Source organism: Henckelia pumila, chromosome 2, assembly GCF_033568475.1.
Source record: "Henckelia pumila isolate YLH828 chromosome 2, ASM3356847v2, whole genome shotgun sequence".
NCBI lineage: Eukaryota > Viridiplantae > Streptophyta > Magnoliopsida > Lamiales > Gesneriaceae > Henckelia > Henckelia pumila.
Genome location: NC_133121.1, coordinates 11315991 through 11386984, shown reverse-complemented (window position 1 = coordinate 11386984; position 70994 = coordinate 11315991). Strand labels below are relative to the sequence as shown.

At 34.7% G+C, this 70994-nt stretch overlaps 8 protein-coding genes across 14 annotated transcripts in view; 4 read left to right on the top strand and 4 right to left on the bottom strand.

Annotated features, from left to right (window-relative positions):
• Positions 1-9653: 9653 nt before the first annotated feature.
• On the bottom strand, positions 9654-11706 carry LOC140883745 (reticulon-like protein B5). The gene is made up of 5 exons (XM_073290328.1): positions 11329-11706; positions 10663-10843; positions 10427-10568; positions 10129-10198; positions 9654-10041 (listed from the first exon to the last, which is right to left on the bottom strand). Exons 1-5 carry the CDS (start codon positions 11543-11545, stop codon positions 9872-9874), a joined length of 780 nt encoding a protein of 259 aa, XP_073146429.1. The 5' UTR covers positions 11546-11706; the 3' UTR covers positions 9654-9871.
• Positions 11707-19490: 7784 nt separating this feature from the next.
• On the top strand, positions 19491-20512 carry LOC140885409 (uncharacterized). Its single transcript, XM_073292367.1, has 2 exons — positions 19491-20237; positions 20341-20512. The coding sequence occupies exons 1-2, from the start codon at positions 19507-19509 to the stop codon at positions 20354-20356; spliced, it is 747 nt and encodes a 248-aa protein (XP_073148468.1). The 5' UTR covers positions 19491-19506; the 3' UTR covers positions 20357-20512.
• Positions 20513-32872: 12360 nt separating this feature from the next.
• LOC140882116 (uncharacterized) lies at positions 32873-36855 on the top strand. The gene is made up of 5 exons (XM_073287887.1): positions 32873-33130; positions 33365-35543; positions 35894-35954; positions 36060-36283; positions 36379-36855. The coding sequence occupies exons 1-5, from the start codon at positions 33016-33018 to the stop codon at positions 36437-36439; spliced, it is 2640 nt and encodes an 879-aa protein (XP_073143988.1). The 5' UTR covers positions 32873-33015; the 3' UTR covers positions 36440-36855.
• Positions 36856-38264: 1409 nt separating this feature from the next.
• LOC140882117 (uncharacterized) lies at positions 38265-40603 on the top strand. The gene is made up of 3 exons (XM_073287888.1): positions 38265-39093; positions 39588-40158; positions 40249-40603. The coding sequence occupies exons 1-3, from the start codon at positions 38330-38332 to the stop codon at positions 40393-40395; spliced, it is 1482 nt and encodes a 493-aa protein (XP_073143989.1). The 5' UTR covers positions 38265-38329; the 3' UTR covers positions 40396-40603.
• A 1652-nt stretch (positions 40604-42255) lies between these two features.
• On the bottom strand, positions 42256-58121 carry LOC140882115 (beta-amyrin synthase 2-like). Of its 7 annotated transcripts, XM_073287886.1 has the most exons (17): positions 53932-54072; positions 52900-53021; positions 47895-48095; positions 45938-46123; positions 45770-45859; positions 45487-45684; positions 45294-45378; positions 44961-45127; positions 44570-44872; positions 44225-44467; positions 43972-44127; positions 43848-43894; positions 43609-43752; positions 43020-43197; positions 42839-42919; positions 42681-42764; positions 42256-42557 (listed from the first exon to the last, which is right to left on the bottom strand). In XM_073287886.1, exons 2-17 carry the CDS (start codon positions 52984-52986, stop codon positions 42417-42419), a joined length of 2391 nt encoding a protein of 796 aa, XP_073143987.1. In that variant the 5' UTR covers positions 52987-53021; positions 53932-54072; the 3' UTR covers positions 42256-42416. The 7 variants fall into 7 exon arrangements, 3 of the variants coding, with proteins under 3 accessions (XP_073143987.1, XP_073143986.1, XP_073143985.1); XR_012150135.1 differs by lacking the exons at positions 42256-42557; positions 42681-42764; positions 42839-42919; ... (9 more) ...; positions 45770-45859; positions 45938-46123 and adding exons at positions 54337-54546; positions 54782-55404; positions 55670-58121 and having other exon boundaries at positions 47967-48102; positions 53932-54146; XR_012150137.1 differs by lacking the exons at positions 42256-42557; positions 42681-42764; positions 42839-42919; ... (9 more) ...; positions 45770-45859; positions 45938-46123 and adding exons at positions 54337-54546; positions 54782-55404; positions 55670-58121 and having other exon boundaries at positions 47986-48095; positions 53932-54146.
• Positions 58122-59324: 1203 nt separating this feature from the next.
• LOC140877208 (cytochrome P450 703A2) lies at positions 59325-60869 on the bottom strand. The gene has a single exon (XM_073280739.1). The coding sequence runs from the start codon at positions 60867-60869 to the stop codon at positions 59325-59327; it is 1545 nt and encodes a 514-aa protein (XP_073136840.1).
• A 413-nt stretch (positions 60870-61282) lies between these two features.
• LOC140879912 (bifunctional fucokinase/GDP-fucose pyrophosphorylase) lies at positions 61283-66519 on the bottom strand. Its single transcript, XM_073283875.1, has 7 exons — positions 66062-66519; positions 64754-65036; positions 64222-64580; positions 63953-64079; positions 62734-63741; positions 61847-62580; positions 61283-61770 (listed from the first exon to the last, which is right to left on the bottom strand). The coding sequence occupies exons 1-7, from the start codon at positions 66344-66346 to the stop codon at positions 61372-61374; spliced, it is 3195 nt and encodes a 1064-aa protein (XP_073139976.1). The 5' UTR covers positions 66347-66519; the 3' UTR covers positions 61283-61371.
• Positions 66520-69068: 2549 nt separating this feature from the next.
• Positions 69069-70994, top strand: part of LOC140877207 (uncharacterized) — a 1928-nt gene continuing 2 nt past the window's right edge. Inside the window, exons 1-3 of the mRNA XM_073280738.1 lie at positions 69069-70079; positions 70172-70355; positions 70419-70994. The exon at positions 70419-70994 is cut by the window's right edge and continues 2 nt beyond it. Of these exons, the coding sequence (XP_073136839.1) occupies positions 69069-70079; positions 70172-70355; positions 70419-70994 (1771 nt within the window). The remainder of the gene's footprint in view (positions 70080-70171; positions 70356-70418) is intronic.

The window sequence follows — 70994 nt, the reverse complement described above, 5'->3', positions numbered from 1 at the left end:
TGGCGGTGACGAATCACCTCTTAAATTGGCAGTAAACTGCCCTTCAATAGTTCACATATGGGGACGAATCCCTCTCAAATTGTCACACTACTTCAACTTCCAACATAAAATATTTTCTTTTTGCTCAACTTTAAACATTAAATCATGCATAAAAATTATTTCATGAATGCATGTACTTAAATAAAAATGTGTGTCCTTCATATATATTTAATTTAATTTCATATTATCATATAAATATAAAAATAACTTTCATGCATAAAAATAATTAAATATATATTCAGGACACATGCAATTTCTCATGGGTTGTACTGGACTGCTGGCCCTAACACTCAAGCCCATTTTCTTAAATTCTGGCCCATTAACATTGAGACTGGCCCATTAACATACTTAAGCCCATTAACACCTTTCTAAGCCCAATAAATCAATTAAATCCCATTAGCACATACTTGGCCCAATAAAAACTTAATCTGGCCCAATGGGCCAAAAAGCCCAAAGACTGGCCCAATAATTTCCGTGGGCTCCAAAGCCCATAAAAATTATTGAACTAACTTAAAATAATTATTCAAGCCCAAAAATAATTAAACTCAACCCAAAATAATTAAATGGAGCCCAAATAAATTTTTGAGATTTAATTAGACCCATTAAACAGTTAATTAAACTTAAAACTTAAAAATAAAAATACTCGAGCCCGACTAACTTGACCCGGACCCGGACCAACCCGACTTGACCCACTACTATCCAGACCCGACCCAGGCCCTTGACTTGACCCGGAACCAACCCTAACCCTTAACCCGAACCCCCCCCCCCCTTTCCCTGCAGCCCGCGGCCGCGAGCAGCAGCCCTTCTAGGGCTGCTGCCGCCCTGCTCCGGCCGCTCCTGGCCGGAGCCCCGCCGCCCAGACGTAGCCCACGTCTGGGCGGTTCGAACCTAGACTTTGGCCCAGCCCCATGCAACCCACAGAGCCGAGCCCGAGCCACCTTCCTATAAACCCTAACCTGCGCATGCATATGATCGAACTGAATCAGTTGGTTTCCTGGGCTCGTTTGGCTCGAACCACTCGAGCCATTCGAGTCCAGGCCATCCCCACACCTCCTAGGAACCCTGACCAGCAGTCATACAAGCCATGGTTAACCAAAAAACGTGAGCATGATTAAGAAACCAAAGAACAATGTGCAAAATATCGTAAAAACCGATCCTCTCTTGAAAATTTCATGGAACAATCTGATGTCTACACACTCACACATATAATCCCTGATATGGCACGAAAAAAAAGAGAAAGAATCATGCCTTTCACCGAAATTGAAGAGATGTAGGCGCGTGGAACGATTCCGGGACGACGGGACGACGACGACAAGCTTTGGACCTTCAAAAACGTGGCTATGGAGTCTTCCTTGGGGGCTGCTCGGTCGAAGAAGAAGATGAAGGAGGGTGGGGTGTCGGCTGAGGGTTTTGGTCGATGGGTTTGGGTAGATTTAGGGTTATAATTTAATTAAAAATAGGTTTTAGGATATTAAAATTTTAATAAGGATTTTAATAATGAAAAATATAACTTAAAAGCTCCAACTAATACTTAAAATCTGATAACTAAATTTAAAAATCCCGAAATTAAAATTTAAGGGAATTTTAAAGGTACTAAAAAGTCAATATTTTGGCTTATTTTGAATAAAAACGGACTCCTAAAATTATATAAAATTAAATACTAAAAATTTTGAAGAAATAAAACTCAAAATAATATTTTTGGGCTCTTAAGAGACTCATGAAATAAATTGGATAGAAAGTTGTCATCTCGTCCGTCCACGGTCCCGTCTACGCGATAAAATAATTCAAATACCAATAATTCATAAAAATCACTAATTATGGGTTAGATGCTTGAAAATAATTTAAATCATACACAAATAATTCACATAATAATTTAACCCATAATCTAAAATTTTAAATAAATAAATTTCCTAATTATGCATGCGAATTTACGTATTTAAAATACCGGGTGTTACATCTTTTGTTGTCATCGCTTGAAATCTGTCCCACAGAAATTTTTCGGTTTCCCTCCATGCGTCGCAGAAACATTTTGAAGTTGTAGCCATCTTCAATGATCGAAAAATTCAAAAGGAAACTTCTTAAGCATGTAGATATATTTGTGCGGTATTGAGACCGTTTTGAAGATGACAAAATCAGAAAGAAATTGAAACTTATTGAGGCTCGTGTTGAACACGATATATCCTTAAGAAATTTTTGCCCCGCTCTTGGTGCTGACAAATTTGGCAAACTTCTCCCAAGATACAACAACAATGAATTTGTGATAATAGCACAATAAATCACAAGTTTTTAATAACCAAAATGATATGAACTCTCTTTTTGTAGAAGAAAGAAATGAGCAAGATGAATGCAAAAATTGCTATTGCTTTTCAAAACATGAGAATCTGTATATATAAAATGATGTTTTGATTCTCATATTTATATTGTTTATGTTTAAAGACAAAACTTTTCAATCATGTGGTGAGTCTTTTGGTCCAAATAACTGTCAAAAATCACCAAAAGAAGCCAAAAATATCAAAAAAATTCTGAAAAAAATGTACCTTTTCGTGTGGCCAGAAGCACCGGTGCAGGGGCGCAATATATTTGTGCCCCTGCGCCACCGCAGGTGCCTAGGCGTCATTTCCAGGCGCCTAGGCGCCTCCTGCTTGCCTGGGCAAATGCCCAGGAAGCAAGGCTAGTGCAGGGGCGCAGTTTTTCAGTGCCCCTGCACCTCAATCAAAAAAAATAATTTTTAGCTTCTCAATTTTTTTTTCCAAACTTCGCATTACTTAATTTCAATTCATTAAGCACAATCAAAATTTCCAACAACATTCTAATGGAAAGATGATTGTAAATATGACAGGAATCGGGTCGGGACCCGTCCCGTAACCCCCTTACCCGATTCCCTTCCCGATAGGAATTGGGATTTTTTTTTTCTCCCGATCCCGCACCCAAAAGTATCGGGATCCCGAACATTCGGGATCCCGTCGGGTCGGGAGAGGGTAATCCCGAATAATTTTTTTAAAAAAAAAAATTTATGAAAATATTTTTAAAAAAATTTATGAAAAAAATCAAACAATTTTTTATTACATTACAAATAAATTAAAATTTTTTTCTATATAACCATTAAAAAACTAAAACATTTTTTTAGTACATTACAAATAAACTAAAACAACTACTTAATTAAAAAAAAATATATATAATTATTCATAATAATAAAAAAACAAAATAAAAATTTATAACTCAATGTTAATATTAAAAAGATAAATATAAAAAAAATTATATGGTATATAATTATGAAAAAATTAATATTAAAACATAAAATTTTTAAAAAAAATTTAATTAAAAAATATTATTAAAAAAATATTATTTTTATATTCGGGTCGGGTCGGGAATCCCGTCGGGAAGAGTAGCCTATCCCGATCCCGATCCCAAAATTAATCGGGTTGGGAAAATTTCGTGTCGAGAAAATTTCGGGACGGAATCGGGTTGAGAATCGGGATGGGTCGAGATTTATATAAAATTTGTCACCCCTAATTGTAAATGCTTTTTTTGTCACCTTAGAAAAAATAATTTAGAATGAGATACAACAAACTCCAATAGAAAAGAGAACGAATATGGAGTAATTTCTACAAGGGTCTGTTGTATTGTGTGGTCGTGCTTGCTTCATTGGCTTTAATTAATACTTTAACGATAACATGCTTCACATCACATCTAAATAAAAAAAAAACTTTGATATCATTTGTCCGGTCAAACAAGGTTCTAATAATTATTTAGCGATAACATGCTTCACATGTAATTAAAAAAATAATTATGAAAAAATTAATATTAAAACATAAAATTTTTTTAAAAAAAATTTAATTAAAAAATATTATTAAAAAAATATTATTTTTATATTCGGGTCGGGTCGGGAATCCCGTCGAAAAGAGTAGCCTATCCCGATCCCGATCCCGAAATTAATCGGGTCGGGAAAAATCCCGACCACTCGGGTCGGGAAAATTTCGGGATGGAATCGGGTTGAGAATCAGGACAGGTCGGGATTTATATAAAATTTGTCACCCCTAATTGTAAATGCTTTTTTAGTCACCTTAGAAAAAATAATTTAGAATGAGATACAACAAACTCCAATAGAAAAGAGAACGAATATGGAGTAATTTCTACAAGGGTCTGTTGTATTGTGTGGTCGTGCTTGCTTCATTGGCTTTAATTAATACTTTAACGATAACATGCTTCACATCACATCTAAATAAAAAAAAAAACTTTGATATCATTTGTCCGGTCAAACAAGGTTCTAATAATTATTTAGCGATAACATGCTTCACATGTAAATAAAAAAATAGTTTACGTACGGGCAATATTATTTCCGAATTTTATAGCATAAACCAGCAAATTCTTCCTTTTATTTATTTAGTTAATTTTGATTGGCTCCATAGTTACCTAAAAACTAGGCATGCACGCCTTCCTATAAAAAGGACACATGTGGCCTTAATTCAATTCAATTAGAGCCTATCCATGGAGAAAGCATTGCTTAAGCTGGTCTTTTTCTGCCTTGTTTTGCTTTGCACCCCAAGTAACAACCCTCTTTCTTTCAACATCTTTAACACTTTGATCTTTTTTTAATCACAATATGTAGAATTAGTGTTATTGATCGACATTTAATTTATAGTTTCGATTTCAAAAGAAATATTGCATGTGATTGGAGTCATGATTTCATACATTCAAATAAACAAAAGATATTATAATAAATATATGAAAATTAGAATTAGAAATACAAAGTATCATGTCATTAGCGCGACAATTTTGTATATTTCTAATGATTTATTTAATATATATATATATATATAAAATTTTGTGTGTGTATATATATTTGCAGATTCGGAATTCCTTAAAGTGACATCGTCAACGCCAGTGGTAACAGCTGCCTCATCCAGGAAATTACTTCAATGCTTGATGCCTTTGTCTGCTTGCTCACCAGGTCAAAAGTGTTGCAATGGATACTGTCAAACTGTCCCTCTTTTTGGTTTCGTTTGTGGATAAACTGAATCAATATTGACTCAGTACTTTTGTTTATTTCCAATAATTGACATGATTTTTCCATCATGCACTTTTCTTGTCAAAGTACGAAATTAGAATTATTGTCTTGTCTTATTTTATGTTGTAAATGAAAGGTGATGAATGAATAAAAATCATACGCGTGTTTTGCATTTTGATAGTACAATCTAATTAATTAAGAACCTTTGGATGGTGCAGAATTACTTGTCATAACATGATCACTAATTTTTCATATTAATTAGGTCTTCAAAGGATTGTGTTGAATAAATAATATTATGTTTGTTTTGATGGATTAAATTTTGGATAAGATGGTGAATTAATTACGATTTTATATTTTTTTTCTAACAACTAATCTATATCTATTTATTTATTTATATCACCATCAATCAATCAATTATAAAAATGTGAACAAGGTTAAAGTATTTCATTATGTATTTACAACTTTATCTTTGGTTTGGACACACTTGATAAATTTTATAATGAAGTTTTTGTAAAATCAATTATTATGATAAGGTCAAAATTGACAAATTGTGTGCATATTAGATAAGGATCAATTTTCCAAAGTAAATTGATAAGGTAAAAATATATATATATACTTATTTCGTCCCACTTATTTAGGTTTGTGTGTATTTTAACATATATATTAACAAAGTGCTGAAAAAGTAAATTTTGTAAAGAAATTTCTTATTTTGCCCTTATTTAATTAAATTTTAATAAAATAAAATAATTATACAAGTAGTTAATAATATGAATTTAATAGGGATAAATTGGTAAAAAAGTAGGACATATATTGATATTTAATATGAAAACTAGACTATATAATTGAGATAGATAAAAAATAAATGTAGTTTAAATAAGTGAGACATAGAGAATATGATTATAACTAAGTTTCATGTTGATGTTTGTACTACGGTATAATACTTGACTAATAGAATCAATTAATGTTAATACTTATGAAATCGTAAAAAGTTATGTGACAAAAAGTAGAAAATCACACTAAACTCAAATTGATTTTATGTCAAACAATATTCTTATATCTAAGTTATTTAAATCCTTGAAATTATTGATTATAAAAGTTTTTAACTTGTTTAAAATATGATTGTTCATCCTCTCAAAAACAATTATTTTTTCTTCACATTTTTTTGTCTGCTCAAATTTTTATTGCAAATAATATATTTAACATACTATTCTTAAAAATTGTAAATTAATTATCACACTCCTTATATAAATTCTTTTTATGGCATGTACAACAACATGTACTTTATATGTATATCAAATTTAAAACAACTTGGTTGGATTATTATTGAAAAAAATTAAGCAGAAAAACATATTCGAGTCTTATCAAGGCATTGTCTTATAAACTAATGGTTGAAAAACTAGAGATAATGAGATTAGATGACATAGAATTATTTTTTTCATATACTTGATTAGAGGTTCGAGAAATATTAATATAATATATATATAGACTAGAAACTATGTTATTAGCGATAACAATAGAAAAAAAAATCATTTATTTCTATTACTTATAATCTAGAATAGGAAGAAAAAAAAGACAATTTAAAATAATGGCACCAGTCCCACCAAAGATAATTACTCTAATAGTTTTCTGAACAAAATATTACAAGATTTGAACAAATAAAAGTATAAAAAATTTTTGGATTGACTGTTGCATATTATATAAATTTGATTTTTGAAAAAAATATATTTACCAAATATTAATATGTTAGATTTTTTAAAACAAGAGTTAGATGAAATTTTTTTAAAACAAGAGTTAGATGAACTTATGAAACAAATATGTATATATGTCATTAATTAAATAATTAATTGTATAATTGAATTAAATATTCTTAGTATAAATTTTTTAATATTATAATACACAGAGTTTATATTTTAAAATTATTATTTTTTATATCTATATTTTTTGAGAGGATATTGATTATTTTTTATAATAAATTATTATTCAATATATATTTAAATTTGATCGTCAAAAATAAGCAAACAAATTTATTCAATAAGCTAAAAAAATATACGTAAGACAAGTTTGAGTATATTATGTATGACCAAGATGATTGAGAATCAAAGCAAGTCAAGCTACAACAATTGTCTTATGATTAACATGGTTTACAAGAGGAAAAATAATACGTGATTTATATTTACTTTATCAATAGAAGATCAACTTTCATCTCCAAATAAAGCTTTTAAATAAAGAAAAAATACTTTTTTTTTGTTCACTAACTTATTTAACATTAGGATTTGGTCCACTAAGTTTACAAAGTTCATTTTTGGTACGCTAAATTTTAATTTGGCTATTTTTGGTATAATTGGGGACGTGACACTGGAAAATAATGATTTGTAATAAAAAAAAAATACTGACATGACGTAAAAATGCTGAAGTGAGATCGAAAATTGTTGAATTGTCAAATATCACGTCAGCAATTGGACTAACAATAGTCGAAAATTAATTAAATGTTAGTGTACCAAAAACAAATTTGACAACTCAATGGACTAAAACTCAAATTTGGACAAGTTAATGAATCAAAAAATCATTTCTCTGAAGAAATTACTGTTTTTTTATTTAAAATCAATATAAGTAAAATTATCATTTAACATAAATTGTTTATGTCGGGGTGCAATAATAGTCTCTGAGAGCAATCGAAACATGACGCTTTAGATTTTGTATTGTTTAAAATATTTGAGTCGTATATTGGTACCATCAACTATAAATTTTGATAAAGCGAGACGCGTTCGGTCATACAATGAATATCGGAGTGAAGGTCATAGTTTCGATTCACATTGATGGAAATCACAATTATTGATAAGGTGATTATTTGGGTGCAATAATTGTCTCCTCCTGGGTTGAACAGTTGAAACATGTGTTTGTTTGAACTGTTGTATAATTTAAAAGATTTGAGTTGCACAATTACCACTAGCTATAGCTTTTAGTAAAACACAAATCTCTTGATCCTACAATTTGTAACAAATATATATATTTTACGTTTTTCAACAAATATATAACATATGTACAAAATAAATCAAACTCGAGGTATAAACATATAATATCACTACAAAAAAACTTCAATAAGGAACCGAAAAATATCACCAAAAAAAAAAAGTTAAAGACGTGATATTCTCACTTCAGTAAGTAATTAGATATTGAATCATAGTGACTGAAGTTTGAACTTGCCCGTAAAAAGTATAACACTTGATTTTAATAAAGCTAAACATTCGAAATTTGATAACTTCGGTCTCAATCAAATAAAGTTGTTGTTACGTGCAAAGCACGTGTATTTTTCTAGTATTAAAAAATAAACATATGTTGTATTTTAATTTTAAAAATTTTATGTAATTCGTAAATTTTTTTAAAATATTATTTAATATTTAATGGATGTAGGAGATGATGGAGATTTATGAAAATATGCAAAAATGTTTTGGAGAGATAAAATATTAAAATAAATATTTTTTTTTAAAAAAAATAAGGTCATCATTATTTTTTTAAAATCAGTTTAAAAACTGTCAAAAGCTTATTTTGACAGCTTTTAAGATGTTTGAAAAAAATTACCAAACAAATGTTAACAGCTTATAAGTTCAAAACGACTTAAGAACTGTTTTGTAGAGCTTATAAGTTCAGTCAAATACCCGTAAAACTATTTTTTTTCCTCATAAATGTAAATCTTTCTAGCTCAAATTATGAAAAGTATGAAATGGTTCTTCGAAGCAACATTTCATTGGTCAATGTGAAATAAGTGGGATTTTTATTTATTTTTTTTTGTGACGTGGAAACCCGCAGCCGCTATCTTCGATGGCACTGGGTAAACCCCCGAACTAACGCAATAGCCTGCAAACTACGGGTTAGTCCAAGAAGGTGTTGGTAGGGGTAATCGAACTCTTGACTTCTGGCCAAAAATTCACCTACTCCACAAACTTCAAAACCCCCTTAGGAGCAATAATATAAGTGGGAAATTTTGTTTCAACATATCTTGATTTTAGCCCCCGTCAGATTCTTAAAATAAGTGGGCAAAATAAATGATAAATATAGAGATGATTGCCTATTGTTTAAAAGCCCAAAGTTTAGCGTTACAAATAATTATTCAAATTAAATACGGTAGCATTTCCTTGCTTTCTGTTCTTGTTATCAAATAGATTCAGTTTTTATCAATAACATGTGGAAAATTGTCTTAATTGATAATTTAAATTAGATTCAGTTTTTATCAAGACTTGGTTTAATAAGAACCAGATAATTTTTTAAAAAATTAATTCTGACTTCTCATGAAGCCAGGCATGTCGTACATTATTTGTATTTCGTTTTAAGATAATATATATCATATCCTATTATCCTTTCGCATAAAGTAACTACGAAAAGTGTTTCAAATCATATATAGTAAGTTTCTATGATATTAGAGGACTTTAAAAGTATGAACTTATGATTGAATCAAGTTTCCAGAGGATTTCGATTTCAGTCTCGATTCTAATTCCTTATTTCTAATAAATGAAACCACATCAGTAATCCTCGATTTTCGAACCAAAACACCAAACTATTTTGGTGTCCTGATCTGGTTTCAATCTAATTGCATCTTAGAAAACGAATATATATTAAGAAGTATTGCTATTGATTTTAAGTAAACATTCAATATGTAGTGAAGAAACATACTAACATTTGAACTCTAATCTCTAATAAAGAAAAAGATAAAAGAAAACAACTGCAGTAATCGGACAAGGGGGATTAAAACACCCATACAAGGAAAAGACAACCATAGTTGTTCTGTAATAGCACCAATGGACATAGGCATTCAGTAAGAATTTATGTTTAAGCTTTCTTGTATTTGTTCAGTAGTCCTACTGGGATCTTACTCACAACTTTTGCATCAAAGGCTGCGTACAGCTTCTTGATTGTCATCATCGCTTTCTCCGCTAATACCTCAACTTTGTCCTCGTACATGTCATATAAAACAGGCACCGTGTGGAGGAACACAAACACTTTGCAAAAAGAAGAAAGAGAAGTGTCAGCACCAACTACAGTAACACAAATCATAATCCATTCAGGGGAGATCAAGGAGTCATTACATATATAAACCAGTGTGACGAAGTTGCAGAAGCTGCCCACGATGGAGATAATCCACAAGACACCAATCACCTGGTAAATCAAATATCAAGTATTCAAATTGATCGATTGTGAAATATGAAAAACAAAGTGTGACGAATAGTGGGACAGAGTATAGTTGGGAGTTGGGACTTAAAGACTTGGTTCGAGTCACTCCTGGTGCTTATGCTTGTATAAAAAATATTCAAAATGCAACAACAATATATGCTCCCCAGAACCAAAGGTAACGTACTAGATCGGTTTTAATATCCAGTTTCTTACCTCAAGGAACTTCTTAAGATCCCTGACAGAAGCAATTTCTATAAAAACAGCGAGAGCATTGTTGATCTCACTGCAAAGAGCCGAAGCAACCTCAATAAATGGTTCCTGGGGAAGTCGAACTTCTGGTATATGTGACGGTTTCCTGCAAGCACACAAGAGATGATGCCACAGAACAGAACTGGAAAAGAGAACCAAAAAGAAACGAGGCAAAAAACAGAAGTCGTGGATAAACTCACTTGTTAATGATGATCGTCGCATTGGACCAAAAGAATAACATTGAGAGGGCAAGAATCGAAATGTGGCAGACCAGAGTAATCAAATAGTAATCAAGCACCGCAAAAAAGACCCAGATTGCGGTAGCAACCCCGAGTGCAGTAGCAGACATGCCTTTGTCCCTCCACATGAATAAATCAGAAGCTACAGGAAATCCAAATAAAAAAAGGTCAAATTCAATTCACATTAAATCCCACAACACACACACACACACACATATCTTTTATGAAATGAAAAACCTAACCTCCACACACTGAACATTCAAAATCAAATTTTTTTGAAAAAAAAAAAGCAATAGTTGATAGCTCAAACAAGGAAAAAAAAAACCATCATTGCTGTCAAATTAAGAGCCAAAACCAATTATACAACTTAGAAACCTAAAATAACATTGTATTCTACTGAAACTGCAGGACCTGAAAACCTCTAAACCCATAAAAATAACAAAACAGCACTTCCATCCACATATTCAAGCATATCTTGTAATCGCACAACATTTCAAACATCCCAGCAGCATTCCTCGATTCCAAACATACAAATACCACCATTAGCTTCTCTATAGAAACCCACCCAAAAAAAAAAACGATGAAATCAAAGTAGAAAACCGATCGCTACAAAGAGTACGAACTCACGTTGACCTCCAGCAAAGGCCTTATTCTCCGGTCTGTCACGGTATAAGAAGGGGTCAGTCTTAGGTTTGATGTAAGGAGGCGATCGCCCTATCTTGTCCTGGGAGCCTGAGTTGGAAGAAGCGGACGACGTGGAATGGTCCCCGGCGCTGATATTGTCGGAGATCTCATGGACCATGGACTCTCTTTCTGGGTCGGAAATCTCTTCCTGCTCCGCCATTGATGAACCGTTACTGAAGAAGAAATTATTTCGAACGGAAATTGCTGGGAGCTAAGAATAGACCAAGAGAAGAGATGGGTCAACCGCTTCGGTCAACCGTGAAATCTTGCCTCAGGTTTGGCAAACGGTAGCTCGGGTTTCGGTGGGTTCGGGTCGGGTACTTGCTTTGTCGGATAGTATTTTATACTTTTTGAAATCGAATCAATAACCTCGTCGAATATTCGATTAAGTCGGGTTCAGTTCGAGTTTAGATTTGGGTTACTTTTTTTTAAAGAAAAAAAAAATGAATAGAAACTACAAATTGATGGTCTTCTACAATCTCGAACCAAATCTCCAATTTTGAAGTTCTCTCATAGAAGAATAAAGTCATTTGTAGTCATAAACTTGTACAAGGGGTTTCTGCTCTGTCACAACACTCCCACATTAAAAGTTAAAAATCTCATATATTTAAAACTTCTCTATGTTATCATAAACTTCTTCAACTATATTTTTTATGGGTCTCACTATCAACTAACTATCTTCAACTATCTTTTTTTATTTCAAATTTCATTTTTATTTATAATTTAATTTGTATATATTATTAATTCATATGTTCAATTAAAAATTTATGATATACCAAAAAACTATAAAAATCTAGTTCGGATTATGTGAAATTTATTTTAATAAAAATTAAATTACATGGACTAAGAAAATAACATTATATAAAATGGTGAAATAAAAACAAAATACACAAACCAGAAAAATGAAAGTACAAATACAAATTCAAATGCAAATGCAAATACAAATACAAATACAAACACAAACACAAACACAAATACAAATACAAACGAAAGTAAAAGTACAAATTCAAATCAACTACATATCCCAAAATTTTAATCATTTTACAAGCATGGAGATGCACGCGAAATTGTTCCTCAGTCATTTTTGTGGTATCTTTCATGAGGATGTCACACTCCTGTTGAAATATTTCAGATTTTTTGTTTTCATTAGCAGCATTGAAACCCTCCAATTTCTTCAGTTTTTTGCTAGTGAATGCTGTTAGTTTTTCCATCACATTAGGCATGCTTTCTTTGATCACCTCTTTCAACATTGTAAACTTTGATTTACCCTTCCTCTTAGCTGTCTTTTGTCCAATTGAACGAGTGCAGACTTCATATTCATCTACATCAACACTCGTGTCTGGATTAAAAGATGATGTGTATGCTCCTGATTTAGATGTCCTTGTATTTTTTCTCAAATGATTTTCTCCTGATTGTGGAGCGTACTTCTCACATTCTCTAAAAATTCTCCAAACATGTTCGTACTTGCAAGACTTGTTTTTTTTATTACTCATCCACTCTTCGTATGCTTTGATTAATATATCATCTTCACTCCAACCGCTTGCATGATTTTTATGACACTTATTATAAATTCCACTAAACTCACTCACCAATCTGAAAGTTAAAAAAAATGTGATTTTACCTGCTTCAATTGTCTCTCCACAGTTCCAGCAGGACGATGTTCGTTGTACTCCTCTGTAATACGCTTCCAGAAAGCTTGTAGTAACCCAGATTCCATTTTAAGATAATAATATATTAAACATGATTAAGGATTAGTAATTAACCAATTTCAGGGTTCAATCGGACTTCAGAGTTAAGAATTGGACTTTCAATATTTTGAGCCAGTTCGAACGGTCCGAAGAGGACTTCGGACGATCCGAACTCAAGCACCCGGAGGCTCCGAAGAGTACATGTTGACTTTGAAGTTAAGGCATGTTCGGACGGTCCGAACTAGGATCGGACGGCCCGAACTTCCCCTATGCCAAGTAGGCAGGATTACTCAGCCTTGAGTTTTGACAAGTGTCAGACGTAGAGCAGTTCGAACGGTCAAACCTGAGTTCGGAGGCTCCGAACCCGACGTGTCTTGCATGCATGCATTGATTTGGAACGGACGCTCCGAACCTAGGCCGGGTCTTGGCCTATAAATAGGGGCCTCTGGAGTTCATTTTTGAATACGAATTCCCGAGATTCCTTCTTCAGTTATATAGTGTGAGTTATACATTTGAGGGTCCTATCGGTTATAATAGAGGTTCTGAAATAACCAAGGTGTGGTTATAGTCATCCGGGACTAGCGACTCCAAAGGGCTATCTACGGACGAAGGTACGGTCCGAAAATCTGTTTAAGTTTTGGGAGTACTTATTAGCTTAGTTAAGGCTTATAGAACTTGTATAGTGATATGGTAAACTTTTGAATATAGGCTTGGAACCTAGGATCCTACTAAATTCGAACTAGCCTAAAGGTGCGTACACATTGACTGAGATTGCCAACAAGTATACATGTTTATATGTTGCATTTATTTGGCATTATTATGTGGCATGATGTATGTTTTACCACTTTCTATACTCATATATCAGGTGCACATACACGTTGAGCCTATACCTTGTTATACCTGATTATAGAGCCGCTCAGATCTATACTCGATAGTCTGTCACTGAGAGTACCGCGATGGCGCGGACATGTATGTCTGACTACTCTGGTGTACTAGACGAGTGTGGTTGCACCCAGAGGATGATCAGTGCGGTGGCAGCACTCATGTGGCGCCGGTACTGAGCATGACTTTTCAGATGACCATTTACCAGTCATCATGTTGCATGCATTATATACATATATTTACTCATGTTTATGTACTGGACATTAGCGCTCACGTCCTAGTTGTTATCTTGGATACCCTATTCCATGGGGCAGGTCGCAGGATGGATGGAGCCGGTAGTTCGAGGCAGGACTAGGAGAGCTGGAGCTTTCAGGGGATTTATTTTAAGTTTTTTTTCGATTTGGTTGTATCACTACAGTATTAAGCCTGGACTTATTTTACTAAGTTGATATGTACCTTTTGGTTTAAGTTTTCGCACGTTTTACTCTGTTAAGTATTTTACTGTATTAAGTTGAATGCATGCTATTAGTTGCCAGTTAGTAGGTGATTCTATGCAGGGTCACTACAAAGCTTCACTTTTTTGTGCATTACCAATAATTGGATCAGTACTTACAGAAATCCATGACCTTGCGAGCACCTTGTCTTCTTCTTCTTCTTTCGATCATCTTCTTCATAGTTCGTCTCTATATTTCTATCCAAGGCAATGTCATCGAGCCCAAATTGAGACAAATGTGGAGGAAATTGAGAATCCGATACATAAGTTGGTGTTGAATTCTCTAAACTAGACCTTCTTGATTCTTCTGAAAGGAATGTGGATGTTGTTGGATTTTGAAATCCAGGAGGAGGAGGCCCTATGTCAAGTGTGTTGCTCATCATCGAAAAATACTCATGAAGGTGCATAAAATTTGGAGCTCGAGGGACATTACGCGGTTAATTGAAAATTTTTGAGGAATCTGAAAATTATGAGGATGTTGTGGTATGTATGGAATGATTGAAAATTTTGAGAGTACTGAGTAGCACGAATATTGGAATTTTGAGAAGATGAATTCTCTCCAGTATTTGAAGAGTTCAAGTAGTTCATGAAAGCTCTGATTTGATTTTCATCCATATTGAATAATTTACGAAAATAGAAAGAAATATGTAGAAGGAGATATTGTGAATGAGATGAAAAAAATGAACTTCAAATAGATATATTTATAGTTCAAAAAAAATAGTCGTTATGAATAAAATTAAAACAATAATATAATATAAACCTGGTCCCAAGATTTTCCCCACCCTTGTAATGGGGGTGGGGTTTTTAGTGGGAGGTTCATATTTTTATAAATCTCCCACTACAGGTGGTCTAAGGAGACTGTAGTTGTGCCTTATTGCACAAAATCATGCATACTTTTTACCAAAAATAATGAGCTTATCCATAAAAGTTCAAACTAATAGCCCATAAACTTTTATATTATTTAAATAAATTAATAATATTCGGGTAGTCAGGTACTCGATCTGTAATTTTCGATAGCATTTTACTACCTGAAACCGATCTAACTAAATATTAGTCGGGTTCGTTTACTACCCGAATCCGATTAAAAACCCGATTTACTTATTTTTGCACCCATTCAGGTTTGGGACGGGTTGGGTCGAAACCCGAACTACCCAATCCGATTGCCCATCCTTAGTTCTGTTTTCGAACCTCTTTCAATTCGAAGTTTTTGGGAAATTATTTATATTTGATTTATAATTATCATATCTATGACTATCAATTAAGATATCAAAGTGGGTTGGACTCGCTGGATTGACCAGTCTCACCCCGCCAAGTGGTCGGTTGCAGGGCAACCTGACAAACATAATTAAAAATTGACGGGTTGGCCCGCCTCGCGCCGCCAAATAGGCGAGTTGGGTTGATAATGTCCCAACCTGTATCAATGGTAAGCCGGCCCGCCCTGCATCATCAATCAGCGTTTTTTAGTTGGTTGCGGGTTGGCCCACTCCGCCGGCCCATTTTGACTCTTTAACTATTAGCCCTTACTGTGTCGCACATCAATTAATTTATAAAACAAGCTAGTGCTCTTGTGGATTCGTTGTGGATTCGTTGTGGATTCATGATTGTAATGTTCGATTTTTTAACTGAAAAGAAATAAAAAAAAATCAAAATGAAAAAAATTACTACTTCATTATCGATCACCCAGGGTATTTAACCTTGCAAGGTGGTCATTGCTGATTCACATGAGATTCCACGTGTCCCATGTTACTTGATTCAAAGCTGGACTTTCGCCATACAGGGTGCAGCATGGTGGTCGTTTCTCTTAGTAGCATGACGCTTATATTGTACTCCCACAACCCTGTCTTCACGGTTTATGCTGCTCTTATTTCGCTCGCCGCTATTACAGGAATCACTTTTACTTCCTTTTCCTCTGGTTACTAAGATTTAGTTCGCTAAGTTGTCTCTTGCCTGCCCATTGATTCATCAGCAGTTTCAAAGGTTGCCCATTCTAGAATAAATGTAGCATTTTAAAAAATAAATAATCATCAAAAGGTAATAAATGTTATAATTTACAAATGTAGATGATATTTGGTATAAAAAAAGATAATACAAAAGGTAAAAAAAAAACATAATTTTCGTAAACAAATAATCTCCAAATGACGATAGATGCTACAAATACGAGTTTTATTTTCGTAAAAAAAAAATATCAAATATCACAAAGATGAGTTATATTTTAGTAAACAAAAAAATCACTAAGGCGAGAATGGAATGAGCATTTCTAATCTCATTCTCTATACTCATGCTGTCATGCTTGGTTTATCATTGGAATGAGAATGTCCATTTTCATTTGAATGACTTTTTCTATGAACATGGGAATAGTTGTTCCATCCATTTTTGGATGAAATGGTCATTCCTACATCTCATTTCCATGTTTATATGCAAATATTTTTCATATTTAGATCATTTAAACTAATATTTACTTATATAATTATAACAATATATTATAATATATATATAAAATTATGTTATTATTATATTAATAATAATATTTTTGATATTACTTATTTGTATTATGATTTATTTATTATTATTATTTATAAAAGTATTAATAAAAAATATTTTTTATTTATTATAAAAATATTATTATTATTTAATATTATTTTGAAAATAATAATTAATATTATTTATTTATTTTTAAAATTTTAAAAAATAATATTATAATTGCATCTTATTATTATAATAAAATAATTATTATTATTATAAAATAAAATTTTAAATTAGTTAAACTATATAATGATAATTTTATAATAATTGATACATCTTCAATAATAATAATAATAATAAGTAGCTTATGAATAACTATTATTTTGATACATATAGTTAAAACATGATTTTTTTATTAAAAATAATTTTATTTCATTTCTTAGTCATTTCAATAGACCAATAGTTGGAATGAAATAAAACCATAATTTCATTTCCAATCTCATTCCATTCCAAAGTAAAGTTCATTCTTACTTTATTCCTTTTCAACGTACCAATCATGTTTTAGTATTTTCAAAAAATAAAAATAAAAAATCACTAACCAATTAAAAAACAAAAACCGACCTATCGAAATTCACCTTACGCTTGTATAAATAAAAGATATCTCATACTATCAAGTAACAATTTTGAAAAATAGGGTCATATATTTCCCCATAAAAAAATCATAAAAAATATTTTAATTATATAATTTATAGTTATAAAATTTTCATAACTATCATGTACTATCTATTTAAAATTCAAATAATATACGCATTATCTAAAAAAATTACATATGTATAATGTAATTGAATTAATTTATTCCTTGGAAAAATATCATCCAAACAATAGATACTAACAAAATCAGCACAAGTTTTCCTTACAAAATCATAAACATTTATGGATGTTGATCTTGGTCCTTTCTATCAATTAATAATTAAAACTAATGATAAACATGATATGCGTTAGTCATGGCTCTAAAATCGATTGAAATTTGTAAGCGTTTATGACTAAATCATAAATATCGAAACATTTGAAATTAAACTAAAAAATAAAACAAACACCAGTGATCAGAACAATGTCTTTCCTCCGTTAATGATCAACTCAACCAATTTTTGTAACTTTTAAATCTAAAACTGATAATACCAAAATATTTAAAATCGAACTGAGAAAAAATTAAAATATATGAGACTCATTCATACAACCACTTCCACCTGTATTATTCTTTAGTGGAGACCCCTTCCCCACATGATATATACGCACCACCCCACGGAAAATTTCACCCAGTAGCTTCATTCGACGCTGTCGTAACTCGTAAGCTAGTATAATGCATACTAAACTCTGTTTAAACAAGTATTTTAAAAAAAATTATAAAATATTTTAAAATTATTTTAAGAATAAATATATTCAACAACTATTTTATAAAAACAATTTACTAATTTCAAAATAATATTGTTTTTTTTGTAGTCTTCCATTCTAAAAACACATCTCAATTGCTATTTAAAAATAGCTTTAGAAAACACTTTTTAAAAATATTTTACAAAAATTTTGTTCAAATACGTAATTTAAATTTTTTTCTTATAAAACACTAAAAACATTTTAAAATACATATCCGAACGAAACTCTAATACTTCAAGGTTTGATATAATGTTAAGGGAAAACTGCAAATTTGGTCATGTATGTTTGTCATTTTGCGATTTTGGTCCTCTATGTTTTCATATTTCAGTTTTAGTCCTGTATGTTCCGTTTTTTGGCAATTTCGGTCTTTTTTATTCGAAAATACTTACGTGGCACTGTACACGTCAGCTCCACATCAGCACTGAATTGGTGTTACGTCAGCGCCACATCGGAAAAAGGACTAAAATTGCCAAAAAAATAAATATAGCGGACTAAAACTGAAATCTGAAAATATAAATGATTGAAATCGCAAAGTGACAAATATACCGAACTAAAAATGCAATTTTTCCTAAGTTAATGAACGAGTCACATGTGATAATTGTCACTTATTCAGATGAAAAAAATATATACCTAACTCATTCCTGATCATTGGATTAACCGTGGTGTATACTACCAAAGAGTACTCAAGAGGTGCATCAAACAAATCAACTCATCCCACCTTTCAAATTTACATTTAATTTACAATGACAAATTTGATTAATAATTGAACAAAAATAATATATACATATATGTATTAATGGTAGTACTGTAGTTTCATTAATGATCTGTGATCAATGTTGATGTCTCCTTAATTGGTTCCCTAATTTATCACCATACATATTATAGATACTATCATGATCAGCCCTTCGTTCAATGTCCGATTCTAAATCTTATCTAAATTTTACTACATTATTATATGAAAACAGTCTCAGATCATAGAGATTCTGGTAAGATATTCCAATCCCATTTTCCGATCTATATCACGAAATGTTTGATTCCAAATTTTGCATGCATGATCTTTATGATTCTTGAATATACCTTTCTTTTTTCTTTTCGGATTTTTCCCGTGAATCTCCGATGATTTCTCTTAATCTGTGTGTATTATTAAAAACAGGACTATCGTAAATGTCGATCGGGCAGACACCACCTCAGCCGCTGCAAAAGCCGCCGGGATACAGAGACCCCGCCGCCCCGGTCAAGCCTCCTCCGCCGCGAAAAGCGACCACCCTGCCGCCTTCGCTACAGCTCCAAAACAAGAATAACACCTTCTGCCGCAACTTCTGCTGCGGCGTCTCAATCGTCGCCGCCATCTCACTCCTCTTCCTCCTCTCTGCTCTCGGCTTTTTCTTACTATGGTTCGAGCCCCGCCTCCCCGAAATCCACCTCAAATCCATCGATTTCAAGAAATTCAACGTGGCCACGACCCCCGACGGCCTCACATTAGACGCGCAATCCGTCGTAAGCGTGGAGGTCAAGAACCCGAATTCGAACCTGCGAATGGAGTACGACAGGACGAGGATATATGTCAACGCAGTGAAAGGGGACACGAATCTGGGACAGGTGACGGTGCCTGGATTCTTGCAGGACAAGAACAACGTGACGACTTTGAAATTCAACACCAGGGCTGAGAAAGAGATTTTAGAGAGCAAAGTAGCTGAAGAGTTGAATGATGGATTCAAGAACAAGAAGCTTTTGATGAATGTTGAGATCGAGAGTGGGATTGGGATCAAGAGCAGCGGATGGGCAACCGGAACTGTCGAGGTGAAGGTTCATTGCGGCGGAGTGAGCCTCGACCAAGTTCAAGAAGGCCGAGCCGCCTCCGCGGCTCCAAAATGCCGAATCAAGATACTCGATTGGTACGTGCATAAAATTTTGTTGATAATGAATGAATATAAATGTCATCTAGTAATTAATTTTTTTCCGAGTTTTGTTCAAACTGTGTTTCGATGGATATTGCAGGGTGTACCTGAATTGAATGAATGTTTCGGCGAGCTAATTTGATACACAAGATGTGGTGTTGCTTCTATGGAAGATGTTGTGTACGTACATGGGTCAGAGTACTGTGGCCAGCGAATCCAAAATACGTTCATATTTGAATATGACTCGTACTGCAGTTTATAGATCATGTGTATTTCGAATGGAACTCTTATCTGATTGATACGTTACTATGACTGAAGAATCTATCTGATAAGCACGTATACCAATTACCATATTGTAGGCACATTATATTGATCGGTTCCGTGACCCCTGGACGCCGAAGGCGTCCTTGGGATGATCTCGTAGTTCCTACGGGATGGAGATATCCGTTTCTAATGTTACATAAAAAACTTATTATAGATCTCTCTTGTCATACGATTCGCACTTGTCGGAGCATCAATTAATCGGATCCAAGCTGCTAGCTAGTGTTAACATAAACTGAAAGTTAGCGAGTACTGATTCGATTAAAGACATGACGTCCTCTTGTAATGAGCAGCATCGAAGATGCAAAGGGGTTGAATCTGGCTAGCTACCACGACATAATAGGGTATATATACTATAATTAATACTTAAGTTTAATTCGAGTCTTGGTGCCAACATATTCTTCAGATGAATGTGCCAGTACATGATATTTGCTTAATGCGGTTTATCTGATGATTTGAATGCAAGTTATTACGTTAGTTTAATGATTAATTTATCCAATATACACTAGAAAAATCTTGGTTGCAAGTTCTGTCTTCGTTATAAAAAGAAATGTTAATGGAAAGGGGGAAAAAGTTGAGATATGTACATCTATGGGGTGAGCAATTGAGAGAGCAACCTTCACCTTTATCATGATAAAAATGTAGTCATCAACTCATCATTCTGTCTTACTTGTAAAGGTTTATATATATATATATATATATATATATATATATATATGACTACTTTTATATTTCTTGGAATTGTGTGAGTGATTAAGAAATTGTTAGAATCAAGAAAACAAAAATTATTTATGTTTTTCCCACTAATCATTGGTGGGAAATAAAGTGCTAGCAAATAATGGAAATCGATCAAGGGTTTTAATATATATGAAGCATGGATCGAATAACTTATTATAATCAGAAGTATATCGAAATAACCCTTCGCAAGGAGCATTGTTGATTTATTGGAATTAGTTTGAGTAAAAATTAGGAAAAATTACAATTTTAGTTCGATAAGTACTTAACTTGTTTTTAATTTTAGTCTTGTAATTTTTCAAAGTTTGGTCTTAATCCAGTAATTTGGATTTTTTTTTGTCTTGGTCATTTTTTCATCTGAAGTCACTAAATCAATAGAATATTACTTATTTGACATCGATGTTCTTTTATAAAACTCGTGTGGTTAGAATTAAGCTTATATTAGATTTATCTAGAATAACATTTTCAAACTTTTATGTAGTGTTTGTAATAACTAAAAAGAACAAAATAAGTGACTTTTGCTTTTTACCTTAAAAAAATCAGTTTTAGAAACTCAGATTCTAGGTTAGCTTATAATTAATTTAACTGAAATTCAAAAATAGTCATGTTGTGATTCTGATTCTTCAAAAATAATTTTGGTATATACTAGAATAAATTATTTATCTAAAAATGCTAACTTCTAATTTTCAACTTTTCATTTTTATAACACTGCTCACTCGAATCATTCTGATTTTTCTCCATTTTTTAAAAATTATAAAATTTAACCACTTCTACAAGATCACAAATTTTGCAAACACTCCTATTATTCGTATCATAGGATAGTAATTATGGAATCAATTTGAAATAAAACGAGAATGAAAAAAAATTATGGATTTATTACACTCCTAATATCGATAACAAGAAAATGGGAGATGAATTGAATGAAATCATTTTTTAGCAACCAGATAACATTTTATTAAAAAGTTTAAACAACAGTGGTTTAACAACCTTTTTATAAAAAAAAAAAAACCAGCTAAAATATTTTAGGAAAAATTGTTTTTTTGGTCATGTATGTTTGTCACTTTGCGATTTCAGTCCTTTATATTTTCAGATTTCAGTTTTAGTCAGCTATCTTTATTTTTTTTGGCAATTTTAATCTTTTTTTCTATGTGGCGCTAACGTGTCACCAATTCAGTGCTGATGTGGAGCTGACGTGTACAGTGCCACATAAGAATTTTTGAATAAAAAGGATCGAAATTGCCAAAAATCGAAACATGCAGGACTAAAACTGAAATATGAAAGCATAGAAGACCAAAATCGCAAAGTTACAAACATACATGACCAAATTTGCAGTTTTTTCAATATTTTATTGCATAAAGAAAGCATCTCGAGCTACAATATCACGTCCAATATGACTTGGTGGACTAGACTAGATACTAGGACTAGTAAAAAAAAGGGGGATTCATTTGCTAGAACATGAGCGAACCCGTTGACAAATCGATTTACATAAAAAATAGAAAATAACGGTTTTTCTTGTAATATTATTTGACAGTCTACGATTATGGAGCTAAATTCTGATTTATCGTTCTTATAAAAGTTGAGGGCCCTCACAACTATTTGTGCATCCATTTCAAATATTACACTCTTGAAATTCAATATACCATGGATCCATGAGATAGCTTCACACAGCTGCATGGCCTCTCCTTCCTTAAAATCATATAGTCCTTCCATTATCATTCATCGACATCCCATAAAAGTTCCTACATGATTTGTTAGCAACCTTTTTTATTTTATGATTCATATCATATTACTATTCTATTTATTATTATGATTTATCAATACGAGAAAAACCTTATTATTAGAATTTAATTATCGTCATTGAACTTTGATATCTGGGATGTAAGCTCGATATGTTAATTAATAAAATAAACCCAAATTTGTGAGCTCAAGATACAAGGGCTCAAGCTCGCGAAGCACTCCTAAAACATATATAAATATATGTGTCTATCTTATATCCAAGGTATATTCTCATTTTCTTCTATCATTAATTAGAGCTCTCTCATTTAAGAGATTATCATTATGCTCTTTGTTAACTTGAGCGTCGGAGTATCTACACCGGTTAACCACCCGACGCTTCTGACGAGTGTTCGTGCCGAAGGTGACGATCCATACAATTATAGCTTACAGGTCCACGTTTGCGAAGTTCTGACTTACGAAGCTTCAGCTTATGCACCTTACGTTTGCTAGGTTCAGTTTACGTAACTTACGCTTGCTAGGTTTAGATTACAGACCTTATGCTTATGAGATTCCGTTTACAAATTTGTTGGATTTCGTACTCTTATCTATTACTATTATTATGCAAAAGACCCTTAGTTGGTCTCTTGGTATGCCAAGAATATTAAAAAATATTTTAAAAACACACACACTAAAACTGTTTCTCTTCACTATCTCTATTTCTGTTATTTTTTATTTAATATTTAGTACAATCATTTTATTTAACTATTTCTAAATTTCAAATTATTTGAAAAATCTAATTATGGTTATCATTCGTAACAAAAAAAATTATTTTTACTGCTATAAATTTATTAGAATTTTTTTACTGAAATTAAGTACAAAAAAAAATTTCATCACACACATCGTGTGTGCAAAAATGCTAGTTTACATAATTTGAGTACGTATTTTTATTTTTATTTTTTGGCTACATCAGCTTATTACTATTCAATACCTGTGAAATTTAAGACAGCGTTTGGTTTTTGTGATAAGATTATTAATGTAAGGATAAAATTTTTATAAAGTATAGGATAATAAAAATTGTGATAATTTTATAACTTGTTTGATTGTATTTTTGAGATATTGATAAAATATGTGCTAATATTTTTACTGACCTAGATATTACAAAAGTGTGAAAATTCTACCAAACGTTTGATATTTATCCCTAGCTAATCTTGGTTATCAAACGCTGCCTTAAAAGTGATATTTATGATTTTCAGCAACCTTTTTATTTAATTAATTATGATTTTTGAATTGTTGAATGTAAAGTTCAAAACTTATGTTCTGCTTTGGGGTTTTGTCTATGCTATCCCATTCGGGTAGTGCCCGAATGGGGATCCAACGGTCTATGTTTTTTTGGACTTGATATGATATCATTTAAAATGAGATCAAATCAAATCCAAAAAAATATGGGTCATTGGATGCAGCACATGGACACTGCCCATATGCTAGCATAGACAAATCCCTGCTTTGTATGCCGACACTTTTTGTTTTACATGGAATGGAATACATTAGACTCGACATGCTCATATCCTCCGTGAAACTTTACGAAAAAACAATTTTGGCAGTGAAAAACTAATTTATGTTTAAAATATATTGCTCAAACATGTATTATTCACTCGATTATTAATACATTTGAAGTTACAAAAAAAGGTGAAATACAAATTTAAATGCCGAAATATAAGATACAGATAAATATATTGTGATCTCGTATAGACCTAGCCACGGGCTGGGTTCAGACCCGGACCCGTCGAGTCAGGTTTAAGAAAAGACCGACCCTTAACCGACCCGTCCGTGACTCTGTCGCTGGTTACGATCCGGTTTATGGAACCAACGGTTTGGGTCTGGGCCGACTCTTGTATTTTTTAAAAATATTATTTTTAAATAAATATTAAAGAATAAAAAATAAAATTAAAAAATAAGGCTTTGTACAATTAAATATATAAAACTCTATCAAATATTTCCTTATCTCAATAAAAAATATATTACATTTATTCAATAAATATATAACATTTTAAAGAAAAAAAATATTTTCATTTTTATTCGATATATATTAATTTTTTTAAAAAAAAGACCGACCAGCCAGGTCGAACAGATCAATCCCGACGGGTCGATGAATTTGACACTTGTAAATCATAACCGAACTGCCTAATGATCAGACCGATCATGATTTTTGGTCAAACCTGTTGACCTGATTAACAGACCCGTTAAACACACTGTTAGAGTTTTCTCAATAATCATGTTTATACAATATATGAACACGATAAATCGTCTACGTCTCCCCTTCTTGGTTAAGTACGATTAACCAAGGATCCACTAGCACTCGAACACTTGGCCTTGATGGCTCCAAGGATAGCCTTTACAACTCAACACGATCACCGCGCCGATACAACTCGAACACTTGGCCTTAATGGCTCCAATGATAGCCTCAACAAAAACACTTGGCTTCACACTCAAGTGTTTACAACAATCTCACAATGTACTTGGCTTCACACTAAGTGTTTACAACAATAGCACAACCAACTCACAAACTATTTTCACAAATAACTCTCAAATATTGATTGAGCACTTTGGTAGAGAGAATATTGCTTGCAAATGAGAGAAGAAATGAGTTGGGATGTCTCTAAATGGTCTTGGCAAGCCTCTATTTATAGTTGGCAAAGATTTGAATTTGAATTTGTGTGTTTGGAGCGTTTATTGGGAAGCCAAGGAGTAGAGACAAAGTGTAGGCGCCGCTGCCTTCTTTTTCCAGCACTGAGCGGATTTTGTGGAAAAATCATATCTCTCAATCTAACCGTTGGTTGAGCTCAAATTTGGACAGTCGCTTGAAAACATCTTGATCTTCAATCTGAACGGTGAAGATTGAATTTGAAAGACTCAAACACGTCCAGTAAATCTCGGAAGTCGCAAAATCACGTTCTCGCTTTTGTTCTGAGCATTACTTTTCAAAAATTCGAATCTCACAATCCATCCGTTGGATTGGCCTGAAATTAACACACAATCTTTTTAACATCCTGATATTGATCGTGATCGGTGGAGATTGGATTTAGATGCCTCCATATATTCCAGTAGTCTTCTGAATCCGATACTTCAGCAGTTAACTCCTTGCAGAAATAGCTACTGTTCAACATATTTGCAAAAATTATAACTCCATATCCAGCCGTTGGATTGATTTGAAATTTGGATACATACTTTAAAACATCATGGAAATCTATGTGATCGGTGGAGATCGGATTTTAATAACCGAAGCATTCCCAGTTATTTTCTGAAGTTGAGTCTTCATAGTTCATTCCTTGCAGAAGTAAGTACTGTGCAGCTTTGTTAAAAAAATCATATCTCCATATCCAGCCGTTGGATTGCTATGAAATTTGGAGAGAAGCTTGAGAACATCCTGATCTTTATTTTCACTGTTGGAGATCTGATTTGGATGACCGGAAAGTGCCCGGTGAATTTTGCAAGTTTCTGCTTTATAATATTGGCTTGTCCTTGTCCATTTCTTTTACAACTTCAAAGTAACTTCCAAGAATTTGATTGTTAATATGATCTAATCTGCAAAGTCTCACTTTAAATGATTAGTAACAATTAACCGAGTTTTGTAATCATCAAAACATAATAATATGAGATTTGTTAATGCATTAAAAACATACATTAATCTCATAACACGAGATTTGTATGCGTTTAAGGCGTAACAATAAATAATATGCGAAAGCAAGATCGAGCGTTACCTCCAGCCATCGAATAATTTGTAAGTGTGCTACTTTCTGTTCCAGTTGAAACCTTCTAAACACTCCAACTCTCTCGTAGATGGTGTATTTGTGTTGTTATGAGTTGTGTATTTAGAGGCCTCAAGAGCCTCGGTATTTATAGGCAAATTCTCATACCATCAATGAGTGTTCGGGAGCATGAGATTCAAAATAAGTGTGTGTTGCGTGTCTCACTTTTCTGAATGTGAAACGCCATATGCACAGTATTCAAGTATGCGGCATCGATCGTCACCGCTTCCGTCATCGAAGATATCTCGTTTAATTATGTGCCATATTTTCTTACAGTCTCCCACTTGACACATATACAAGCCAATATATATAAGAAAACAAAATACATGAATCATGGCGATAAGTCCTCTAATAAGCAAGAATTATCTTTCATGTATCACAGTGTATTATGTCTCTCAAGCTTTATGAATAAACTTTTACTGTATGTTTATTCGAGGTCCAACGTTATTGATATTTTTCTCAAATCAATGAATATGTACACAACAAATATGAGAAAATATCACAACAGAGTTTCATTAATTTGTTTTTACAACAAATTTACATATAGGAACCAAGTCTCATGCTTTCAGTATGATCCTTAAATTTCAATGGTGGCATGCCTTTAGTCAAAGGATCGGCAATCATCAATTCAGTGCTAATGTGTTCGATAACCACCGTTTTATCTTTAACACGTGCTCTTATGGCTAAATACTTAATGTCGATGTGTTTACTTCGACTACCACTTTTGTTATTTTTAGCCATAAAGACAGCAGCTGAATTGTCACAATATATCCGTAATGGCCTAAATATAGAATCAAAAATACTAAGCCCCGATATGAAACTCTTCAACCAAACACCTTGTGAGGTGGCCTCAAAACAAAATACGAACTTAGCCTCCATAGTGGAAGTAGCAGTCAATGTCTGCTTTGCACTTCTCCAAGATACAGCTCCACTAGCTAGCAAGAAAATATATCCTGAAGTGGATTTTTGAGAGTCAATGCAGCCAGCGTAGTCTGAATCAGAGTAGCCAATTACTTCCAAATTCTCAGTTCGTCTGAACATAAGCATATAGTCTTTGGTCCCTTGAAGGTACCTCATCACTTTCTTTGCAGCTTTCCAGTGGTCTAAACCTGGATTACTCTGATATCTTTTCAACATCCCAACAACAAATGCAATGTTAGGTCTAGTACAAACCTGAGCATACATCAAGCTTCCGATAGCAAAAGCATAAGGAATGTTTTTCATTTTTTCCCGTTCAAGATCATTCTTTGGGCATTGGTTCAAATTGAACCTGTCACCTTTTACAATGGGAGCTACACTTGGTGAACAATCTTTCATCTTATATATCTCTAAAACCTTGTTAATATAGGTTTCTTGCGACAGACCTAGAATTCCTCGAATTCTGTCTCGATGCATCTTAATGCCAAAATATTCCAATCTCATTTGTTTGTTATGAATCTAATATGGTTGATATGATTTATAACACTTGGTGGATTGATTCTGGTTCTACAATCCATGTTACAAATACCTTGCAGGATATGCAAAACCTAAGGAAACCTCTGGGAAATGAGCGGAATATCTATTCAGGAAACAAGATGTCTTTGCTTGTTGAGGCTATTGGGACTTGCTGCCTAATTTTGGATAGTGGTTATATTTTGAAATTGAAAAATACATTTTATGTTTCTGGTTTCTCTTGGAATTTAATTTCTGTTTCAAGACTTGTACCATTTGTTTATTCCTTTCAGTTTTTGAATAACTCAATAAAATTATTTTATAAATCCAATCTTGTTGGGAATGGTACAATTATTGATGGTATTTTCTCTCTTTCTTTACAAAATAATACAAATACCACTATGCATGTTCAAGGAGGTATTAAAAGATGTATTATAAATGAAGATTCTTCTATATTGTGGCATCGGAGATTGGGACATATCTCCATTGAAAGAATAAAAATATTAGTAAAAGATGGAGTGCTTAGTACTTTAGATATTTTTGATTTTGAAACTTGTGTGAATTGCATTAAAGGAAAGCAGACCAACAAGTCTAAAAAGGGTGCCAAGAGGAGTACAGACATATTAAAAATCATACATTCAGATATATGTTGTCCAGACATGGACATGCAAAATCCAAAATATTTCATCTCTTTCATTGATGATTACTCACGATACATGTATATCTACTTATTTTATCACAAAAATGAAGCTTTGGATGTCTTTAAGGTTTTCAAGGCCGAAGTTTAGAAGCAATGTGGAAAACATATTAAGATTGTGAGGACTGGTAGATGTAGAAAATATTATGGTAGATGCACCAAGAATGAATAAGAACATGGTCCGTTTGCAAAGTTTCTCCAAGAACATAAGATTGTTGCCCAATATACTATGTCTGGTTCTCCAGACCAAAATGGCGTAGCGGAAAGGAGAAACCGAACATTATTGGACATGGTGCGGAGCATGTTTAGTATCTCCAAACTTCCTAAATCCTTGTGGGCTTAAGCTCTTAAGACAGTTGTGTATATATTAAACCATGTTCCAACTAAGGTTGTTTCAAAAACTTCATTTGAATTGTTTAAAAGTTAGAAACCGAGTTTGCGACATATATGCATTTGGGGTTGTCCTTCTGAAGTAAGAGTTTACAACCCACAAAAAAAGAAGTTGGACCCATCTTAATGCAATCAAACTTCATCTTCAACACTTTCGGCTTCTTTAAACAAATATTTACAGAATCTTTTCTCCTTCCTCCGAAAACATTTGGACAGAAAAATTTCAAAATTTTATTTTCTTAAGTTTATCAAAATGTTCTGTCCACTTTTCGATTCTCAATACATGCTTAAAAAATATTTGCATATCAAAAGTTGAGTATCAAACCGAAAATTCACGGTACGAAGGTTCGAGAGATTCAAGAACAAATATTCAAGGCAGATGTATCATGGCTCTGATACCAAATGTTAGAGTTTTCTCAATAATCATGTTTATACAATATATGAACATGATAAACAATATGCGGAAGCAAGATCGAGCGTTACCTCCAGCCATCGAATAATTTGTAAGTGTGCTGTTTTTCTCTCCAGTTGAAGTCTTCTAAACACTCCAACTATCTCGTAGATGGTGTATTTGTGTTGTTATGAGTTGTGTATTTAGGGACCTCAAGGACTCGATATTTATAGGCAAATTCTCATACCATCAGTGAGTGTTTGGGATCATGAGATTCAAAATAAGTGTGCGTTGCGTGTCTCACTTTTCTGAATGTGAGACGTCATATGCACAGTGTTCAAGTATGACGACATCGGTCGTCACCACTTCCGTCATCGAAGATATCTTGTTTAATTATGTATCATATTTTCTTACACACACTTCATTTCTGGGTTAGACCCTGTCCTTAGCAAGATCTACTTTGGTACATATATTATCTAATTCGAAAGTTATCGTTGTTCCTTAGTGATTACGGAAATTTTAAGTATTCTCATAACTGAAGGCTAGTATTCAATATTCATGAGGCACGTAATATATTCCATATTGAGTTAATTTTTTTTATAAAAAAATTGTGTAGATCAATCCCGTGTAAGCCTTTGACTTGGTAATATTTTAATTCACATTTCCCAATGTATTAGTTGACCTTGCGGTGCAGCCCCGGGGAGGGGCCATATTCAAAATACGAGGACCATGTCGATAATTGGCATACAAGTCCGTTTCTCTTTTAATCTCAAAAATTTTAATAATTTTTTCTAATAATTTGCACGACCGTTGGCCTTCATTAATTCGGTTGTGATAATTCGAAAATTCGATTTTTATTTTGAAAATCGGTTATATATATATATATATATGTATCAAAATAGTCGAATTTTTTAGGGATAATAGCCAAAATAGTCCAATAATTTGTTTGTTTTGCGATTTGGTCTTGTAAGTATTCAATTTTGGATTTTGTTTCTATAAGTTTAGTTATATTTTGGTTTTTAGTCCTTTTTCATTTAAGCAATGTTTTTAATTTATAACCGGATCGATGATCAAACGAATCTAACTTAAAAAAACAGTCCAACTGGTTGAAATGTTTTAACCGGACAGTCGAATCGAAAAAAAATATAACATACTATATTTTAAATTATAAAAACCTAAAAAATTTATATACATAAATATATATCGTAGTTTAAAAACTAAATAACTATATAAATATATTTTAAAAACTTATAAACTCTAATATTAATAAATAATATTTTTAACGAGGAAAAAATTTCAAATAACCATGTATATATATAATAAAATATTAAATTAAGGTTTTAAAATAAAAAAAAAACTATTTTTTTCGAAAAAAAAGCGAAAATTAATTTTTCGGTTCTTGACCAGTTCTGCCAGTTCAACCATTAAAACGATTTTTGGGAGTATTTCGGATCAAATCAGTGACCGGTTCCGGATCGAACCGGTTGAACTAGTGGGTACGGTCGAATTTTGAAAACATAACATTTAATTGTTGATGACACAACAGACACATCATAAATTCTCATTGTCACTTAAACATTTCTCATTGCCACATGAGGATCGAACCCGCAACGCCGGAGAATCTCTTCCCACGTCACCTCAAGCCTTACCAACTCGTATATGCCCCTGTGGGCGTCTAAGCATATCATATTGAACTTGTTTTAGGTTTTGATATTAAGTTAAAGTTTATTACAATTGAATGTCATATAATTGATAAAATAAAATAACTGGATCGATCGGTGAATATTTGGTCCTTGTTTACAATGTTTTTGGTGAAAGTCATCATAATTTTCCCTTTTTTTCTGAATTTTTTTATTACTTTAATTTTGCGACTAAAATAAATCATTTTTTAATTAGATTCAATTTTTATGAAACACGTATGTTTTATATTCTCGAAATAAATCAATTCAGAATTAAACTATATTTACAATGAAAAAAATATTTTTTATTATTTAATTTGGTTCGAAATCCTTTAAGCAAAATTGGTCTATGACAATAAATATATGTATATATATATTGAATTCGTACATAAATATATACGATCCTCAAGTATTTTATTAGAGGAAAAGATTAAAAAATATAATAATAAAAAAAAGAAGTAATATTACTTATTTTTGTGTGGACTTGCAGTTGTGTCACCCTCCAACTGTACGAGCACATCCATGGGGAATATAGTCAAAATGATCTTGTAAATTTGTCTATTTTGTGTTTTGGTCTTGTAAGTATTTAATTTTATGTTTTGGTCCTATAAGTTAAGTTATAATTGGATTTTAGTCCTTTTTTCATAGATTGTTGACGTATAGAAAATGCTGACGTGACAGCTAAAAATGCTTAAATGGCATTGAGAAATGATGACGTGTCTATTGTGGTATCAACAATTAAATGTTATGTTTTCAAAACCTTAAATATTATGTTTTCAAAATCAGACTGTACCAACTGGTTCAACCAATTCGACACGTAACCGGTCACTGATTTGATCCGAAACGCTCCCAAAAATCGTTTTAACGGTTGAACCGGCAGAATTGGTCAAAAACTGAAAAATTTGTTTTTCGAATTTTTTTAGAAAAATTAGTTTTTTATTTTAAAACTTTAATTTAATATTTTATTATATATATACATGATTATTTGATTTTTTTTCTCGTTAGAAATATTATTTATTAATATTAGAGTTTATAATTTTTTAACATATTTTTTATTTTTTAAAAATTTATTAATATTTATAAATATTAAAGTTTAGTTTTTAAACTACGATAAATATATATATTTTTTCTATTTATATAAATTTGTTAGGTTTTATAATTTAAAATATATTATTAATTATATTATATAAACGATTTCTCGATACGACCGTTCGGTTAAAATAATCCAATCAATTGGACTGTTTTTTTTAAGTTAGATCGGTTTGATCATCGGTCCAATTATAAAAATATTTCTTAAATGAAAAAAAGACTAAAAACCAAAATATAACTAAACTTACAGAACCAAAACTCAAAATTTAATACTTACAGGACTAAATTACAAAACAAGTAAACTTACATGACTATTTTGACTATTATCCTCCTATTTCTCCATTCCAATCGTCACTTTGCGTTTACTGTATGGAAAAACACCAAGTTTCAATTTTTTTTAAAAAACACTTCACCTAAAAAATTTATATTTTCCCCCATTTATTTATTTAATGCCAAGAAATGCATGAATGGTAAGTTTGTGGGCATGTTGAAGATTAGTTGAAATTAGTTGTAAAAAAGAATGTCAGAAACAGCGGAGGTTCGTTTAGTTCGGTGTCCGAAGTGCGATAATTTGCTTCCAGAGGTCACTGGTTACTCTGTTTACCGGTGCGGTGGTTGCGGGGCTATTCTCAGAGGTAACTTTTTCATTGATTTTAAGCAGAAGATTTGTGCTTTGGGAACTATTCTGCGATTTAGTTTCTTTCATGGTGTTTTTGGGTTCTATGGAAATTGGGAAATTTTCGATTTTGATTTGGTTTCTTTTGATCTGGGAGATATTGGGAATGGTGGGGCTTGAGTGATGTCAATCTTTTCTTGATGTTTTGTTCTTTGTGTTTTTTGTTTTGCGGGTTCTATGTTTGACTTTTCAGGAGGGGAAAAAGGTGTTGACTTGGACTCGTTCCCAGAAAGGTCTGATGAGGAAAAGGTTGCAAAGATGAAAGAGAAGTATCTTGAAAAATACGAGGAAAATAATAGTGTGTCTGAGAGGAGAATGATTGGCCGGGGTGATGGGATGTCGAGCATTAGTTCGTCTAGCCGAGCTGCGGGGAGGGCTTTGCGGGATTCAGCTGAAAATTACGGTGATAGTTTGATGGATAGGCAGAATATGTGGGACCATAGGGGTGGAACGATCCAAGGTAGAGATTTGGATGAGTTGGGACGAGCAAGCGTCGATCGAGATTTCGAAGGTTTGACTTTATATAATGAAGATGAGAATGGGAGGCAAAGATTGGATCAAGTTTCGGAGGAGCATGGCTCATCTAATCTCGTGCCTAGGCCAAGTTATGATTATGAGTTTGAGGTGAAGAATAGGATTGGTGTGGATGGATTTAACAAAGATGGTTGCATTGGAGAAGATCAGCCTAAGATTCGGAGGGGGTTGGATGGGACGAATGAACGACTGGGTCGGTATGGTTATTTGAATGAAAGGGGTAAAGGAAAGACTTTTCTTGACAGGCCGATTGTGCATGGAGATTCCCTTTCTGGTTCTGAGAATTGGTATCCCAATAAATCATTGGGAGTGAGTAGTTCATCAGGGCAATACCCGTATCTCGATGCACGTTTTAATAGGCCTTCTTATCAGAATCAATACCCTGAGTCTTCTCTGATGCACAGAACAGAAATGGGTGGTGATGGCTTTAATCCTTCACGATACGCATCGAATCGTGTCCAAGAATATGAGGGCCCATTGAGATCTCAGATGCCAAGAAGGGGTCCCTTTCGAACGCCGCCTCCTTATCAACAACCTTCGTCTCATCCATATAGTTCTGGATCTTACCAGGGTGATGGCATGGCTTATTTGGACCCATTTGAGCCATATAATCCTAGAGCCAACCATCACCATCATCATCCATCTTGCTCTTGTTTCCATTGTTTAAATACGAGACGAGTTCCTCAGCCTGTTGCCTTCAGCGATAAGTTCTCCGATGTCTCAGTTGATACAATGTCTAATTATCACAAAAATCCCGGCTCATTCAGTCCACGAGATTATAATTTCCAATCTACAAATCATCATCCTTCAAGATCTCATAATCCTCTCTCACACACGAGATGGGGCAATGATGTGAATTCTGAAGTGGATGGTTTTATCCGCCGGCTTCCTCCAAGGGTGCATTCAGCTTCTGCTGTACTACATTGTCGCCCTATAGGTGGTGGTGCTCCATTCTTCGTATGCTTCAATTGTTTTGAGTTGTTGCTATTACCGAAGAATGTTGCAACTAACAGTGACCGCCGGAAGAAAATTAAATGTGGGGCGTGCTCTATAGTGATTGTTTTTGCATTTTCCAACAATAAACTAGTGGTTTGTGATGATATAGAAGCAACAACGGATGATCCTGTTAAGCTTGATGACAACAGCAATCTGTCACCAATACGAGGGGAATTATACATGCATGGCCATCTAAATCAAGTTAGGGCCACTTTCTTATCTGATGATTATGATAATGCTGGTTATGAATTCGAGTCTATGGATAGAGAACCTGAACAACCTTCACCTCACCGGGGAAGAGGCAGCGATTCTTCTGAGGCCAAGCACCAAAATTCCAAATCTGAGCATACTATTGAGGTGGAGAAAGTTATCGAAAGTGTGAATGTGCCGAGAGAAGACTCTAAATTGGCTTACGAGGAAATAATGAATAAACAGCCTCCACCTCCTGTAGGATCATCGCTTCAAGAATACTTTGAATATTCAAATAAGTTTCATGTGAAGAACCATCAGGGTTCCCATGAAAAATACTTGCCAAGCAAGACTACCAGGCAACAATCTTCTATCAATGACTCATCAGCAGCAACTGAGACGGACATATCGTCAAATGATTTCTCAAATACTGGCACATCATTTGATTCTGGTGAGGCAAGCAGAAAAGGCAGAAGAGCATCTGAGTCATTTTTTGCTGGAATTGTAAAAAAGAGCTTTAAGGAATTTAGTAGATCAAACCAGAATGCGGAGAAAGAAAAAGCTGATGTGACCATTAATGGGCATCGCATGCCAAATGAAATGATTAAGAAGGCCGAAGAAGTTGCCGGACCCATCCACCCTGGCCAATACTGGTATTCACCCACTTATATTTAACATGCCATTTTCTTCCTTATCACTTTCTGTTAAGATTGTTGATGCACAGTTGAATTTTGATAGTAGAAGTATTGTAAAAAAAGAGAATATGGCATAACACATAGTTCACGCAGTTTGACCATGGAGCTAGTCCACTACACAATCCCCATGAGACCAAAAATCTAATCATCTGTCATATAGTTTATGTTACAATCAACACCTATTTATATATGTGAAATATATTGGCACATATAACAAGGTATATCTAGTTGTTATAATATCAAATCTGATTTTAAGATATATATTTTTTTGCATTTGATCGAAATTTCATATGTTATTTCTTTACCAGGTATGACTACCGAGCTGGATTCTGGGGCTTGATGGGAGGCCCTTGTCTAGGAATAATTCCTGTAAGAATTTTTTTTCCATCTTCATTGATGAAACAGTGTCTCAAATTTGGTGAATGCATGATTCTTCCATACGTTTCTTAACGAATTAGCTCTCTTTTCTTGCAGCCGGGCATCGAGGAATTTAACTGTCCCATGCCAGAAAAGTGTGCTGGTGGAAACACTGGCATATATGTGAATGGCAGAGAACTTAACCAGAAAGATCTGAATTTGCTGAAACGTAGAGGGATGCCAACCCATAAAAATCGATCATATGCCATTGAAATATCCGGCAGAATCATAGACAAAGACAGTGGTGAGGAGCTAAAGAGCCTGGGTAAACTTGCTCCAACGTATGTCCCTATTCGGGTGTATACCTTTTGTTTCCTTCGCTCCTGAATCATTTTTACGAAAATTGTTTCCATTACTAACTCGAGATTATGAACAGCATGGAGAAGCTACGGCGTGGTTTTGGCATGCGAATTCCAAAAGGAGCTCAACAATCATAGCCGCAGAGGAGTTGAGGGCTTTCACTGGTATTTCTGTGAGCGACTACTTTTCTTGGCTGAACAATATGAAAGAATTTACCCCATAAGTTGTATTGCCTATTTTTTCATATACTGATACAAAGTTGTGAGTACATTTTTGCCTGTGAAATGATCTTTTCTTGAGCCAGGAATACTAGAGAAAACATACAAGACAATAAGATACGGTTTTTGGATTTGTTTTGGGTTTTTATAAAGCTTGTCTGGAATGGAAAGACAAGATGTTACCTGTAAATTTGAAATTATTTGTAGTTTTATCCTTTCTCTGTTTGTTGGCAAGCTGTATTTGTTAATGAGAACAATGCTCGCATTATGTATTATTGACACATGCCATTAGAACATAAAACATATGTATGAATAAAGCATGGTCCAATTTGCTATGCTGATGTTTGATCTTCTTTGATAAACCGAGACGATGCCAAAACTTTTTATCCAAATTTCAGAAAGAAGTAAAATGACAGTTCATTGAAAAAGGTAATACAAGCGCAAAGGCGTGATGATACAACTAGAAATGAGTCGTCCACAACCAGGAACAGCTGGATCAAGAATCCTGAATCAGAACACACAAAGGTCGATTTTGGGTGGCTTGGTCGGCTGCTAAAGGAAGATCCTTCAGCTCCTTGAATGCCACCATGCTGGTCTCCCTATCTAGGATGTTCTAGATTATTGCCTAGAGTGTGACGAGGCAACCTCGGCCTCTCGCTCTGAGCAGATGGCTAAGAAGGCGATGAGCATGAGGTGAGAGTTAGTTCGGAAAGGCTCGGCTCTGAAGAGACCACCTTCACTGCTGGAGATGCCGAGTTCTCTGCTCTTGTTTCTTTATTCTGAGCTGAAGAGAAGAGTCTGAGCATCATGTCCTCCTTAAAAACAAGAAAAGTTATGATCGAAGTTGAAAGTCTTTGAGCCAGTTTGACTTTAACTTTGAAAAAGTGCCCAAAAATAACTTCTCCTTTTTAAAGTGTTTTTATTGAAAAAAAGTAGAGTGATTTTGACATTTTGATATATGTCGAAATTTTTTTATTTATTTTTTTAAAATATAATTATAAGAAAAAATCGAAAAAATAGAAATTCTAACTTCTTAAAGAAACAGTTTTTTAAATGCTATTTTAAAACCGTTTTTTTTAAAATCAAACATATTTGAGAAAATAGACTTGGTTAAACATTTTTTAAAAAAAATAACCTCCCCAAATGTATTTGAAATACACTGTAGGAAGTCATTTTACTCCGTGGCGGAGCCACAATATTGGTGGTCTACATGGATGGCCCAATTTTTTAAAAAAAAATTTGTATAAGCTCATATCGAATTAATTTAAAATTATTCAAAATTTGTATATTCAAAATATTAAATGATTTGAGAGCTTAAAATTTTAAATTGAGCAAAAATCCTGACTCCACCGTTGATTTTACTATGATTATCACTATTAAAGTTATAAAATTATCAATACTAGTAATTTCGTGCATGCGTTGCGTGCCTGTAAAATCCGTGTATTTTTAGGAAAGAAAAAAAAAAGGGAAAAAATTAATTAAAAAATTAAAAAAGGTAAAAAGTACATCAATTTTAATAGTTAACTGTCATTTTCGTAAATAAAAAAACACCAAATGTCATAAAGTTAATGTAGTATTTTTTTTTCTTATTTTTTATTAGTGATATATCTCTAGTTCAAGTGTATCTGTGTATGTATATTTTTACAAATTTTCAAATTTCGGAAGCTTCACCTGACGGCCCAATAACACGCAGGCCCGGCCTGTGTTGATGAAATCGGGTCCATAAATAGGCGGAGCCTCTTCTTCTACCGGAGGGAAGCGCGAGCGAAAGAGTTTTCAGAGGCAATAGATCGATCGCAAAACCACACGATGGAGATGATTGAATCTGAAATCCACCAGCTGTTCGTAAAATTGCTCGATGGCAAGCACAAAATCTTGAATTTCGACACACCCTCAATCTCTGTTTCCATCCTCAAACGCCGTATCGAAGCTCTAACATCTGTCCCCTCCCACCTCCAACTCCTCCGATTCAGCGACTCCCGCATCCTCCATGATCGCAAAACTTTGAAAATCGCTGAATCCCAAGAAACCACTGAAATCCCTGAAACCCTAGAGTTGAACACTGATGGTTTGCCTCGTAATCAATTGTTTTGTAGTGGAACTACCAGCTTTCAATCTCGGTCGGATCGAGAGCTGGGGAAGTTTCCAGTGGTGGTTCATCTCTCGCTCAGGCTTAGAGGTGGGAAAGGAGGGTTTGGGTCTTTGCTACGAGGTGCAGCGACCAAGGCTGGGCAGAAGAAAACGAATAATTTTGATGCTTGCAGGGATATGAGTGGGCGAAGGCTCAGGCATGTCAACGCGGAGAAGAAGTTGGAGGAATGGAGGGCCGCAGCAGATGAAAGGAAGTTGGAGAGGATGGCCGAGGAGTATATCAAAAAGAAGACCAAGGAAGTTGCTAAGGGTGCCAAGAACAAGGGGGGTGATGGTGCTGAGAAGTATGTGGCAAAATATAGGGAGGAGTCGTCAAGGTGCATGGAGGAGGTGGAGAAGTCGGTCAGGGAGTCGATGAATGGGTTGAAGAGGAAGGCTGGTAAAAAGGAGACTGAGAATCATGCCAAGCGATTGAAGATATGGTATGAAATTTCCACTGTGTATTTGGCTTTGCTTTTTATTCTATTTTATGCTGTTGGACTTGTAGGTTTGGGGACTTGGTTTGAAATTAAGGATGATGTTGAAAGAAATTTGAACACAGTAATGGTTAGGAGTTTTGCTGCCTTAACATAACTGTATAACCAGTGTGCTGGGTGAAATTACTGAAAATCTTGCCACAATGAATAGATTAATGAAAAGTTTTATCATTGATTCGTTAGAACTTTTGAAATTATGGAGCCAAATTATATTGTGAGCACTGTACAGGGGATGCTGAGATTCATGTTTCTGCTCATAAGAATTTATCTGTTTTGAGTGCAATTAAACCTCTCCGTTGAAAATTATCGAGCCATTTGATCTTTAATCTTGAAATTAAGAGTCTAAAAGTTGCTGCTTCGCATATGATTTGTGGCAATGAAATATAGCTGAAGTATTCATTGTGTTTCCCACTTTCCCTCACATGTTTGATCTTTTTCAGGTTGGGGAAGAGAAAAATGGGAGACAGTGATAGTGAAGACTTGGATGAGGAAGACATTGATGGAGACAACCGGGTGGAGGATGCCAAATCCGTTATCACTGATAATGGGACTCTTTCAGATTCAAGCAAGGAAGCTGAGGAAGCTCCATGTTCTATTACTTGCGAGAAAGTCATATCTGGCTCTGTTGATGAAGGCTCCCATGGCTACCAGGAAGAGGATGTTTCTGCTAAAGACTCTCCAAAATTAGATGATATTATTGGTGGGTGTGTTGATAATGGTAAAGGTATAAGTAGGAATAAAACTGCAGTTGAGTGTCCGGAGGAAATTATGGATCACGGCGAATCCAAAATGGAGGTGCCTCACAAATTTGACTCAAGCAAATTGAAAGAAATGGTCGGTCAGCTCCCTGGAGTCTCTGGTCCCGAGGAAATAGTTACATCTGCGGCAGAAGTGAGCAGCATTACCAATTCTGATCCACTTGGCAAAGTATCGGTGTCTGTGGTTGCAGAAGTTCAAGATTTGGACAAGCCCCTGAACTTTGATGAATATAATTCAGCTGCAGAATTAGAGGTATGTTGTTGATGTTAAATGGTTTAAGCTCTTTATTGTAAATCCACACATTGGTTTTCTTCCAATGATAACCACAATCTATTTTTTTAGGTTATTGGCATGGAAAGATTAAAAGCAGAACTTCAAACACGGGGATTGAAATGTGGGGGCACTTTGCAAGAACGGGCAGCTAGGCTCTTCCTGCTCAAAACCACGCCGCTAGAGTTGCTTCCAAAGAAAGTATTAGCCAAGAAATGAAATGTTTGCTGTGAAGCTTTTCTTCAGATACCTTTGAACTAATTTGCAAACTCGTCTTTCTCCATTATCTGGAATGTGTCGTGTCATTCTTGTTAAACTGTAGTAGCTTTTGAAACGCACCGATAAGGACTTCAACTGTATATGAATGTTCTGCTGACAAAACAAAATGGTTATGATCACATGAGTCTAGTTGATTCATGCTTGCTTCTCTTTGTTTTTTTTTTTTCCCTCGTTAATCATTTACTAACAAAAGCCGAAGGTAAAGGTGCAGACTTGACAGTTAAATATTACATATGTTCCAATGGGCTGCAGGGCTAGACTAGTGAGGTCTGAGGATATATAACTTGGCCAGAGTTGTTCTTTTCTTTCTTTTTCTTTTTACTTGAAATGAGCTCCCTTGTATTTTATCAAATCTATGTCAAACATCGAACAAAAAATCGTCAACATTCCTGTTGAATATTACCGTGATTAATGAGGATTCTGCAATGATAAGTAATTAGATTGCTTTTCTTCTTTAATTAAAGTGGCAACAAATTCTTTCAAAAGCTAAACATTTGCCAAAAATTGCGGTGATAACCAATAACAATACCCTTATCTGATTATTCCACATTGAAGCTTCCCTTCCATAGTTTTCGTGATTAAACGAGGTTTCTTTGTTAGAATTTTATCCACGTTGTTAGGCTAAACTGGCATCTCCTGCGTTTGGTTTTGATTATAGTCAAGTTTGGCGAGAAACTTGAGAAGTGCAAGAACTAGTCGGACTTGAACTATCAAAAAGTCATTCTTTTGCAAGTTTCAATGTTTCTCTCTGAATCTTGCAGCTAGCACAAGTATGAAACATATCACAACATTGCATTTTAAACAAATAGCTTGTTGAGTTTCATACAAACAATCTTGGAAGTCAAGAAACCAAGAGATACAATTTGGATATGTAAAATCTTACAGCAGCCAGAATTACCTGTTGGAAAAAATGAGTTGTGTACTCATTTAAAGTTGATAAATAGTTCGAACAAGTTGCGAACGAATTCTATATCGCGAGTAGAATTCGTAAGAAAATTATTTCTCGATTATTGATCAAATAAAGTGAATGAGAAATTAATTAGTTCGAATTTATCGTGTTGAAAAGTTAATGAAAACGATATATGTATATGAGTGTATAATATAATATATTATGTTATATTATATCACATATATATATATATATTATAATATTATGTTATATATTATATTATATATATTAAGTAAATATACATAATTCACTCGGCCATGTGGCCGAGTGAATTTGAAGTATATCACACGGCCTTTGAATGGCCGTGTGGTGTGGTGAAGGGAAGCACCACTTCACATTCATGTGAAGTGGTGCTTGTTCCAATTGGTGAAAAATTGTGTTTTTTCATCAAGGTTTTTCAACATCCATAAATAGGGATCCCCTTTCATTTGCATCTCACACCATTTTTTATTCTCTTCTCTCTTATTTAATTCTTTTGCAAATTTTTTAAGCTTTTAGCGCTTAAGATTCGAATTACAAGACATAAAATCTTGGTTCGAATTTTCTATGCTTTTTGCGGTTAGATTCGATCTTTAGAATTAAATTCGAGAGGTGTTTCAAATTTTAAGCAAAACACTTAGATTCAAATTTTACAAGACATAAAATCTTGAGTTTGGATTTTTAAGTTGAACGAGTAAAATTTGAATTCATAGCATTCTAAACATTTCAAAGTTCGTGTGACTTTAAAATTTGTAGTGCTACTATTTTAAAGTCGATAGTCATTGTATCTTCGGAAACGTTTGCCAATAGCCGTAAGCACCGGGACAGGGAAATAACGTTTTAAGAAAAAAGAGTCAAACTCTTGCCTCGACTAATTTTCCTATAGCCATTTTTGTTCACCCGCATATACTCAATATATCCAAAGATTATTAGTATTTTACCCAACATTACCTTACATACAGCACCGCTCGTACAACATATGCCAGAATGCTTTACATTCCACAATAATCGATGAAAAACAAACAGTATTTCATCAAGAAGGGGTGATGCGTGTAGGCGATAGATATGGCAATGGAACCCGATTGCGATATTCTGCAAGAGCCCATAATGGGTATATGTTCCTGTATGCTGCATAATGCAACATGCAGTTTTTCATGAAAACTCCGGTAATTTCCTGCCAATTACACATCAATATATCAATGTACATTATCATCATTTGTAACAGCAATACATAAACAACTTGATAGTCCAATCTACTATTTGAAGAAAGAGAGAATTGCAAGAATCTTGGCTAAACCTGTTGAGGAAAATCTCCACTTTCTAATTGGGAGTTTGTTAAAAGCTTCGCTGCCCTGTGAAGTGGTGTGGGGTCTCTCTCCCCCTGTAACGAATATCAGCATAGCTCTTTGGTTATAATTATTGGAATTAATAGTTTGTTAAAATGAAGTTAATTACCTGGCCAGAGTGGATCAGACCCATCATAGCCCATGCTGTCTGTACCAAATTCGAGCGATTCACTTCGAGTGGGACATATTCCTTTTAGTCGATGAGTCGAAGTTTTATTAGGAACAACAATGTCCCATCCCTGCCATTTAGCAGATTAAACTTGCGATATTAAAAATGTCTACCAAGTTACCTTTCTTGGGCAGGAAAGGTAGCTTTCTCCCCAGCCACCATCATCCCTCTGTGAGTTTAGAAGAAACTCAACTGCTTTTCGAATGGTGAGGCAATTCTCATAAGTTTTACCAGCTGCTGCAAGTCCTCCAAGCGCAAACCAAGTACCATATGTAAAGCAAACACCCCAGTTCCCATACCTACATGCAAGAGCATTGTCACTTATCATATACTGTTACAGGTCCAGGAGAGAGGCCGGTCGACATTGATGCCCAAAGTATATTAAAAGAAGAGTTAGTTACACAGCAAGCGGGAAGAGAATAAAGGAAACAAAAGGAAGCTAAGGGGCGATTATTTAGTATACAGTATTCAGAAAATAGTGTTACATTTGTGTGATAGCTTGGCCAGGGGGCAAGGGTTAGAGGGAGGTCTCTGCTTGTTGAGCACTGAAGTGTTATTTACAAATTTTTGTATTACATTTCTCAACATTAAATCAGTAGAAATAAATTTTCCTGCCTTGATTCTTGTGAAGAGAAAGTCAAGGGGTGGTCGTTATCATCATATATATATGTTTAAATTGGTCCTTAGTGTTGAGACGATCAGATATTTACCATGGACCATTTGGATGCTGAATATTCTCAAGGTATGCAACAGCCTTTGTAATAAAGTTTTCTATCTCTTTCTTTTGGTGCTCGGGATACAGCTTCTTAAACAAAACAAGAGCTTGGATTGCTGATCCTGTGCACTCCACGTACCTGTTTTATGCATCAAGGTTTGAATTTAGACCGTTAACTTTGTAGTAAATTTGAGTCATTAGATCCCAAACTCGTGAGGCGAAAAATAATCTTACTCATGTTCGACGACAATGTCAGCAAAAAATTCTGTAGGGTTGAGCAACTGGGAAGACAGAGAACTGTTAACTTCATTGTTCTATAACTAGCTCTTTAAAATAAGGATATTGAGAAAGAAACCACCTCCAACCAGTCTGAGGCACCTGCAGGCTCCCATGCAGATAAACCACCGTTTTTACTCTGCAAAGACAGCAATATGTTGACAGCATCGTACAGTCCCGCAGGTTCCATTTTCTCTCCAACAATTTCAGGAGGCAACATTGACAAGAGAAGGCAACACTAGAGATCAAAAAGCTTCGTAAGAACAAAACCTGAAGTAATTTTAAATATTTTTTTCTGACAATAATGAACCTTGACCATAAATATGGATGGATACCTTCAATCCTTCTGCGGTGCAATCAGATACCTGCCATCCATGATCTTGATCGGAAAAAGTCCATGATCCTTTAGAAATATGTCGATACATGCTTCTAAAATCACCAGAAGGATTGTCTTTGACCTGAGACCTTTTTATAAAGTCATGCCCTATCTTTAGAGTCTCTCTTATTTCGTCAGTGAGATTACTAGCCAGTAATGCTTGTATTGCAAAACCAGTATCCCACTCTTGGCTGCCAAAACTCTGCACCATAATTGTATAACAGATGATAGGTTTGTTATAAGAAAACGATAAACAGAATAATGAAAATGTGTCATGGATGTAATCCCAATCACATGCACACACCTGCATTTTCATGCCATCTTCAGCTACCCATAAATAGTCAGGAACTCTAGCGAGATGTTTCTTGAAATAGTCCCCTTCGGGATCCTCAGCCCAACAAGCCAGCATACAGAGCACCTTTTCGACACACCCAATCGTTATATATCTGCTATTTTCATCTTCATAGTGTATGTGCTCCATTGTAACTTTGAGAGCCTTCTCTCTCAACTTTTTGAAAGGCCAACAACTTAATAGAGGCTCTGTTAATACATAACAACTGTCCCAGATCAAATCTTGTATGAAAGGATGAGGATAATAGAGGTCCTCCTGCATTATCATGCAATCAATTTGATTCAACAATCTTGTCAAGCATACACGGTATATGGTACACGCTCAACTAAATTCTTGGAATGACCTTCGCACACCGGTGTCTAATAGCCCTCCAATTAATTTCATCATAAGGTTGATCGTATAGCTCTTCTCTAAGTTTCAAAATGAGAGGAGTAATTGGACCTACAAATCTCTTGCCATATAAATAGGACATGGGCATGTAAACCATTCGACAGTAGCACCACATTTTTGCTGCATTCGAGTAAAGAAAATGACAATCAGATATTCACATCCCAAAAAATATTCCTCTTCCACCACAATCAATAGCTACCCAGTTTTTTTGGTCCCAACATAGTCTCCCAGCATCATAAATGTTATATTCAACTAGAATACGACGTAATGCCAGTGGACTAAGTACCTGGATGCATAGGGAGAAAAGAGGGGAGAAGCCAAAACTCAGGGGGCATGGGGTTGCTTCCTGACCAGTCAAATACTCCAAGCATCTGAATCAAGAATAATACAAACCAAATTTCAGTATTCTATTAGCTTTCTTTAAAACATCGAACTAACCGCAACTAGTGTTCGATATTTGTTTCGATCCAATTATATACCGAAAGCCATGTTTTTCCCCACGAAGGTATAGCTGTGACAGTGCCATGCTCGAGTATCCATTTCCTGCCTCTAGCACACGAATTGTCCTCTCCTCCATCAGTTTCTTCTCCTAATATCCGCATACAAATGTAACTGAGTGCTGTGCAGAACATTGTGCTAAGGCCTTCAATGTGAAAACCCCACCCACCATCTTCATTCTGCCATAAAATTACACACAAGGAATTCAAAATCACTACCAAATCATCAATTTATCCAATAACACTTCCAAATCAGATATTGGACCTGGTGACAACATATGTAGCGAATTATTTCTTTACGGTATTCAGCTGGAAAAACAGCGTTGAGATGGCCAGTGATGTACATAACCATGACCTGCAGAGATACACACATAATTTCGCATCAATCGGAACTTGGGGAAATTCTTGATGGAGGAGTGAGTACTGTACTGACCAGAGGTGGAAGAAAGAACAATGGGCCGGCATTCTCCGCCGGCCAATGGCCATCGCTAGCTTGAAGCGCCGCGAAGAAGGTGATTGCTCGATGCAGTGTAGTGGTAACGGCTTCGTAGGTGATCTCTTCTGCATCGGCCACCTTCACTTGGGGAATTGTCTGCTTGAAATTCTTGTCGTGCAAAATCTGAAACAGACATCAATTCCCAGTCTCAATCACGGTTCGAGTCGACCGAACCGCGTAGATTTCGGTTTTCAATTGTTTGCGTTAAATTTCGAACCGAAATTTATTCGAATATTAAAAAGTTTGGATATAATAGCGATGAGTCACTTGAGTGGAAGTTCTTGTGAATATATATCAAATTCTGCCTCAAATTCTATAATTTTTAACTCAAGGCGAGATGCAAGATTGAGATAGTTTTTTTTTTTTAATGTTTTTATTATTTTTTTTGTTAATGGTTTAAAATTATAATTTGACATTTGTATTTTTTTAACAAATTTATCATATTCCACAATTACCCTCCGTTGTTCTTAAAAACGAAATGCAAATGTATCGATGTGATTTTGTGTGTAATTTGCATTTTTTTTATATGATTTTCATTTCCAACTTTTGTTTTTGTACATATTTTGTGTATTTCTACAAATTTTGTAATTTTGTAATTTTTATTAATATATAAATTTTCAAGCGTACATATTATAAAAAAGATAAATTAATTTTGATACAAAATATTTAAAAATGTAGCAATAACTATATTAATACATTGTTGTTGGTATGACTGTATGAGAACCAAAATTTATATAATTAAAAAGATCGATGTTATATAGATTAAAGATATTTTGTCGTTATTTTATTAAAAATTAAGCTTAGAAACAATTTTCTTTCCAAAAAATTTTAACTTATATTAACTTTTCTGTTTTATTTCAAAATGATCCCTACTTAGCCTCTACTCACTTTTTAAATAAGTTTAGTTTTTTTTAATTCTTTTTTTTTAATAAGTTTAGTTTTCGTAAGTGTTTTTATTATTATTTAAAAAAAAAAAAAAAAAAAAAAAACAGAAGCTGTTTTGGATTACTGTTTTTTGCGTGGTTTTGGCTTTGGTCTTGGTTCCAATTTATTATTATTATTTTTAAAAGTGGGAACGAAACTGAAAATTTTAACTTCTAAGTGAAGCTTCATCCTGTAACTGTTACAGCTGAAACACTTTATACATATTTTTCAGAATTCTCATTGAGAAGGAAATTAGTTCATATTTTAATTCTCTCTGAACCGACGGTTCAAGTTCTAGTCAAAGGTCGAAACCAAAATCATATATATATACTCTTTTTTTTGTTTCTCGGTTTTGAGAATCTCTGGTTTTGCTCTTGGTTACTGTTTGAATTGATTTGAACAAAAATTCATTTAATCTTTCTTATTTTAAAGAATGAGATAAAATTAAAAAGAGATCAAAAATATTTTCTCAGTTTGACAAAGCTTATAATTCATTCTTCCTCAAAATAAATAAACAAATTAAATAGAATAACTATAGATAAATGTTCGTTAAATTTACTTCTTGATATATTTTTCATCTGGAAATTTTTATTTTTAATTTTTTTTAGGGTTTCGAAATCAGATCCAAGCTAGAATATTGTTTAATTACTTCGGGTTTTTAAACTATTTTTCTAAATATATCTTCTGTATAAACAGCTTCATTATTTTATGAAAAATTAAAATATGATAAGATAAATTAAATTTCAAACATAACATTTGATCTGGACAAAACAATATTTCAAATTAAGTATATTTGATTTTCCCAATCATTTGTCAATTTTGTTAAACGAATCTTCAACTCGACTGCTCCCTTCCTTACATTTGTTTTAAAAATATATTATTTTTCACTAATAATATGAATCTAACTGTTCCGTGTTACCAATATAATCTTCTTTACTTGAAAACTTAATAATAATACATAGATATATACCTGATTCCGCCACAAGAGATCGCTGCTGGGCTTGACCTTGTGGCGGTTGTCCCAAAAGTGTTGCCGGAGTTCCTCGACCTCCGCCTGCTCCGCCGGCGTCCCGTGATGAGGATCGAATTCCCATACCTGCCGTCCCACATAATCGTTGGTGCTGTACAAATAAGGGCTACAGCTGCGATCCTCGTCGTCTCCTCTCCCAATCTTCAGCCTCCACATGATGATTATGAATTATGCATAGATAATATCATTTAGATCGATGTTTGAGCAAATTATCTCCCAACAATGAATATCTCAGTAGTGATGTAGTGTACATACGGGTCGAGTGGCTAAATGCAGACACGTACATACACACACGTCTTAGCATAATTTTTACGTGTAAAGATGCAACAAAATTATGACACATGAATGAAACCTTGAAAATATAAGTGTCGTGTATATTTTAATGGGATGGATGAGTTTTAACGTACGTAAGAGTTTTGGAAGTACGTACTTGTGTAGGCATGCGGCATTACATGGAGACACAGGAATTAAGGAGGTGCAGCAGTACTATATATATATATAGAGTTTTGTAATCTCGTATGTTAAGGTGCGAGGAAACCATGGGCACCAGCTGAGATGGCGCCGAGTTCCGATCCGTGACACAAAGCAAGCAAGAGGCCAAGAGGGAGTCGAAAGCCAACATATTTTTTTTGAGAGAATAGCATTTTGACCCCCTATGAAACTCATAAAAATCATAAAACCTTACGTGTAAATTTAATAGGCGAAACACATCCTCTGTTATTCAAAATGAAGCTCGAATGCCCCATCCGATTTTTTCAAAGTCTATAATTATTTAGAAATTAGGTAACTACTTTTTTACCCTCGTATTTTTAACAGACAACAACCACAAGAGGAACAAACACCTCCATCATTCCTCCTTTTCTCTACAAATCTCTCCCAATTCCCTCCCCCCCCCCCTCTCTTCCCCCTTGTGAAATCAAGCCAATTTTTAGGGCTAGGAAGGTGCAAAATCTGGAGGTTGAAGACGCGGATGAAGGAAATGAGAAATTTTAGAAAGAAGACGGCATCTTTTTTGTTAAAAAAAAGTAAAAATAAAATAATAGCAAAAGGAAAATGATGAAGAATACAGATTGCTACATATTATTTCAAAAATCAATGAAATGATATATATGAAAGATAATTTTTTTAAATGAGTTAATGAATGTTATTCTAAATATATTAAAATAATTTGAATTCATTTTTGTTTTAAATCGAAAATGCTAATTTTTTTCAGTCTATTTTGATCTTGCTAACTAAAATTTAACTCACTAAACTATTTTGTTTTTGGTAAAATTTTATTTCTGGAAAAATATTATTATGAATTTAATGATCAATATTTTTTTTCAAAAAAAATCAATATAGTTTATAAAAAAAATAAAATACAATTTAAATAATTTTAAAATAAATTTTCTTTTTTCTTTTTCATTGAATTAAAAGTTCTCATCATATATACATACATACATATATATATATATATATATATATATATATTAGTATACTAAAAAAGATATATTTTTAAAATAAAGGAGAGATAAAATAGCCTATGATTTAATATAGGGTTTAAGGGTATTTTCGGTACTTTGGGATTAAAATTCTTCAAAAAGCAAAAAATACTCACATTCACAACGCGTGAATATTACTTCCCGAATTTAAGGGTTATAGGCTTCGTTCTTAATAACAGAGGGTGTGTTTCGCCTATTAAATTTACACAGAGGGTTTTATAATTTTTTTTTTTAGTTTCACAGGGGTCAAAATGCTATTCTCCCTATTTTTTTTACTTAAAAAAACCCTAATTATTAATATATTATTTGTTTTCTCTTCAAAAAGTGTCACAAACCCTGTCTCGAACAACACCGTCGCTGGCAGCTGCCATTTAGAATTTCCTATCTTTATTAATTATCTTGTTATTTAAATATAATTCATTTACACTTTGTATAAATTTTATTATATTGCATGGTATATGCATATATTGCATGATTGTATATAATTATTTATTAAAAATAGTTAAAAAAAATGCAACCACCTAGACAAAAACATCATTTAATTTATGTATATATTGCATGATTATATGTAGTTATTTATAGCTAAGGTAATTGCAGACCATAAAATTTATTAGCTCGTGTATGTTTATAGCTCTGTATTCTAATTTCATTCAAATTATAATATATAACACAACTATGATCTTCAAATGTTTCGTAGTAGATATTAAGGTAATATTTGGGAGAGCTTCCAGGAAGCACTACTCAGCTTTTACTTCACAAAATTTTGAAATTTTGTGAAACTTTGTTAAAGAAAAAACCAAATGCTTTTTAAAAGCTCTCTCAACACGGCCTAAATGAAATCTGAAATAAAGTCATGGTATACATATGAATTTGAAAGTCTTCTAAAACCCAAATTCTCGTACGCCAATTACTTGTATTGTAGGATTTCTCAACACTACAAAACTGTCAGGCTCGGACCTGAGGGAAGCCCAAGAGGCCTCCGTCTCAGGCCCATGTAAATTCGGCGGCCCAAAAAAATTATACTAAGTATTAAGTATAGGTCCAAAAAATAGTTTTATTTTATTTGACTCTTAAGGAATCCAACTATATTAATTGGCCCAATAAGTTATTTTGGGCTTCTGCAATATTTAAGGCTTAAAAACGATATTAAGTGAAAAAAGAACTTAAATTTTATGCTATTTGAATATTTTACATACATTTTGAATATTATATGTGATTTGGAATTTATATTTTAGTTTATATTTTTAGGTGTTCGTTGTAGAAAAACATCTCATCAACTAAAAACAAACTACATTGTATTATTTGAGAGCCCATTTTCTAAAACTCGTCTCAGGCCTAAAAAATATCAAGTCCGATCCCGAAAATTGTTATTGAAGTCACATCCTCATTTATATTTGAGAGAAAACATTCACACACAACAAACTTTTATTTCGTTGGAGCAGAAAAAATGACGCAATGATAACAATATTCATCAAGTATAAAATGTCTGCTTTCAACAAGTTGCAGACGAACTACAACTGGACAAGCAAGAATGAGATGTGAATCACCAAGCTTATTGCGAACTCGAGAAACAACTCACTCTTGGACAATAGCAGATACAAAAAAATAATTTGTCAGACATATAAACTAATCATTTTTTGAATCATGTACACCATAAATTAGAATAACATGATATCACAACACTTGATAAAACCACCATACTAAAAAAATATCATTCATACCAAAAAGTCGCTGTTTGAATATTTTAACGTATATGAATAAAATTGCAAGGTGAAATTCAATAACACATAGTATTTGTCCCTTTAACTTACTACTATTGCAAAATCTCCTATATGAATCAACAATGCATAAGGCTGAGAATAAGCCACTTCATGGTACGAAGTGTGTGGCAATTGTTTAAGAGCTATCACCAAAACAAGTCATGGAAGCAATTGCATGCACAATGTCAACATGAAACTTAATATAATTCCTAGGTAAACCGAAAAAATAATTCCCATATACGTATTACTTAAAAAGCGATGGATAAATTTATTTTTAATGAATATTCATAGGCATCGTTTAACATTATCGATGCATGAGGATGACCTGATAGCGAAACTAACTATGTTGCTGAAATGTTTATTGGTTTCCATGTAAAGGAATTCATTGACCAAGTAACAAAAACTTCTCCACTTGCCAACAATAACAAACAATTCTGCAGATATAATCATCGTAATCAAAAGCCAAATGAATGTAATAACAGAAGGGCGAGCCCGACAAAGTATCTACAAGGTCTTGAAACATCCAAAATAAGGAAACAGAACCAAACATTGTCCATTCTGCTAAAGGCGTCGCAGAACTCAAAATAAGTATAGACGAGATTCAAAGAATAGAAGAAGAGAAAAACAAACACCATTGAAGGCGAATGAATAGAAACACAAGAGCCATGGATGACCCAAAAAGAAGATTTCATGAGCCAACCAAGAAAAACAAGATACCAAAGCCAATTAATTGAGATATCAGTATTCATTTGAACAAGCAAGAAACTACTAAGGTGGGGAAAAAAAAAGAAGACTAAAGGATGAACAAATCAAGATTAAACAGGAAAGCTTTATAATATTTCGAATCAATATTTTTGAATTTGGTACGTATGTGTCACATTAGGGTCAAAATTTAACCAAACTACCTATTTTACCCCTTAACACAAAATATATAAATTTATATTTTATAATTATTTATTGTGTTATAATTGAACGCATATTAGGGTTAAAATTTAACCAAACCACCTATTTTATATATGTGTGTGGGCGCGCACGACTGTGTATATATGTAAATGTATGTATATATTCAATCAAGATGATCTATAGTGAACACATCGAGCCTATTTGTATATGTTCAAAAAATGATTCTTCTGTTCTATGGGTCGAAGACTTGCAATACATCCTTCTTTTTACACCTCCAGCCGCCACAAGCAAAGCTTAAATATGCTTGTTCTGTTACACTAGCTTGGCAGATTGGTCGAACTCAAGGCCATGTCATTTCATATATATAGCCCTCAACGGCTCAGCTTGGAATGCTATGTGCTTGCTTCTCAGAGGAATAGATAGACACAACTGGAAGAAACTTGACCTATAATTCACAAACTACATAGAATGGTCTTTTGTTTTCTTTTAATATTGAAAATTCAATTGTCAATCAAAACTGAGCTCGATCGTTGCATAATTCTACCAAGGGGATTGGGATTCTGAACCCACCCAAAATAATTTGATTTGAAGTTTTAAGGTGGCAAGTAGATTTACATTCCTATGCTAAAGAGACCACTTGTGCTTCTTCTGACTCCGACTATTCCCTACTTAGAAGTCAGACGTTCGTGTGCCCAATCCTAGCATTCCAACAACTAAACATAAATATATGCATCAAATTTGCATGATGAATCTGTGTTTCATTCTCTGTAGATGGATAAAAGAGATACAGAAACCACTCACCTCAAAATGAGGTGTCACTCGATTTGAATGTGAACCTGCCTCCTTATGTACTACGAATATTTCGTGTGGAGGAAAAATCAAAACCATGCCTTGTTCATGGTTTTGCTTGTCTTTTCTTCTTACTGCAATGACAAGAACAAAGAAAATCATATCAGAACGGCTGGCACCTGGCATTCAATGAGATCCAAAGTAGTCAGGAAACAACAGTCCATTTCAGCCTCCCAAAAAGGATACCCTCAAAATAATAGTAATGGGTTACTAGATTTATAAAACACCAATGAAAAGAACCAGAACTTTTAAAAATTCGAATAAAATGTCTGATCAAACTCCATTAACAACGAAGATTAGCTAAATGTTCGAACAAAGGGTCAGATAATTGATGAGGTATCATCATCTTAAAAAAGTAATTTTCAATACACTATTTCCAAATAAGCATATCTTAATAACTAATGCATCAGTACATGTACACAACTAAAAAGGTGGAGTTAAATATTAGAAAGAATCAGAAAATTATTAGCTCGTTCAACAGTAAAACACTCAGGAGTCCTACTTTCGCATTCATGGCTCAATATGTCAACATAGTATCTGTGGTCTGCCTAAAACAGAAATTTCAGCTTGCCTTATTACCGTAACAAAGATAGTATCTTAGAAAGAAATTCTTAATTTAGCAGCAAAATCTTCAACAGATCCCAAAACAACAAATATTACAAAGTTTTAAATTCCATACAAAATCCCCCACACAAACCCAAAGGGGAATAAATAATCTGGGAGTTGAACAAAATTATAAAAGCATGATAATAAATAAAAAGCAAGTAGTTTTAAATCCATCGATATTGGCCAGCATTATTTCCCAGAGCCTATATATCACACCAAGATTATAAAAAAAATTAATTACATACACATAGAGGGAACAAAGCCATCTTCATGCAGCTTTCAGAAGCTTATATGTGATGGTTAGAAGACCTCTACAATAACATAGGATCAATATCACGACACATTCAGGGGAAGAAAAATTATAAACTATAACATTACCTCTTGGATGGATGGCTAATGCCAAAAACCCCCTTCATCAGTGCCTTAATATCCACAGAACGGTCCTTCATGATTTTGTCATGATAAATCTTACTGCCTATCTCTACGATCATTTCTTCTACTTCTTCCAACGTTTGATCTATATTCAGCCGCAATTGACCTTTTCTGACCACAGTTACACCGAAGCCATTCGCTTTGGCTTCGCGAATAGCATCCTGCAAAGAGTCAACAAACATCAAATTTGAATCTACGAGTCATCCTGGAATACGTTTGAAGGGAAATAGGAAAAGAAAAGACATCTTTGAGTAAAACATTTCATGTTTAAGTGGTAAGGTAGCACAGTATATAAATCACATCAACAGTAAAGAGTATGGAATATAATAAATAAATTTACGAATTTACTACCTTCGGCGGTCTATTGACAACAAATGCATTCCCATTGCCTAACATTTCCATGTGTGCCTGAATAATGTAGCAAAGATTCTTGCAGTCACCAACATCCTCAAAAGCAATCACATGATATTGCTTTGGATCCAATTCAAGATCAGCCCCCATCTCTAATGAATAGAAACCAACTTTCTGTTCCCCATTATCCATAGTGTACAATTCTATGCACTGAAAAGGCAAGATTTCAAAGAAAAAAGGGTAATCATCAATTATACAATGTAGAGAAAGATAAACGTGATGCAATAAAATTATTTTTTTCGCATTCATACAAAAATATACAATTTTTTCTCATTAAATGTAGATGACATAGTGTTGATGGGGCGACCGAACTGAGACTAAGATATATTTGTCACTTTCCATATCAGAATATTTGGATAACAAATATCGGATAACGTATGCCCACCAGTACAAAGGGAAGATCTAGCCACCACAAGTAATCCTCTTCTTTTTCCTCTGCATATTCACGATACTTGCTCACAACAGCTTGAGGTCCAAACAGTTCCATTTCTCTTTTAACCTTCTCGAGTTTTTGCTTAATCAATTTTTGTCCCTTCTCAGGAAGTTTGTCCATAAAATCAGCTGCTTCCTTTATTTCTTTCTCAGTGATCCATCTATCCAAATCCTTACCTATGTCTTTCATAACAGCTTTGACTTCCGGGTCTGTCTCTGTATTATAGGACTCCAAGAATCCTTCTGACCATTTCTTTGTATGCTGCCAATACTCTCGTCCAGATTTTTTGCCTGCCCTAACAGAACCATCACTACCTGCTATAACAGTCTTTGATGATGCTGCAATCTCGTTTTGAGGTCTTGAACTATGATTATTGTCAGAGGAAGAAGGTTCTTTTGGTTTATCAATGATATCTTTTCCAGTGTTCTTTGTGAGAAATGAATTTTTGAGACTTTCAGCAACAAGAGCCTTTCTTTGTTCTACAAAATTGTTCAGGAACTCGGGATTCTTTTCTGCGGGGGAGACTTTCCATCGAGGTATGATTTTCTCTGGTGGATCATACAAGCTAATTCCATCTGTGGAATTAATAAAGAGTGCACCATTTGTTTAACAGTTCAATGCATTACTAAGGTTGAAATTTTCTCTTAATAACTAAAAAAATCATGACTGGTAAAAAGAATTTCTAGTCTAAATAACTGTCTACCAGTGAAGGCAAATTACGAAATTAAGCAAAGAAAAATTATAAGCCACGTCACTACGGGTAGGGTTACATTTAAATGCATCTCTCAACTGACTCAGTAGTAAAATCGTAAGGGACATGATAAACAAACCAAATCGTACCTGCTCCATAGTCAAGGTTTTCAATGTTCTCATGGAAATATTCATGCACCTTCATCAGCTTCTCATTTTCAAGTTCGACTTTCTTTTCAAGGCCACTAAAAAATGCATATTTATCTTCATCATCCACAAGATGAAACGGATCTCTTCCGGACAGCTCATTATCTCGAACTTTAAATACAATCTCCCTGAGCCTCTCATCCTTCATCCATTCAAATTCTTGTTCATCGCCATTGGTTCTAAGTTCAGCCAAATCAGTACCTGAGTTCAACCCATTATTTGATCTCTCCCTTGCAGCCACATAGTTATCTCTGAAGCCAACTGCCATCCTTTTAACTAATGGATCAAGTTCATGGAAGTTTTTCTCTACCCAGTTTCCCTTAACGACCGATTGCTTTAGTTCCGTCGCTTTACCATCTTCTTTGCCCCCAATTGTAGTTCCAGGTATTGCTTGAGTGGAAACTTCTTTTGTTGACATTGAACTTCCACACCCAATTTCAGCTGTTGTAGAATGTGATGTGCTATTCAAAGAAGGAATTTTATTTTTGCAATCATTTGTCTGGCTCTTTTTATGATTAGATTCTCTCTCTTTGCCTATCGGGTCAATAGATACTTCAGCAACGTTGTTGTTGGCACCAACCTCATGACCTGAGGATGTTCTGGATTTATGGAAACCATCTAAGCTATCTGCATTTCTGTCTACTGTTTCAATACCCTTGTAATCTTCATGTGGATGCAAATAATCATGTCCAGGCGTTGAGGAGGAACAAACATATAATTCATCAGTTGAATTTAATGAAGTCTGAATCGTGTTACAAGATGAATTATCTACACTAGGCGTGGTTAAAACACTGTCAAACTCACTACTAGCTTCAGGTTCTCGGTTTATTTCCAGTTTGTGATGCTTATTTGAAAGGTATTCTCTGGCTTCGCTAACTGATTTTATGATCCTTAACTTAGTTCTTGAAGAACTTCCACGTGGCTGATCTGATTGATAGTCCGGATCATCAGTCGGCAGGTTCATGTCATTTACTCTCATGCGTTTAGCACCATTAGATTCCATTGTTACATAGAATTCATTAACAGGCACGATGTCATGTTTAGGAAGATTCATATTGCCAGTAGACAATGCATTTAAGGTTGGATCATTCTCATGGTCACCGGTACCAGTTAAAGAGTTTCCTTTCTCAATTTCTCGTGCTTGTCTCGCCATAGCCCTGATTTGCCGAATATCATCATCAAAATCCTTGGACCGATATCTAGAATACTCTGCTGATGTCGATTCATGATTCGATCCTTTTGACCTAATAATGCTATTAAGAAGCTCTTCCTTATCAAGCTGAGGCCTCTTAAAAGGTATGCTTCTAGGCTCTGTTGGATCCTGAATCACCTCTACACTACCCTTCATCATCTTCTCTTTCTCCTTTCTATCTTCCATCTTACTTCTAGACATATCTTTTTCCAACATCGTATGCTTCTCACTATCCTCACCAACACCAAAGAGGCCCTTAATTGCCCAAACCACAAATAAACCACACAATACTATGACTCCAGCTCTTGACATCCTCGGTACCAAACTTGGTTTCAACATCACACCCTTAATCGCCTCTGTAACACCTGATTTACTGTGAGGCAATACAAACTTGGCCACTGAACTATCTTTCATGACGATGTTACTTCCACTCTCCATCTCTTTAGCCAAGTCTTTTGCAAAAGAAATTTTATAATTAACTACAGCTAAATCTTCAGCTTCACCATCCTCGCGTAGAAGGGGATCAACCCCACTTCTTCTCATAATTTCATCCTCATTCACCAATACACGCTCAACCTTACCTTCAGAATCCTGAAAAACAGTAAATATATGTCCAGTCCCAATGCCCCAAAACTCAGAATCCTTTTTGTACTGCTCAACCCAACCCTCGAGTTCATTCAACAAGATAGGCACACCAAATTGCTTTTTCATTAATTTGGATTCTGGTACTTGAACATCACCAGAGGCGCTGCAATTGTCATCAAGACTGCTCTTTTCCTCAATATTACCCCTTTGTTCAGCAGAACTATCGGCATTATTTAACTTACAGTCATCATTTTCAGAGAATTCACGAACTGGGATTTGAAGGGGTCTCACCTGATGAAATTTCCGATGTTGAGTAAGTTTTTTCCTCAGATAGTTCCTTCGGTTCGTGGGTCTGCTAAAATGAGCTGAAATTTCGAGTCTATTTGAAAATACAGTGGTACGGGTCAAATAGATTGAAAGAGGGCGGTATAGATAGAGTTTTCTAGAGCTTGCTGATGGGTTTTTGAGAGAGAGAAATGGAGGTGTAGGGGACATGCGAGGAGTGAGAGATGAGACTGTGGAGTTGAGAAACTCCATGAGCGGTGGATTCTTTCACCGGTGACGCATAGGCCGAGACGGAGTGATCAGAGGGGCAGAGCTAAAACCCTTGGGTACCGTTTAGAAGATGTATTATTACGATATTACTAGCGTACTCTTCTTTTCATATTATTTATTTATAAATTAAACTCTTTTTTTCATATTATTTATTTATTTATTTATTATTTATCTCTAATCAATTAAATCATTAAACTTAAATTATTATATTATCCTTATAAATAATATTATTCATATTTTATTTATTATTAAAAAAACAAAATGATAATTTATCATTTTTATATAAAATTTAATCAATCAAATCAAATAAACTATAATATATTCATAAAATCAAATACTATATTAACTATTATTTTTTATTTATTTTTTATTACATTATATTACTTATTTATCTATTATTTATTTTATCACTCAAATCAAACGATACCAATAGTAACTAATTATATATTTTTTTTAAGTAAATGGACAAAAATATGCCTCTTTTATTTGACAAAAATGACCAAAAAAATTATTTTAGTAAATGCCTAACCCACTTATTCATCTTTATCTATATTTTACTTTGCTAAATTCTAAAAATTACTACATAATTGTTACTGTTGCATTTGTAAAGATGTAGGATAAAGTATTCTTAATATTAATTGTGATAAAAAAAAATTAAAGAAAAGCTTTTAAGAGTAACAAATTCGATTGAAAAATTTATGCAGTCTAGCTAATCATAATTCACTAGTTTTAGTAAACATTTGTTTCCAAATTGGAAACACTCGAGTTTCATATGTGATCATTTATGGGTAGATGAGATCTTAGCATATGGGTAATACTCAAATCATGCATTCAACGGTTTGTATTTTTACACATAGACGTAATTAATTATATATTGTTGACGTGGCAAATCATGAGACATTAGATCTATCATTGGGGTATTACCCATATGCTAAGTTGAAACTTACCTTATTTATGTAATGTTAGATTGACAGTTAATTTCACTAGTTAAGTTTCTATTGATGTGATAGTTTTTAAACATATAAATAAATTAACACATATGTCAATCAATGATTGATGTAATATAGAATGTTACGTCAATTTGAACATAAAATGATGTTTCATTAACATTTCAACAAGTCGTGAAATAATGAAAAGGGTGGAATTCAAAAAACACTTTATTAAATATGCTGAATCTTTGGCATTGTAATTATGGCCTTGGGGAATAGAGCATAAACCACACCATATTATAAAAAAAGCATTGTTCATATATAAGTAATAAGATGATTAATAATATAAATGGGGGGCAAGTCTAGGCTTGGCAATAGCAAACAATGGATAGGCCTTAGGCATGGTCATCCCATACACTTCAGTTGTATCAATATCTTCTTCAGCTGGACTCCAATCAAAGCAATGAAACAGCCGAGCCAAGGCCATCAACACCAACGTCACCCCGAGGGGGGCGCCGGGGCACTTCCGTTTACCCGCGCTGAACGGCAAGATCTTGAAATCGGCTCCATGGCTTATCTCCACTCGGCTCCCGTCTTGTGGCAAGTGCCTCTCCGGCCTAAACTCATCCACATTGTCCCAAATCTTGGAGTTCCTTCCCAGCGCGTGCGTGTTGATGAACACGCGCGTCCTTTCTGGGACGTGGTAGCCGTTGATCTCGGTGGCTCGGGTGGACTCGTGGGGGATGAGGAAGGGTCCGGCCGGGTGCATGCGAAAGGTCTCCCGCACGATGCAGCGCAGGTAATTGAGGTTGGTCAAGTCGGATTCGGTCACCATACGATCAGGTCCTACGACGTTGTCCAGCTCTTGTTGGAGTGTTTTGAGGACTCGAGGGTGCTTGATCACCTCTGCCATCGCCCATTCGTTTGTTACGGCGGATGTATCCGTGGCCGCGGCGATCATGTCCTGGATCAATGCTTTGATCTCTACATCAGCCATGTTTTGCTTACCATCTTCACCAGGCAGACCAAGCAAAACATCCACAAAGTCCATCTCGATGCCACACTCATCTGCATTATGTTTCCTATGCTCCTCTATGATTTTCGTATGAAAATCATCGACCCTTTTCTCCACTTCCCTCATTCGCTTCTCACATCCATACGGATCAATCCATCTCCAGAAGGGCAGATAATCACCCACATAAATCAGCCCCAAAAGCCGAAACAGCTCGTGTGTTATGTGCATAAACTCCGTTGCTTCTTCTTGCGCAGCGGACTCGGCACCAAAATACTGCTTCCCTAACAACATCCTGGTCACGTTGTTCATCGAAAACTCACCAAGAACTTGTCTCAGATTCACTACCTCTCCCCTTCGAGATGCCTCCCAGACATTCCTCACAAGGTGCTGTGCTTCATGGGCTCGTTGAGTCACAAAGGACTCGAGCCTCTTGGTTGTTAGTAGGTGCTCCATGCATATCCTACGCAACCGCTTCCATTTGGGGCCGATAGGAGCCAAAGCCACGTCTCCACAGCCGTAAGCCAGGTGCTCTGCGGCTAATGTACGTGGTCTGGAGGCGAACACATCGTCCTGTTGTCGAAGGATGTCGCGTATGATATCGGGATCATTGGTGGTGATGGCATCAACACTCCCCAGCCGAATGTAGACCAAAGGGCCATATTCGTCGCACAGTTTCGCCAAGTCCCTGTGAGGCATTGTGCTCAGCTGGAGAAGGTTGCCTACAATGGGCCATCTTGGAGGACCTGGTGGAAGTACCACCAGTTTTTCGCCATGCCGGGATTTCTTCTTGAACCATAAATTGATGGTGAAGACGGGGACTATAATCACAGAAACAAGAATCAGTGAAAATGTTGTAAAATCTATCATATCGTTCTTGAAGTCAGCTAGATTAACCAATTAAGAAGGTTAATTTTGTTGATAAAATGAAGTTTTATACTAAAATACGACACAAACTTATATATGGAAATAGTTACAGCGATTTATTAGAAGTTGATTAAAGAAAGGGTAGGTGCATCATCATCTTGACGCCTCATTCCTCAATCTTTGAGGTTGCGTATATATTATTATGCATACATATAATCATCTCATTTTGTTTATAGAATGCACAGATTAAAATAATGTTATATTTAAATAAATATTAGATTCATTTTGTTTAAACAATTATTTACCGACGTTTTCAGTCCCCCCCAAACTCCTCTCCCAAAAGAAAAAAAAAAACAAAAAAAACAAAAACAAAAGAAGAAGAAGGTTTTTTTGTAATCCAAGATGCTACATGGAAATAAGTAGAAGAAACTGAACATATATTTAGATTAATCTTTCTGGAAACAGCTATAATTAACATTCTTACACCAACAGAAGCTAACTTCAGTTAGTTGTGTAAGAATATTTCCCATTTATAGATTTGAACATTAAAGTCAGGATTTTCAGCAAGTAGATGTCTAAGTTTCACAGCAGAGTCAACACTTTTAGCCAGCAATAATGCAAATCCCCCACCACCAGCACCCACGAGCTTGTAACCACGGCAATATGAATCTGAGAAGGCAAAGAGTTTGTCAACAAATTCGTTGCTGCAGTATGGATCAAGTTCTTGATGCAACCTCCAAGCTTCCAGCATCACATTCCCGACCTCATCGATGTTGCAATTCATTAAAGCCTCCCTCCCAATCTTTGCCAATTCAATTAGGCGTTTGATGCTGGACGCAAGTAGGTTATCTCGTCGCAAGTACCGAATCACCACCTTTTGTAGGACTTGGTGAGCAACTCGGACCTGCACAGCACAAAAACACATTTTAAACATTTATATAATTATCTGGTAAGAAGAAGACATCAGAAAGAGTTCTTACTTGACCGGTAAACACAACAAGAAGTCGTTGCTGCAACTCTTCAATCAATCGAGATGAAGCTAATAGAGGAGTGACCTGGAGGCGCAATGGGATACCAGGAAAACTTGCAGTGAACTTAATGCCAGGATATAGTCCACCAATCTGATCTTGCCACCCACCTCCAGTGCCCATCAGCTGTTCTGAGACTAATACAAGACGGGTGACGTTTTCATTACTATCATCACCATTAGTTATTTGCAAAAGACCTTTCACAACAGCTGCTGATAAAATGCTGGAAGTTCCCAGACCACTACCACGAGGGACATTGGCCCATGTCTTTATCAGCAAGCCTATGGACTGAAGGGTCCCTTCATTGAGAATTCCAGTAACAAGCAATGCAGATTTGACCAGTCGAAATGGATCATTGATATCAAATGGAGTTGCAATGGAGGAAACTTTGCTGATACGTAACTCATTTCCTACATCATCACTGATCCAGAGCCCAGTAATTTCTGTCGTTTCTATTATTGTGCCAACAGGAAGAGAGCCTTCCAATGTTATTGCCATGTTCAACACACACCCAGAGCGCTCCAAACTCCACGGGGGAGTATCACTCCACCCACCAGAAAAATCTACTCGCACTGGTAACTCTACCTTGACCTTCCTACACTGAAAAGATTGATCTAAGGTATTACTAGAACTGCTAGTGTCATGAACTATTGAATGAGACCAACTTGAGGACCTCGAGAGATTTTCTGAAAGGAAAACACATGGATATTAAACCATTGATGAGCAGATTTCGAAAACAGTCTGATCTCTGAGCTCATTCATAAATTTAAGTTGATCTGACAAGTCTATATCAAGTTTTGCATCGCCAAGGTAAGAGAATACAATTGTAAAAATGTTACCTCTAAAACCATATCTCACGGCTGAAGCAGTTTCATCAGCAACTGCTGCCCATACCTTTTGTTCCATTTTTGAAGCCATCACATCATCATTGCATGCTCGCAGAAGATCAAGGTGCACTTGGTGGGTCCTGCTTTTCGGAAGAATATGTGGATTTTTAAGTTGAAGTTTATGGCAAGCGGACAAAATATTTTTACATAGTTCAACCCCAGTGGCATCTTCCTGTAGAATTTCTCGACACAACTGAGATAAATTACGCCCAAGCAAACCAAATTTAAGGCAAGCCATAACAATTTCTGATGCAATAACAGCTTGATGATTAGTGGAGTTCAACCACATTTTTGAGAAATCAATTGATCTATGCAACTCCTCAAGAGTGATCCGATCAGATCTTTTCCATAAATATAGGAAGGACCCGTCATCTTTGTCGCTCAATCCCATGAGCCATGTGGCCAATAGAAGCATCTCAGAGTATGAAAGAAGAGGGAATATTTTGGCATTCCACAAGAACTTGCCATTACTCTCGTTTTTTCCCCATAGATCAGCATCCTGGATTCCCAAATCATCTAAGACCTTATTCCATGGTTTCCCACAAAAGGTACCGTCCTTCAAAAATGAACTTTTTGGATTGTCGTGAAGACCACAGTATACTAGGACCCTCTCTACACGTCCCACTAGAGGAACCTCCCACAGGCAATGGCGATCTGGTAGACTGAACCTGAAGGAATTCCCAGCCATCGCTTGTGTGGGCACATTTACACTGACAACTATTGACTGAGAACCAATCTGAATCCCAGTAGAAATTGAGGAATCATAAACAAGAGAATCCTCTCCGATAGATACACCAGGTGCTATTTTGCTAGAAACAATTATAGACGAGGCAGCAACATCAGATTCAGTGGTTGCTGGGATAGAGCACAGATGCCTTCTACCAACAAGCCCAGATCCAGCACCACTAAGGTGATCCAGAACTTCACTTGAGGTTCCGAAGTGCAAGAACAGGAGGTCAACTGTGCAAAGTATAAAGCAAGAATGAAATAGATTTCGAAGAGAAAACAATCAAATACACTTCTCTACTGCTAAATCTGAAAATTCCATAAGAAAACTGAAAATTCTAAAAGCTAATATAATAGTTGATCTGGTATTACTATGAATTGTCTGGAACAAAAAATCTAAGCATGAACTAACATAATAATATAAACTTAAGATCCCAAGACATACAAGCACAATAGGTGAACATCTGTTGTTTTCCCAATCTTGTGACAAGTTCTTCACCCAGTGGGCGTTGCTTCAACCATTCATGCTTAGCAGGCACCCATGCTGCTACTAGATCTTCATATAAGCTCATCTGCAAAGGATAGTAGACAATCGCCACAAAGATATACAGAATCTGAAGATCTGCAATCCTCAAAACATCACTACAAGAAAACTTAGAAATGCAGAAATTCAATTAAAACGATAAGCAGACAATCAAGGTAGAATGAACTAACCTCCTGCTTGCTCTGTAAAAGATTTGATACCATTGACAGGCAGGAACAGGCAAGTGTCACAAGATCCACCCACGCTTTACCTCTGACTGCTATGATTCCGGTATCAAGTAACGTTCTGCCATCAGATAGCATCGCTTGGTTCTCTACAAGCTCCTCAATGGTAGGCTTTTGAAGTAGATTCTTGACTAAAGCAATTGAACTATTGTCATTTGGTGATTTAGAAGCCACAATAACACCATGGTTGGAAGCAATATCAAGAGTTATAGGAACAGTGACAATAGAGGCTGTATCCTCGGGAAGAACAATGCTGAAAGCATCAAAGCAAGGAAGAACATCCCCAGTCATTACGAACATCCCTCCTGCCAAAGAAGAGTTTCAACTTTCATTTAGAAGCAAAGCCACGATAGCAAATAGAACAGTGAGCAATTCTGGGGCAGAACATTACCAAACAATAGGTGATGTTATAACATAGAATGAAAGCAATCTTGATTCCTGACAAGTTTTATTACAGCTAACAGGCAGGACAAGTCACCTTCATTCTGGAAAGCTTGTCTTGCACAAGAAGCAATCGCAAGTATATGATCAAAAAGCAAGGGAACTGGGCCATCAGCGTCATCTTCTGCTAGGTATGGGAGTGGAAGAAAAACTTTTCCCATTGGATTAGCCCATGGAACCCTTTTAGAGTCTCCTCCAGCGTGAAGCAACAAGATATGCTTTTTGCTGATTAACTCAACAAGCTGTAGGAGGGGAATTTCATTATTTGAACTCTCATTGGATGCGGAAGAAACAGAGTTGCAGTTGCTTGGACCTGATAACTGTTGATGAAAAATGATATTTGAGATCAATTAGCAGCCATAAACTAATAAACTTCTGATTAACATAACTCAATTGAGTAGCACCAAGCCTATGTGGCCTTGATCCAACATTCCAACTGAAGGAACAGGTGAGACAATACCTACTGTGCCATTTGGCTTATCGGATGGGATAAAAGTGATGGATGTTTACTCGATATGATAAGAAATTGAAAATTAGAGATGAGTAACATAGAGAGAGAAGAAAGTATATGTTGTTTGGTATGCTTTTGATTTGTAGGATTATTTTTGTTTACTTTTAACATAGAGGATGAGAAGAGTTGTCGCCCAAGGTTCCGCTAGGATGTGCTATGCCATACAAACACTAACTTATTGTGGGCCATATTATGAATTTGGGCTAACCAAAAATGAGACAACCATTGGATCCCTCCTTCATTCATAGCACCAACAACATCTAACATTGGATCCCTCCATCCATAGCCCAAATGACATCTGTGTACATAAATTCTGTGGTGAATGCTTGCAAATATATCGTTAGTTCAGTTTAGTAAGATTCAATTCATAGAGATCCCACAATTTGCAACTTCTAGCTCGATGCTGCCGATAAATAAATCTAAGCAGTTGTAACTGAGTTAAAAGCACAAGCATTAATGCATGATTAGTAATGAACACACAAGAAAAGTGCCAACACATGTAAACTGAGAAAAGCACATGCATTTCGAGCAGCAACAAACTCGCAAACTTAGCACAAGGCCACCGGCTCATCATGTCAACCAATTTTACAGCAATATTATATTATGTCCATCAATTTCCGTGAAAAAAAAAATTACAGCACTATTATGCCAAATTTATCACATTCGCCACATTTGTTGAACACTTTCAATACAGCAAGTGAGCAACGCAAACATTTTAGTGTGACGGAAAGCAGGTAGATGACCAACAACCATCAAGTAAATTACAGTTAAATATCATTTACATTTCAAAAATAATTTATTTAAGAGTGGTTTATGATAGCGAACAATACATACATGGTTTGCGAGGGCGAGAATGGAGTTAAGAGTGGCAGCGCCGGAGCCAATGCGCTGGCCAAGGGGGTCAGGAACCGCCAGGGTGAGCGTAGATGGGGCGATGCGGCCGACTCGTTTAGCGCGGGCGAGTTGCCAGTTGAAGAGCTCAGCCTGCTCGGGGCTAGAGGCCGTCAAAATGATAATGTCCCACGTCGGAACTCGGGTTGGGTCTCGCACCGACAGCCTCAAATGGTACCAGGCCCGCCGCAGAGTCGCCGCGAGGTTGGCCTTTGATCGACTTTCCATTGGCAGAGTCAGCAGCTTCGATTTTGTTGAGTTTATCGGAGTATTATCTTATGATGATGGGAGATGATTGGGGGATGAGAACGACGTCGTTTGCTCTCTTATCGGGCTTCGACAACTACACCGGCGAGATCTTGTCTTTAATTTAAACCCACCCGACGACACGGGCCAAACTGGTTCACATGTAGGTATGAGATGGATCTCGGGTTTTGCCAAATCTGTTCGGATCCGCTCCGTCAAAATATACATACATACATATATATATATATATATATATGTCCCGATCAATGATGTTCAACTCGTCTTCGACTACTAAAACTCGGTATCGTGTTTTAGTTATATGAAAAAAAAAAACAACTAAAACCCGGTATCGGGGACGAGATGAGGAAATATTGTTGGGCAACTGAAATATAAATATATATATTTATGTACACTATTAGTGATATAATTATTATTTTCTCTTATATTAAATACTTAGGCTCCGTTTGGTAGGATTATTATTAATCAATGTATAGTTTATCTTATCTAATCTTACGTTCTTCTCGCCATATTATTTATTTTTCTATTAATTATTTATTTTACATCAATCAAATCATTAATTATTTATCTTACATCAATCAAATCATCGAATTTAAATTACTATATTACCCCTTATAAATAATATTATTCATATTTTATTTATTATTAAAATGACAACATGGTAAATTTGTATTTTTATATAAAATTCAACCAATCAAATCAAATAAACTATAATCTATCAATCAAATCAATTACTATATGGGTGAATTAGAAAAAAAATCTCTAAACATAAACAAGTTTCAGCATTCAGTCCCTCCAACAGCTAAGTATTATTTGCACTCCCTGACAAGCTACTTTATTTGTTTTTCACTCCCTACAAAGCCCAATTTACATATTTACCCTTTATATATATAGATACATATACTATTATTTTCATCGGCTTTGAAATTTCTCTTTTCTGAACCTCACCTCCAATCTAAAGCCCTCACCACCCATTCAACGGCAGAAAACTCACGGCCTCAACCAACGAAACCCATCAACCGACGAAACTCACCTACAAAGAGACTGAAGCAAGCAATGAGTCACCTTCTCCGTTCTTCGCTATTGCATATTGACCGAAGTTGTGTGTAAGTGCTCATCTTTTGTATGTGTTTATTGACCATCGATGCCTCTGTGTCGTGTGTTAATGTTGAGATTTTTCAGTTGATTTGATCTTTTTTATATGTTTTTTTTTCCAGATTTGTGTAGATTTGATCTATCCAGAATCATTTCAAGTGGAATTGAGGAACTTGATATTCATTAGGTTTTAAACCCAAAAACATAATGTCATTAATATAAATTATGAATGAGAAGTCTTCATTTTGTTTTTTTATTATTTTCTTTACTTGAAATATATGATTTTTGGTTGATATAAAGAAACGATTAATTACCCTTGTGGTTTGGGGATTTACCCGGACATTATAACTTTGTGATTTAAAGTTTTTCTAATTGGTGTAGCCCGCAAGATTTTGTTATTCAACGATTGTTAAAATAGATCGTATGAGCTATAATCGAAATTCCCAAATTTGATAGATAGATTCATGTTTTTGGTTATATGAAGTTGGGTCTTGTTTTTATATTTTTTATATAGGTTTTGATACGATATTATGTTATAGCCAATTATTGCATTTCTTCTAGTTGAAGTAAGTGAAGATTTTAATTTTTCAATATTGATGATAATAGTGCATGAATATTGAAGTGCAACGCTTCAAGATTTTTTTTTGGGATTTAAAAAAATCAATTGTAAACTCAATCATTGTTACGCATCTATCTACCAACGAGTTTTATTTATCCGAAGAAGATGATATTGTTGTGCAATCCATTCACCATTTTTTTTGGCTTCTAATATTTTGTAATGTTATCTTCATTTGTTGTATTTTTTAGATGCCCAAATCCATGGTTCTCTTGTATATGAATTTCATAAAACTCTTAATCAAATATTTTACCAAATAATAACATTTGGTTTAGATTGACATTTTTCTAAATAACTTTGAGGTTATAGTTATGATTTATTATATATAGTTCTTTGTTTGAAATGCTTGTACGTTAAATTTTGTTTGATTTGTGCTGTTAAAAGATGAAATCTTACTTATTTCAGCTTTAAATGAATTATAGTTCTACAAATATCGTATGCGAGAACTTTTATTGATTGAAAACTACTTTTATTTTTGTAGAATGGAATCTGGAGTATGGTCTTCTTCCAACCTTGCTTTTTTGGGTTGCTGCAAATGTAATGAGAAATTATTTGTGATTTCAATTATGAGTGGATCTAGTTTGGATGATTTATTTCAGAGTTTGTCAAGCAAATATGAACAAATTAATCCTCAATCTATGTCACTACAATACATAGCTCCACAGTACAAGATGTACGTTACCTTGAACAGCAATGATGATGTCCGTAATATGATACATCTTCACATGTGTATGAGGCTAACTATGATTGAATTGAGGGCCGAGAAAAAAGATCAGACTACAGGAGGTTTAAATACTGAGAGGTATAATTCACTCGTTCCTTTTTTTTTTTGCACTGTCTATACTGTTTACTTCAATAATTATTTGTTATCTTTATGTATAGATAGAGTTTGAAAGCGTGATTTTTTTGTTGTACTTTGTTATAGTTTTTTGGTGATTTTTAATGTTGATTCATCCTAAAAGTAATTCTAAAGTTATGGTTGTGAAATTCATAAGGGACGACGAAGATGACAGACAATCCAAAAGTGATAATGAGCTTGAAGAGGCTCCCGTACAAAATTCCCTTGATTCTTGGTTTCATTGCATACGTGGGGTGGGCCAAACATTCAAAGATGCTGCAGAATTTAGAATTTATATGAAAAAATATTCTGTTGCTATAAGACGCTCATTTTTGTATGCCAAAAATGATCGAGATAAGATTATTGTTGTTTGTACTGAACATAGTTGCAAGTGGCGAGTTTATGCATCCAAACATAAGGCAGACAATCTATTTGGGATCAGAAAATGCAATTTACAACACACTTGTGGAGAGGACAATTTATCTGGTAGAGGACATCCAAGAGCTGATTCAGCTTGGGTCGTAGATTTGATGAAGAATAAATTGAGGGGAGAGCCATCTTACCGTCCCTGTGCAATGGTGAAAGATGTACACAGAGATTTTGGAGTAGATTTAGAGTATCACAAGGCTTGGAAGGGCAAGGAATTAGCTATGCATGATCTCCATGGCACAGATAAGGGGTGTTATGACAAATTGAGATGGTATTGTCGTGCAGTTAGAGAAACAAATCCTGGTAGTATGGCAGATTGTGAGATTGATGTAGTAACCAATAAATTCAAACGGTTATTCCTTTGTTTTAATGCATGTGCAGTTGGTTTTGCTACTGGTTGTAGACCAATGATTTTTCTCGATGGAACTCATATTAAGAACAAATATAAAGGTAGTATCCTACTTGCAGTGGCAAAAGATGCCAATGATGATCTTTTTACATTGGCATACGCTGTAGTGGATGCTGAGAATGATTCGAATTGGGAATGGTTTTGTTTTCATTTGAGAGGTGTCCTTGTTTTGCAACATATCATGGTGTTTGAAAAGTTCACTTTTTTCTCAGATAGACATCCCGGTATTATCAAGGTTGTTAAGCTATTATTTTCGGGAAGTCACCATGCGTATTGTTTGAGGCACTTGGTGGATAATTTTGTGAAGCAGGTTAGTAAGTAATTTAAATTTTTGTTTGAAATCTTCAAATAGTATTATTTATTGATGGTCATATAAATGTGTTAAATTTTTTGTCATTGAAGGTCTTGCAAAGTTATCCGTTACACAACAAAAAATATTGGTCATCTGTGTTCAAGAAAGCTGCATATGCCCCTTCACAACAAGAATTTACACGCCACATTAATAATATTTTGGAATCCATGCCTCGTGCTAGTACTTTTATCACAAGTTCTGATCCACAAAGTTGGGAAAATGCTTTGTTTCCTGGTAGGCGATGGGGTGTAATAAATAATAACATTGCCGAATGTTGAAACAACTGGGTTAAACCAGCTCGTCATCTTCCAATTGTTTCTATGGTGGATCATGTACGTGTGCAAATCATGAACATGATGCACAGACGACAGGAAACAACATCAGTCATGGTTCAGGAATTAAGCCCGAAGAAGGAGAAGGCTCTAGCTACCACATATATTGAATCCAGAAACTTGAGTATTAACAAATCATGTGGTTGGAAATTTGAGGTAGTTGATGGTGATAAATCATTTGCGGTTGATTTGAATGAATGGACTTGTTCATGCAAATCTTGGCAGTTTAGTATGCTTCCGTGCAAGCATGCTTGTGCAGCTATTAAATCAAAGTCAATGTCGCTATATGCTTTTTGTGATCGGTATTTCCATATTGAAATGTATCGTCAAGCATATAAAGGAATGATCAATCCCATACCGACATTTGACATGTACGAGACCAACAATGATGAAGGATCAGTAATCAATGCTCCGGATATACGAAGTCAACCAGGCCGTAGAAGGACTAAGAGGATTCCGTCTCAAGTTGAAACACGTGTGTCAAAGTGTGGTCGTTGTCATAAGCCAGGGCACAACAGACGTAGTTGCAAAGAAGCCATAT

Coding starts and splice junctions, on each gene's coding strand:
- LOC140882115 (XM_073287884.1), bottom strand. CDS start 58,040: ATGGAGTTTCTCAACTCCACAGTCTCATCTCTCACTCCTCGCATGTCC. Junction 54,147..54,336: donor TTGTCAATAGACCGCCGAAG/GTAGTAAATTCG, acceptor GACTCTTTGCAG/GATGCTATTCGCGAAGCCAA. Junction 53,022..53,931: donor ATTAGCCATCCATCCAAGAG/GTAATGTTATAG, acceptor TTGTCATTGCAG/TAAGAAGAAAAGACAAGCAA.
- LOC140883745 (XM_073290328.1), bottom strand. CDS start 11,545: ATGGCGGAGCAGGAAGAGATTTCCGACCCAGAAAGAGAGTCCATGGTC. Junction 10,569..10,662: donor GCGACGATCATCATTAACAA/GTGAGTTTATCC, acceptor GTGTGCTTGCAG/GAAACCGTCACATATACCAG. Junction 10,199..10,426: donor ATCTTAAGAAGTTCCTTGAG/GTAAGAAACTGG, acceptor TTGATTTACCAG/GTGATTGGTGTCTTGTGGAT.
- LOC140882116 (XM_073287887.1), top strand. CDS start 33,016: ATGTCAGAAACAGCGGAGGTTCGTTTAGTTCGGTGTCCGAAGTGCGAT. Junction 33,131..33,364: donor TTGCGGGGCTATTCTCAGAG/GTAACTTTTTCA, acceptor TTGACTTTTCAG/GAGGGGAAAAAGGTGTTGAC. Junction 35,955..36,059: donor CTTGTCTAGGAATAATTCCT/GTAAGAATTTTT, acceptor CTTTTCTTGCAG/CCGGGCATCGAGGAATTTAA.
- LOC140882117 (XM_073287888.1), top strand. CDS start 38,330: ATGGAGATGATTGAATCTGAAATCCACCAGCTGTTCGTAAAATTGCTC. Junction 39,094..39,587: donor GCCAAGCGATTGAAGATATG/GTATGAAATTTC, acceptor GATCTTTTTCAG/GTTGGGGAAGAGAAAAATGG. Junction 40,159..40,248: donor ATTCAGCTGCAGAATTAGAG/GTATGTTGTTGA, acceptor CTATTTTTTTAG/GTTATTGGCATGGAAAGATT.
- LOC140879912 (XM_073283875.1), bottom strand. CDS start 66,346: ATGGAAAGTCGATCAAAGGCCAACCTCGCGGCGACTCTGCGGCGGGCC. Junction 65,037..66,061: donor TTCTCGCCCTCGCAAACCAT/GTATGTATTGTT, acceptor TTTCATCAACAG/TTATCAGGTCCAAGCAACTG. Junction 64,581..64,753: donor ACAAGCTTTCCAGAATGAAG/GTGACTTGTCCT, acceptor CTTCTTTGGCAG/GAGGGATGTTCGTAATGACT.
- LOC140877208 (XM_073280739.1), bottom strand. CDS start 60,869: ATGATAGATTTTACAACATTTTCACTGATTCTTGTTTCTGTGATTATA.
- LOC140885409 (XM_073292367.1), top strand. CDS start 19,507: ATGTCGATCGGGCAGACACCACCTCAGCCGCTGCAAAAGCCGCCGGGA.